The sequence below is a fragment of the Neltuma alba genome, unplaced genomic scaffold, assembly GCF_004799145.2.
Source record: "Neltuma alba isolate B1F8T4 unplaced genomic scaffold, ASM479914v2 tig00012574_pilon, whole genome shotgun sequence".
Taxonomy (NCBI): Eukaryota; Viridiplantae; Streptophyta; class Magnoliopsida; order Fabales; family Fabaceae; genus Neltuma; species Neltuma alba.
In genome coordinates this window covers 15,639-80,424 of record NW_021637026.1, presented here as the reverse complement: position 1 = coordinate 80,424, position 64,786 = coordinate 15,639, and the positions used below count along the sequence as shown (strand labels likewise).

General features: G+C 31.0%; 3 protein-coding genes across 5 annotated transcripts; 2 read left to right on the top strand and 1 right to left on the bottom strand.

Moving 5' to 3' along the window:
- The first annotated feature begins 20,313 nt into the window (after nucleotides 1–20,313).
- On the top strand, nucleotides 20,314–24,931 carry LOC114728794 (VAN3-binding protein-like). Of its 2 annotated transcripts, none has more exons than XM_028915742.1 (7): nucleotides 20,314–20,649; nucleotides 21,332–21,457; nucleotides 22,360–22,792; nucleotides 23,114–23,338; nucleotides 23,483–23,532; nucleotides 23,801–23,858; nucleotides 24,096–24,931. In XM_028915742.1, exons 1-7 carry the CDS (start codon nucleotides 20,314–20,316, stop codon nucleotides 24,308–24,310), a joined length of 1,443 nt encoding a protein of 480 aa, XP_028771575.1. In that variant the 3' UTR covers nucleotides 24,311–24,931. The 2 variants fall into 2 exon arrangements, with proteins under 2 accessions (XP_028771575.1, XP_028771576.1); XM_028915743.1 differs by having other exon boundaries at nucleotides 20,321–20,682.
- A 1,772-nt stretch (nucleotides 24,932–26,703) lies between these two features.
- Nucleotides 26,704–31,338, top strand: LOC114728798 (uncharacterized). 2 transcript variants are annotated; one of them, XM_028915749.1, is made up of 7 exons: nucleotides 26,704–26,884; nucleotides 27,881–27,931; nucleotides 28,018–28,157; nucleotides 29,020–29,124; nucleotides 30,114–30,369; nucleotides 30,521–30,598; nucleotides 31,208–31,338. In XM_028915749.1, exons 3-7 carry the CDS (start codon nucleotides 28,119–28,121, stop codon nucleotides 31,336–31,338), a joined length of 609 nt encoding a protein of 202 aa, XP_028771582.1. In that variant the 5' UTR covers nucleotides 26,704–26,884; nucleotides 27,881–27,931; nucleotides 28,018–28,118. The 2 variants fall into 2 exon arrangements, with proteins under 2 accessions (XP_028771582.1, XP_028771580.1); XM_028915747.1 differs by having other exon boundaries at nucleotides 27,881–28,157.
- Nucleotides 31,339–48,280: 16,942 nt separating this feature from the next.
- Nucleotides 48,281–49,182, bottom strand: LOC114728796 (EPIDERMAL PATTERNING FACTOR-like protein 5). Its single transcript, XM_028915744.1, has 2 exons — nucleotides 49,041–49,182; nucleotides 48,281–48,546 (listed from the first exon to the last, which is right to left on the bottom strand). Exons 1-2 carry the CDS (start codon nucleotides 49,180–49,182, stop codon nucleotides 48,281–48,283), a joined length of 408 nt encoding a protein of 135 aa, XP_028771577.1.
- Between the last annotated feature and the right edge of the window lie 15,604 nt (nucleotides 49,183–64,786).

Sequence of the window (64,786 nt, the reverse complement as noted above, 5' to 3'; positions counted from 1 at the left end):
TTTGGGGAAGCAATGAGCTCTTACAGGTGTTTTTACTTCATTCCTTGTTCAAGTACGAGTTTTGTTGGCATGTCTCGATCAACATGCACTGTCCGATCACACACACAGACACACACGTTCTCAAATTTAATTTGCTACTGTGGCATTACACCGTAAAAACTTGATTATTATTATTAGCATTGTACATGCACACGGTGAAGAACATTGAGATGTACGTGACCCAGTACATGCCATGAAAAGGAAAAGCCAAGAATTAATAATGGGAAGTTATCATTGCTGGATGAAAAGCTAGCAGGTAAATAAACAAACCATTGATGCTGGTCAAAAATAATAAATAAACCATTGATGATGATATATGAATCCTTGTAAAAATTACTCATCCAATCCTAAATGTAACACTTATTTAGTATTATAATTTATATTATAAAATGGATTTTATATTAAAAACCAGATGAATGTATATATATCATCACATACACCGCCATCTCTCAAAACTAAAGAGCTCATATACATCATACTACCTACCTCTGGTTCTTAATGTAAAAATTAGTTTGATATTTAATTTGACCTAATATGAAATCGCAATCCATTTTATTTCTCATATTTATTTATTTTTTCTAAATAGTTTTTTTAGTAGTTGTAAATATTAAATATTTCATCAAATTGTAGTTATTACTAATTCTCATAATTAATAATAGTATTTTAAGAAAAATAACACATATTATTATAAATAACTAACTTAACTAATTTTATTAATCTCCTTATATTAGTTTACATTAAGGACTGGAAGTAGCATACAATCAGACTCTCGCTAGCTAGCTAAACCCAAGAAATAGTTTTTCATGCAGCAAATTTGTTGTTGTTATTTTTTTTCCCCCTTGTATACGCGGAACGGGAAAAGTTCACAAGTCCATATTGGACTAGTGAGTTAATGCAGGAGCTTAAACCTTGCAACACTGTTTGGAGAGACTGATATATCATCCGCTAGAAACAAGACAGGGTACATATAAACAGAGAAAAGGAGGGAGAAGAGAGTCACTGTGTGAAGTCTGGCAATAGTAAATGTGTTGATGAATAAATAAAAAGCTGCCAAGAGGGATGCATCATAATTTGGAGCATGTACATACATTTATTAAGAACTGTTTGCTACGAAAGAAATGGAGAGGACCGGGAGGGAGAAAAAATTTTAATAAGCTTTACTTAAAAAATTAAAAAAGTGGGGTTTCAAAATTTTAATAAAAAAAAAGTAATATAAAAAAGTAATAAAAATTAATTAAATTTTTTTGACCCCACTTTTTAAATTTTTAAAATTGAGCTTATTAAAATTTTTCTTTTCCTCCTCTCCTATCCTCTCCTCTCATTTTCCCGTGTACCAAACAGATTATTACTGAAGTAATATGTGCTTCTCATTTGAGGGCCTAATATATACTCGTCCGATTTTAGATATAAGACTCATTTTATAATATAATTATATTATAAAATAGATTTTATTTTACATCATAAAATGAGTTTTATGTTTGGGATTGGATGAGTAATATATATGCCAGCTTAATTTGTCTCTTATACAGAGATCTCCACACACACTCGTTAGGGGGAAAAATTACAACCAAATGGTAATTTAAATTTGACTATAATGTTAGATTCTAAGTAGAGGTAAACCCTTTTTTTTCGTTGAATTAAAGGTCATGTAAAACACGTAGGGGCTAATTAACTGATGATAGCCTAAGACTGAAATCTTCTAAGAGAATACTTTGCGTAATATCCATAATGACAGTTATTGAACATTTATATTTGGTGGCCTGGCATATACGTAAAAGAGTTGGCGAAACAATTAGCTTCTCTTAAACATGAGGTTGCCATCATGTAAAATCCAAACACGTGTATATTTGTCTAATCGACTGTTTGAGAGGATGATTTTGTGTAAGAACACTATTGATAAGATGCAAAGCTTCTGCAAATTAAAGTCGCTAAAGTTAGTAATTTTGCAATAACTATATTATTCCAAACCTTAGCGAAGTCCTTCTTGAATTTCCATATTCTCCGTAGAAATAGAGCAATAGGAGGAGTAATGTTTTCCAAATCCCCCTCTCCCAGTGTAGGCCATCACAAGAAGTCTCACCGCTCTGAAACACAAAGACAACCACAACACACACACTCTTCTCTCTCTCTCTCTCAGTACAATTTCCGTTCACACAGTTGAAATCAAGACTTGAAAAGATTATCAAGCCCTTCTACTCAAACTAAATTAAATAATATTGGTTGAGAAGGGAAATAAGTGTGTGCGTGTAAAATGTAGTACTAGCTCTGATCTTAATCATAAAATCCAGCTTGTACTACAACTATATTTAGGGCTGGAGGTGCTAGTTGTCAATAAATTAGATAGAATCCATATTGGTGCAAGAAAGGGCCATTCATGTATGAAAGGTTTGTGATAAGAAAGGTGAAACCCTAATTGAAATTTAAGTTTTTTCTGTGTCAGGTTTTGAGTGATCAGAAGTATACATATGGTTTGAGTGGGTGGGTGGGGAAGAATGGCCCTTCTTTACCATAAACTTTAATAACCATCAATTACTATTGCTTTTTCCATCATCATTGCATTGCTCTACCGCATGGCCACTCAATTTTATTTACACCTCCCCATCTACCTATCAAATTTGTTTTGTTTCCTCTCATTGAATACTACGTAACATTCCAACATTTGATAGGTCTTTGGGAACGGAGACTATTATATTACCTTGTACATCTTTTGATTCTCATATATGATAGGAGTGACTTATAAGATTTAAATCAATGTCTTCTTCTCAGTAATTTGCAACAAAAACTCCAAATTTGCAATTATTTGAATAGGGGTTTATAATTCATGTTCCTTGCGAATGCTTTAGAACTTAACTGCCATTAATAAATTAGTTTTTTTTCCCTCTTTACCAAACTGTCTTTTTGTTTTGTGTCCGTAAATTAAATATACATTGTGTATAATTTGTTTAATACGTATATGTATTTGATGGGGACATTATTTTAGGCAATAACAATGAGTCAATAATGATTATATACTCCTTCGATTATTAATATAAGACCTATTTAAGTAAGTTGATTATATTAAGAAAGTTAGGTAAGTTAGTTAATTGTAAGAATTATGACATGTTTTTTCTAAAACACTATAATCATTTTTCTTAATATTATTTCTCCCTCACTCACTTGATTATGATTGAAAGAGTATCCATGAGAGTAATTTAGGAAAAAATTAATAAAATTTGAGAAATAGGTCTTATATTTAGAACAAAAATTCACTCAACAATTAGGTCCTATATTAAAGACAGGAGGAAATTTTTTTCACTCTCATCTCTTATTGGAATGATATGCTGTTGTGGGAATAATATGGAGAAAATGAGTGTTTGAGGCAAAAGTGTAAATCACACAAATTTTCCATATATATATATATATATATTCATTTTCACTATATAGTGTTAAGGATAAGGTGGAATATACATAATTATAGTGACTTTATCTTAAACACTGCAAAATTATAAGCAACAATACCAACAACAACGGTTAATCAAATTTGTATAAATTTGTATAAGTTTAAAACTAAGATGTGAGGATTTTATTGATAAAGAATCCGTATTTATCTCTATAAAAACTTTTAAACCTGAATGCATGTTTTGATTAGGATGAGCCTTAGGATTCAATTCAAATAATTTTTCCTTTATGTTATCAAGAAAAATTATTAGGCAAAAATTTTGTAATGCCTTTGGAAGAATTATTTGAGATTTTAGAAAGGATTGTGACCATAAAGACCCCACCACGAGAATCATTGCACGTAGGTTTGAATCCCAAACAACTCTGGGCCTGTTTGCATTCACGTTTGGACACCAAACGTGCGATTCAAATGGCAAACGGTGCTTTTTCAGAAAATGTAGTGTTTGGCACAGCGTTTATATAATCTGACTTTAGATCTCAAATGGACTTATGGAAGAAGCTCTTCAATCCTGCTTTTACCGGTGGAAAGTAACAGTGCCTTGGAAAGGTAGCATTTTTAATTTCTTTCTAATAATAAATTAATTTTTATTTTAAATGATTATTTTGAATTTTTTTTTACAATTGTCACATTATATACATTTAATAGTAAATATGTACTACTCCAATTCTTAATATAAGAGCTAGTTAATTAATTTGGAGAGACTAGAAAATTAGTTAAATTAGTTATTTATAATAAATAGTTATGTTTATATTTAGAATCAAATTTAAAATCAAAACTAGCTCTTATACTAAGGACTGGAAGTAGTATTACTTAATAAAATTCATATCCTTTTTGTTCATTTTACATATAAACTAACTTTTTTATTAGTCATCCAAACAAGTTTACATTTCTCAATGACTTTTTTACAAAATCCAATCCAAACATAAATCACATTATCCTATCTGACTTTTACCCAATCTGACTTTTGTAAAAGTCAGATTGAAAAAAAGTTACTTCTCCCACCGCTAATCCAAAACACACCCTCTATCCCGTATAGCACCTACTCAACTACTCTTAGGCGTCAAGGGATCTCCTTAAAGAAAGATGCTCATTATGTAGGATCTAAATGGTCATAATTAAAAAGGGTTTGAAACCATTTTCCTAAAGTATATGTACCCATCCATGTTGGCATTTCAAACTATATTTAAATAGTTCATATTTTATTAATTATTATGATGCAGTACGTGTCATTGTTGAACATGGACCGTATTCATTTTATACTGGTGTTAGTGTATTCTCATAGTATTAAAAAACTAATACAGGTTATTCGGTCAAACTAATAAATGTATGAATTAGTTCTCTACCCAATCGTGGTTAAAATTTTGGACTAATTTTCCTCTTTGCAAGTAGTCTGACATATTAGTACTTTAACAACTTTATTTTGTTAAATCATATAATTTATTCATAGATGTTTCATTTATATGTAAATTAATGTATTTTTGTTTAAGTATTACTCTTTTTAATGTTATATATGAAAATATATTTTAAATTAAATTAAATTATTTAAATTATAATTAGGTTGATTTATAGTACTTTGTATATATATAGATATTGGCATCACCATTCAATGAATGATAATTGACATTATTTTGCCATCTGAATTTTTAGATTATGTTGGCTTTATTTTTTGCCGAGAGGGAGAAAAACGAAAAGGAAATTGAAAAAACAAAACAAAAAAAGGAAAGGAAGCAATAAGTATTGAGAAGGACGGATGTTGAAAGGGGCTTCGAAGGGTCCCATTGGCATTAATAGCAGACACTGTGGATTTAATTAATTAAGAGGCGTGGAGCCATCTGGCGGTCTCTCTTTGACGTTGAGCTCTCAACTTCTCCTATCATTTATTAATCATCATCATTTCACTGTTTTATCAAGTTTCCTTCGTTATGTAAATTCCCATAATATTTGAGACAATAGGGGAAAACACGTTTAAGAAATTGAGGTTCACACATAATTCTATCTTTTTTAAGGGGAAAAAAAAGATCAGTTTACTATTCCCTGTTCATCAATAGCACTTTGCACCTATGAACCAATGCATAAGTTACTCCAGTACATTTGACTAGGCTAAAAAAACCAAAATTTTTGTCTTAAATAATTTTTTTAATTTTAAACCTATTTAATATATAGACACTCGCTTTTAAAAAATAACCATGGCACAATAACATGTAGTAAAAAATAAAATCATATATTGATATAAAAATTTAACCATGTGTTGTGACTTATAAATAAAATTAAAAAAAATCTCATCTCTTTAATATCAAAGACATACTCCTCTTGTCCTATTATAAGACAGAGAGAGAGAATGTTTTTTTTGTCCTATTTATAAGTCACTTCATTAAAGTTTTAGTATGAATGTACTATTTTATCGTTCATTTATTATAATGTAAATGGTTATTTTTTAAAAGGGTGTATATATTAAATAAGGGTAAAGTTAAAAAATTATTATATTTGATGGAGAGTTAATACAGTTTAAGATTTTCCTTAGTCTGTGAGAAATATGTTAGAAGTGCCTTATAAATAGAACCAAGGAGGAGTACATTTGAATGTGGGGTATTATTCTTGCTTATTTTATACTATCTCTTGTTCTTAAGAGTTGATTTGATATTTAATTTGTATTAAATATAAGACTCAAATCTATTTTGTTTCTCATATTGTCTATTTTAAGGTAGTCTTGTAGTAGTTGTACTTCTTTGATTCTATTTATAAAGTAGAGAGAATATATTTTTTGGTCCCATATATATAGCACTAAGAAATTTTTTGTATAGATGTACAATTTACCTTTCATTTATTGTTTTATTAACTTTGTTTACATGAAATAATATATATTAATAGGAATAAAGCTAAAAAGTTATTGAATTTTAAATGAGAGTTAATAAAGTTTAAAGTTTTCCCTAGTCTATGTAAACATGTTGGAAGTGACTTATAAATGTGACTAAATGAGAACTTGTTAGTGATTCTAACTAATACACATAATTAGCAGATGTATTTTAGAAAAAAACAACACTTATTTGTTATAAATAATTAATTTAACTGATTTTGTTCATCTACTCACTCAACTAACTCTTATATTAATGATAGGAGATAGTGACTTGTAGTTTTATTTAAGAGGAGGACCACGAAGGAGTGAGTCCCAGAAAACGGATGAGAGTTAGTGGAGGTTAAACTGGGGTAAAATTAATTCATTTTTATTACTCCTCTGGCTTTATTTATAAGGCAGAAAGAGAAGATTTTTTTCTCCTATTTATAGGGCACTGAGAAAATTTTTTTGTATGGATGTACAATTTTATGTTTCTTATTATTGTGTTATTTTGTTAACATGAGTTATAATGCATATTAAATATGGATAAAGTTAGAAAGTTGAATTCTGAATGAGAGTTAATGAAATTTAAGGTTCTCCTTGATCTGTGTGAAACATATTAGAAGTGACTTATAAATAAGACGAGAAAAAATATATTAAAGGTAAAACCTCAAGGTTAAGATGACGCAGAGAGAGTACTATCAACTTTGTAAGTCTACTTCGGTATTAAATATTATCTCCGGTCCTAATTATAAAATCTTATTTGTAGACTTTAAATGAGATCTTATAATTAGAACTAAAGATAATATTTGCTTAACTTATTAGAATAAGAACAAAATTTCTTACAATGGATAGTTGTAACTCAAAAAAAAAAACTTTACTAAATTTTTCTCATATATAGAATCTTCTTATTCATATATATTATGTGTGTGTAAAATATAATTTTTTAGATAAATATGTTTGATTCGAGTTTGATTCGTGCTCAAGCCGAATGATAAAAACCTATCATGTTCGGATCTTTTAGAAGATGGATATATAATAATTCATCTATCCCAATAAAAAAAAACTGACTTGAATGATCCTGTATTAAAAACTAAATTGACTATTTAATGCCTGACAGTACGTCGAACAGAATTGTCTTTAAAATATTTTAAAATATTAAATACATCTGAAAAATATTTCAAAATACCCAATACACGTCAACCCTAATTTTGTTTGGTACTTTGCCCTTCTTCATCATACTCCATTTATGTGTCCAATTCATTCCTATGAGCATTTTTAATTAGTTGCCGCCTATATAAATAGAGCTAATTCAAATAAGAAGCATTATACTCGTAGTGATCAAGTTTGCAGTCTCTATCTTTTGACAATAATTATTGTTACTCTGAAAATTAAATTTCATATTTCAGCATTTGAGAACATTTATTTACATTTAAAATTTTCATGTCAATATATTTTGTTAATGGCATTAAGATCTAAGTAATCAAAATATATTTTATAAAATTAAAAGACCAAAATAAAATATTATGTAAAGTCGAAGGATACAAAGCGTAATTTGCCATTTCTATGTTATAATATATCAAGGAAACATCTTTTGACTCCTCTCCCCACCATAATTATTCAGTAATATTAATATCAAGGTATTTATCGAAAAAAAAGTTAATGGCTTTAGACATTTCACAAAATAACTTACAATATGAACATAAACAAGCATTTAGAATGTAACTTATAAATAAGAGTTGAAGAACTAATTATTTTTTGTGAATATTAGAGATCATTATAACTTAAAGTAACGATTTTATGAGGGCCACTAGATAATACATATTGTCGTTTGGGAAAAAGAATAATCCAATATAAATAAATGAAATGTAGATATAATACTCTGGAAAAGGCAAAAAAGTGCCAGGAAAATTTCATGTCCGTATAAGACATTAATTATATATGCTAAGTGAAAAAAGCTAGGTCAAGTTCCAAAATTATAATGTAATTTATGTCAAAGTCTTTAATAACACATAGTTATATGGCTATTTTTTTTATACGAATTTATAACTAAATGTTATTAAATATTAATGTTTTAAAAATAGAACACATGATTACGTGATTAGAAAATTTGACATAATAAATATAAAGAACTTGATATAATTATTGTCCATACTAAATTATGTTTTTCAAAAAAAAATTGAATGACTAAAATTGTTACTAATAAAGCTTTCTAAAATTATGACATAATTTAGATTAAAATTTTTTCAAATTAGAACCCAATAGTTGACTAGATGCAGAAGGGCAAGAATTTTAGAAAAATAAAATAAAAAGAGGAGGCAAAAATAAGTGAGAGTAAGTGAAAGTAGCAATTGTAGGGAATGGGAGAAACAAAGCAGAGACATTCCGCACTTATTCACCCACAAATATTCCCACTCACTCATGAATTCAGCCCCACCAACTTTGACCGCATTATTTTATCTCTCTTCCTCCTCTCTTTTTTCCCCCTCTACCTATTTTATTTACTACCACCATTTCATTTTCAAATTTTAACTTCAATTATGATGGGATACAATTTTCATATCAGATTTTCTTTTGTGTTGCATTCACAAACGCTTAATTATTTATGCACATTGACTATGATTTTAATTCATACACTTATCTGATACTATTTATAAGTTACTTTCGGCATGTCTCACACAAACTAAAAAAAATTTTAAATTTCATTAATTCTCATTTAAAATTCAATAACTTTTCAATTTTATCACTATTTAATATACATTATATAACTTATATAAACAAAATCAACAAAATAATAAATAAATGATGAAATTGTACATTCATGCAAAAAAATTCTTTAGTGTCCTATAAATAGGACAAAAAATGTATTCTCTCTTTGCCCTATAAATAAAATTAGAAGAGTATATATATGTGTGTGCACGAAGCTAAACACTTTTAGAGGTTGATTCGCTTTTGAAAATAGCCTGTTTTTGTAAGTAAAAGTCATTTTACAAGCATCTTTATTTTTTTTTAAATTTTAATTTGGTATTCATGTTTTTTTAATTAAATCATTTAACTTCATTCTATTAGCATTGTTGGTCTATACATACAAGCAATGATGTTAATAGGAACCGACTATTTTAGGTTTGAAATGGTTTAGAAGCAATTTCACTGATTTATGGAAGAAGAAATAATTAAATAAGATTTGACTAAATAAGTATGTAAAATAATTTTGTCTCAACTTATATAAAAATACTTTAAACACTTAAAATAAATTGACGCAAATAGGGCCTTAGTCTTATAAAGCAAAGCTACAGGAGAAAAATAGTACTAGGAGAAAAAAAAATTAAAAATTTAATAGAAAATAATATCAGATATCAAATTAAAATACTTATAAAATTATTTCTTTTTATGTAAAAATAAAAATAATAATATATGATAAAGGATGAATTTTTATTTATTTTTTAAGATTTTTTTTGTTATTGTCTAGAATTTTTTTTACCTGAATAATAAGACTAATATCTCGTCATATTGTTTTAAGAATATTTTTATTTAAAGTGTGGTACTACTGATCCTGAAATGAGAAAGAAAAAGGGGAAGACAGGAAGAGAGCAATAGGCAGAGAAAGATAAGAAAAAAGGAAGGAGGGTGACGTCAGCAGCGGCAAATAAACCACTGGGACGATGCTTACACATGCAGACAAAGAAGGAGAGGAGGGGCGTTGGAATTGGTGAATCGAAACGCAGCGTTTAGTGTCAGGGACTATCTTGTAACTGTCGCCCTCTGAAGCTGGCAAGCCACTCCTGTTCACCTGACTCCTTTGTTCCTCGTTTGGATCGCGAGTCTCCCAGCCCAAGCTCCCACCCACGCGCCTCTCATTCCTCACACGAGAGGGAGGGAGGAATAAAAAGGACCATGAAGCAATTATTTAATAATTAAGGACTCCATGAATAATATGGAACATCTATAATTTCAAGCAGCGGCATAATCCCATCTTTTCATGATTTTAATAATCATACTAATGATGTCGTTTTTATATCTAGCTCCCATATTTACTTTTAATAAGTAAAAGGCAAAAGTATACTTTCAACAAATTTACATTAAATTTTATTTTGATCTCTTAAATGTTAACAAACGATTATCAAATAGCAATATAATAATTTTAATTTTTACAATAATAATAATTATTGTAAAATATCATTTTAGGCTAGCGATGTTAGAATGAAATAACTAAAAAATAATTTTAAAAATTGGAGACCAAAATAAAATTTCGTAATTGGTTAAAAAAATAAAATTTTATATGAAATTAAAGAATAAAATATATTCACTGAATCATAAATTTATATGCCAACAAAAGTTGTTTTGAGTTTTGAGAACTTTGGTGTCACTAGACGTTTTTAATCCCATTGAGCTCTTAAAACTCAACATTACATAATAAATTAAATTTAATGTCAAAAAGATACAGGCGATCAATTTTTGTGCTCTCTAATTTAATGCATCAAATAAATCTTTAGAAGTTAGTAGCGCAGGATGGATGGAGCATTAAATTACATTAATATTGTGAAGTAACATTTCGTAATTTTTGCCCATCATGCCAATGTGCATGGGAATGACCTATCAATTCCCTATCATTAAATGCATGTTCTTCAAATAGACTAGAAGCCACCCAAAGCATTTTGTGTTTAGTTCATCATCCTAAAATATTTTTTGAATACGTTAAGTATTTTGAAGTTTTTTTTCTCTTCGTGTTGAATGTACAAAATAATATTTTTAAATGTTAGACATACTTAAAAAAAAATATCTTATAATACTATATACATCAAAAAATACTTTAAAATACTGATCATACTTAAAAAATATTTTAAATGCTAAAAGGGTTTTACATTTATTTAGAACCGGAAAAGTACATGTATTTAGAAAAATAATTAGGGTGTACGCACCTTAACCCGTCTATATGAAACAACTTCCACATGGATATTAATAATTGAATGCATTTTCCTCAAAACAGTGCCTATCTAATGGATAGGTCAAATGGATAGCTAATTAGCTACAGTTAGGGCTATTTTTGTATTTTTGAATGTGATAATTTTGCCACTCATCGCAAAATTGGTACCCTTGGCTTTTGATTTGAAATTGATCTTCCGAATAGTAAGAAGAAATGGACTCCTTGTCTTTAATTTAGTGATGAAGACTTATTGCAGGATTGCCTTGGTCTATGGGGAAGACAAAATTCCAGCTTACACCCTCTCCAAGTCAGTCAACACACACATTGGGAGGATTAAGCTGCATTATTGTTCCCAACTTTTCTCAAAGGTTACAGGTATTCTGAAAAAACATTACTTCTCCGTTTTTATTATAGGATCTAAATAATTGATTTACATGTATTAAAAATATTTAAAATTAGTTAGAAATAATATGAATATATAAGAAATTTTTTTTAAATATGTCCTAATTTATAAGGGGGTAAATGAGAGAGCAAATTAGTAAGAAAAATGATGAAAGAAAATGTATTAAAAAAAATTAATCAAGAGTGAAATCAGTAAAAATACACTTGGGTCCCGTTTGGCATAAAGCATTGAAAATGAGAGTAAAAATTGGGATTGAATTTATAATTAAAAAAATATGTTAAAATTATAATGTGATTGGAGAATACCATGGAGGATGTGTTATCCTGCAACCTCACTTATATAAGATTGCCTAATCCCATTTAATAAGAAATTACTCATACTAAATACTTTTTAATAATTTTTTTCTAATGTCAATACCAATCAAACCTGTTTTGTACCAAACGGGACCATAATGCCTAGACAACACCAGAGTGCGTCTTATGAAAGCAAACGAAGAGATTCATAAATTTGGATCTTATAAAGAATTTTTTTTTGTCCTTAATATAATTTATTTCATTAAATTTACTGTATAAATGTATAATTTTATCAGCAATTTATTGTTTTGTAAACTATTATTTTCTTGATATAAGTAGAAATAGGGGAAGATTTGTAATGTTATTAAATTTTAAATCATAGTCAATGTAAGTATTTATATAAAATCTGAAGGGTTAGTCGCTCTTATTTGTAATTGTAAGACACAATATAAAATTTGAGGAGTAATTAATTTTTTTTATCATATCTTCTACTAAATATATGAAAGGGTTAGCCCGCAGTGTGATATAGGAAAAGCTTCAAATTTTATATTTTTAAAGAATTTACGTTTATCAATAAACTAAGCATTAAATACGAGCACAGCTAAAAGGGGGAAAAACCGATTTAGGATATAAATTAATTTCATAAGTATATGAGAATTATATAATTTTATCTTATATTTAAGGACAATATGAGCATTTGATATTGAGGTTAAGGTAGACTGCGGTGCCATATTTATGATATTCATGCTACTGTCACTCATTTACTACCTTCTTTTTATAGACTAATAATCGATAATCGTTGGTAAAACTTAAAAAAGTGAGGACTAATACTGTTAATTGAGCCCAACAATACTTAAATTAGACTAATAATCGATGAATAATTAAAATGAGAGCACGAGAGGAGAGCCAATGATTGACGGCATGGGGGAATGGCCCATCTCATTAAATTCTCCATACGACCCTCATGCCCTTTCCTTCCTTCCCTCTCTTCTTTCCTTCACTCATCTTCAAAACTCTCTCTCTCTCTCTCTCTCCACACTCGGCATGCCTTATTTTTAAAAAAATTATTACTCATCATATTTTTAATATAAGAGTTAATTATTGACTTAATTTTGGTTCTCAATATAAAACCTATTTTTTATATTTATTAATTTTTTCTAAATTACTCCTATGGATATTTTCTCAACCATGATCAAGTACAAGACGAAAAGAGGATATTAAAAAAAAATAATTATGATGTTTTAAGAAAACATATCATATTTCTTATAATTAACTAATTTACCTAAATTTTTTAATCTAATCAAATTAGTTAAATAAGTCTTATATTAAGAATCAGATTATTATTGTTGTTGTTGTTATTATTGTTATTATTATAGCAGTGTGAAATACTAGAAGCATGGCAATTGAGAATCCAATCCAACAATAACAGCGCTTTATTCCACTAAATAAGATTGATTACATAGATGGCATGATATATTTGTACTCTACTAAAGGCCAAATCTTTAGATATATTATTAATTGAAAATTTTTTATTTAATAACTTTATTGAATGTCCTCCTTTTAAAAATTTAAAACTCAATTAGTGTATGTAAATATATTTTTATTAGTTATCCTACAAAACTTTGCCACTGATGTACATTCACTTTTGAATTAGTAAATTACTATATTCACTTTATAGTGCAAGAGTAAAATACACATGTTTAATTACAAAAGTTCAAGTAAAAATGGGAAAAAAAACCGTAAACCCAGTAACTAAAAAAAAATTATATCAAGTACATGCATGAATAATAAAAGCCAATGAATTGAAAATTAGATCAAAATAACCAATCATTACAGTGAACTAGTTATATGCATGATTTAAGGAAAAAGCACACTGGTTATTGCGCTTCAACGGCACCACGCTCATGTAGATCATAGCTCGCGATTTCGATCCCATCAACAAATACTTTACCTGTTCCTATAAAAATGATATGAATTGATTAAAAAAAGAACTTGTCAAATGAAAATTTTAGCCCAAAAATATTAGCAATTCAGAGAGTTTTTTTTTATTTTATCTGAAAAGATTTTCCCAAAATACTCTTTCGCTCCTTAATAGAGAAGATATATTTAACTAATTTAATTAAGTTAAAAAAGTTAGGTAAGTCAATCAATTATAAGAAATATAACATGTTTTTTTTCTAAAATACCATAATTATTTTTCTTAATATATTTCTTCCATTTCCTGCCTAATTATGGTTGAGGAAATATTAATAGGGGTAATATAAAAAAAATTAGTAAACATGAGAAATATGTCTTATATGTAAGATCAAAATTAATTTAACAGTTAAGTCATATATTAAAGACAGTAGGGGTATAATCAGATCACAGTGTAGAAATTTTTTTTAAAAAAATAAATAAATGTCATCATGCCAAAACAGTGAAAATAACTTGAGGTAGAAACAATGAAAGTGAGAAAAAAAATCCAACAAAGGCACGTGATGGGATTAATGGAGGAAATATGATTGATGAATATATATCCAAATCCTGCATATCAACAGGTTTTAACCCAAACCATATGAAGGCCAAAGACAATAATGTAAATATATTTCCAGCAAATTTGATAGCAACAATTCCTTGTTATTATTGGTCACATACTATTTATGTTTCATTTTGTTGTGTCCTAATCTTGTTAGGTGGTTTCTGATTAGTACTTGTCATTCCACTGTGTATCATTTTAATTCAAAATATCTCTTTGCATTTTTCTTGCACGTTGTTAATAAGAAAAAAAAAGGATAATGAAGATGACAATATTAGGAGGGATGTGTGTTCATTAACAAAAAAGGACAGGATTTATATTAATTGTATACATGAGGGAAAAAAAAACTAGCTTAATATACAAGGTTGATAGTTCGAGTTTCGCTGCCAATATGAAGACCTTGTCAGTAAGCGATTGTAAATATCTTTGTAAGTGCACTTTAAACCTAAAGATATGTTGTGCCTCGGATGAGTCTCTGAACCCAACTTATCTAAATTTTTTTTGCTAATAAAAAAAATTGTGCAAGGAATATATGCACTAATTAGGAGGGTTGAATATAAGAAAAATCAACGTAAAATGCCAGTTAAGTAATCTAATTACTAAAAAAATTTATAATGAGTGAGCGTAATGTACCTATTATTATTTTCTATACCGGAGTTTATTATTATACGATCCTTATTTGCTACGAAATTCTTAAGTGATAATGTTTCTTACATGAAACTATACGGTATTATTCCTTGAACATATGACCTACATCTCTAAGAAAAGATGTACAAAAGACAATAATACTATTGAAGAGAATTAGTGACGAGCACAATTCATTTTTTGATAATTTATCTAAAATCTAAAGAATTCGTTGAACATAGAACTTATTAAGCTAGTAGCTTTAAATTGCATATTTTATTTGAAGAACTTTGAATTTTGGAGGGAAAAAAAAAGTTGATTGTGAATTGCTAAACTAACACCCTTGGGACAAGATAAATAGTTAGTGAGTTATGGTGAATTGCAAAATATGTAAATACATAAGATCAAAATTTGATAGTCATATTATATATTCTTTGGCACTAATACATCAACATGCATTAGTAAATTAAGACCCATTTAGAATGATTTATAAGTAATTTCTTAATCGTGATTTACGAAATATGAGATAAACATGTGAGAAGAGTTTTATTTTGATTTATGTAAAATATGTTTGTAAGTGATTTTAAACGTTAATCTAAGTACTGCCTTAATATCTCAGCTATAAAGCCATGGCAGGTTGAGTTAGACATTTTTTTTAAAAAAAAAAAACTTAGGTGTATAATTATTTGACAACACTTGCAATCTACATTTTTGTCCCTGCATACTGAACTGGCATTCGCCATATTCATGGCATTCATCTGGGTTTCAAATTTTTGAAGATATTTTATTAGACTTTTCCCAGCGAAAAGAATTATCTGGATGGAGGATGCCAGGATGGTCCAGTTTTATGTGTTTAAAAATTGAACAAGGAAGGAGACTCGTACTTTGGGGATTTGGGCACAGGACAGGAGAAGCATGAGCCATCAAATTGGCTGAGGAGAAGGAGAAAAGAAACAAAAACAAACAGAGTACAACATGTGTCAGTGCTCCTTCAGCCGAATCATACCGTACGATACATATTCGATCCATCTGATTCATCTCTCACCGCCAGATCATCAGCGCGTCTTCGCACGCGCGTCTTTCACTCCCTCCCTCCGCCCTCCCCTGCTGCGACCCCATCACATCCAATCCCCATCCAGCCTCTTCATTTATTGGATTTATTTATTTTTAATGTTATTGTTTGTTTGATTATTAGATTAAAACTTCTCGATTTATGACTTGTCCATTGGTTCTTTTTGCAAGATTGCATACAACAAGTTGATGACTATTTTCTTGTTAAAATATTTATTTAAAATTTAATTTGAAATATAAAAAGTTTATGAACCGAGCACTTTAATGTTATCATTTGCCCTAAAAATATTATAAATTGGTAATGAAAATTTAAAATATTCATTATATGTTTTATATAAAATCAGACAACAAATTTTGATAAAAATAATATTATCACTAATTAAACACAAACTTCCCTAATAAAAATTTCACGGATAAAGACAAAATTGTAACTGCGATTACCATTACCATTATTTAAAAGTGAAAAAAAACAAAAGTCATAATGTGTTGCCCTTGAATATCTAGATACTAGATAGTTTAATTTATTGCAGATTGAGTATTTTATAAGATTAATTATTAATAAAATAATGAATATTATCGGCCTAAAATATTTTCAGGTAAAAGGACCCTAAATATAACATTTATTAATAAATCAAACTATTAATAATTCATGAATACTGTTAACTCGTTTAATGCATAATGCCTATTTACTTTTATTCATTTTTTTATAGTTATATTTAGATATTGCATTATTTAAGTCCTAGGAGAAACTACCAAACCGGCAACTTTTGGTGGAACCAATCACTAATTCAAAAGACATACCTTAATTGTGACAGGCAAATAAAATTTTACCAATTAGAAATATATCATATAAAACAAAGATGGCAGCACATCATATTATTTGTATATTGTTATTTGATATTTAATATATTATTAGAAAATTATCAACTTAACAAATGATTTGGGATTAAATTTTATGTACTAGTAGGATCCAATTTATCTAAACTTCCCTTCACCAATTTTTTTTTTTTTAACTAGCAATGTGTTAAACACGCTACGGAAGGGTTGTGCTGTCATAATAGTTCTTCTCCCTCACTTGATTTAGGAGAGTCACAACTTAAATGTGACTTTTGAATAGATTTGATGGCAAAAATATTCCACAATTAGATTACATTCAACTCTTATCTTTAACTTATAAAACACAAATAATGTATGCCACATCATATCCAATACTATTTCATATCTTTAATATAAGAGTTAGTTAACTGATTTGACTTGAATAGATTAAAAAATTGATTTGGTTATTTATAATAAATAAATATTTTTTAAAAAAATACCATAACTAATTTTACGTATTTGTTAGAATTACCATTTGATAAAATTTTTAATATGCATAACTACTATAAGAATTATTTTTAAAAAATAAATAAACATTAAAGACAAACTAGATTAGAATCTTTTATTTAATACTAAATTAAATGTCAAATTAACTTCTATATTTAAAAAAAAGAATATAACATGTAATAATCTTGTTTGTTTCAGAATTTTTCTAGTTCAAATATTGACATTTATGATTATTTATAGGAAAATGGCACATAAAGAAGTTTGAAAATGTGAAATGCCAATTTAGGAAGCTAAGAAAATGTAATAATAGAGATGGAAGTCCTTCTCAAATTGAAAATTTGAAATTCAGTGAAATAATAAAAATACCTTTTATCTTTCTTTTTTTTTAAAAAACCTCAGCTTCTCATCGGTGGCTGGCGGCTGGCAACCACCTGCAGCCACCGGTGTGGTGATTGCCCGTGAAACTTTTTTGTCATGATATATATATTTTGGACATAGGAGAAAATGGTTTAAAGTGGCGGGGTGGGATTTGATCCCACAATCCTTTGACCATTTGGGCAAAAAAAAGATGACCATTGGGCCATCAAAGATTTCTTAATCTTATAATGCAAACAAAAAATAAGTTGACTCTTTTACTGTGACTTCTAGAGGTGTTCACGGACGGATCGTGACCGGGACAGGCCCGTCCCGGTTCCGTCCCGATGAACAGTAACGGGACAGATTTTCTGTCCCGTGTCCCGGCCCGTCCCGGGGTTGTCCCGGTCGGGACGGGACGGATCCGGGACGGGACCGGGACGTCCCGAAATATTTTTTTAATTTTTTTTAATTTTTTAATTTTTTTAAAATTTTTTTAAAAAAAATCTGATTTTTTAATTATATTTTTTGAGCTTAAATCTTATAAAAACATCTTTTTTATTTGTTTGGGCACTCTTAAACAAAAGCTCAAAATATTACATATAATAGTTATTAAAAACTCTAAACAAAAGCTTTTAACACAATAAAAACTTGCTAAAAAATCTAATCATCAATAATATCAAATCATTAACAAATATAAAAACTCTAAATAAATATATCCATAGTTCCATACAATAGTCTCAAATCTTAAAAAAATATGAAAAAATGATATTATATAAAAAAGTTAAAAAAATTAAATTTTTTTTTTTAAAAAGGGACCGGGACGGGACCGGGACGGGACGACCCCGTCCCGTGTCCCGTCCTGTCCCGTCCCGGTCCCTTTTTTGTCCCGTCCCGGTTTGTCCCGTCCCGAAAAATTTCGGGACGGATCCGTCCCGTCCCAATAAGACCGGGACCGGAACGGGCCGACCGGGACGGGCCGGCCTTGAACACCCCTAGTGACTTCAACCCGTGACAACAATCTACCAGAGGATGACAAGTCTTGATTGAGAAATAATAAGTCTAAATTTGATATTAACAAAGCAACTTTTTCTAATACATAACAAGAAGTAGCATGTATATTAATTAAAAATAACCATAATTTATTTAAAAATGAGACGTCTTTACTGGAAAATGACAATTCTAAATTTGACATTAACAATGTGTCTTTTCCTGATATATAACGAGAAATAACATGTATATTAATTAAAAATGACTATAATTTATTTGAAAATGACACGTCTTTATTGGAAAATGACACATCTTTAGTGAAAAATGTCAACAATTTATTTAGGAATGTAATGTTATTTCTTGTTATATATCAGAAAAATTACTTTGTTAATATCAAGTTTAGACTTGTCATTTTTTAATGAAGACGCGTCATTTTTAAATAAATTATGATCATTTTTAATTAATGTAAATGCTATTTCTTGTTATATATCATGAAAAGATACATTGTTAATCTCAAACTTAGACTTGTCATCTTTTAGTAAAGACGTGTCATTTTCAAATAAATTATAGTCATTTTTAATTAATATACATGCTACTTCTTGTTATGTGTAAGAAAAGTTGTTTTGTTAACATCAAATTTAAACTTGTTATTTCTCAATTAAGACTTGTCATTCTCAGATAAATTGTTATCACGGGTTGAAGTCATAGTGAAAGAGTCCATTTATATTTTTGTTCGCATTTATAGGGTTAAGAAATTTTTGATGGCCTAATAGTCATCTTCCCTTTTGTTGGCCAAAATAACCAAGGGGTTGTGAGATCAAATCCTACCCGGTCACTTTGAACCATATTCTCCCATGTCAAAAAAAAAAAATATTGTGACAAAAAAACTTTACCAGCAGCCACCACACCGGTGGCTAGTGCCGGTGCCCCGTGGCTGCCGCCGACCACCGGTGAGGGGCTGAGATTTTTTAAAATAAAAAAAGAAAAAAGACAAGGATATTTTTATCATTTTACTGAATTTTAAAATTATAATTTGAAATGAACTTCTCTCTCTATCATTATATTTTTTTAAGGGGTGTTTGACATTCTTAAAACCGCAGTTTCAGAAGTACTTTTTCACAAAACGAGACAACTTTCTCCATATATTTACTTCGTAATCCGTAAAAACACTTTTAAAATCATGGTTTGGTTTATATCCAAACACCCTTTAGCTTCTCAAATTCACATTTCATATTTTTAAGCTTTTTCGTGTGTCATTTTCTCTTATTTTATTTTGGATTGGACTCGTAATTTGGAGTTTGGACTCCATCTGTCTCTGTCTCTCTCTTACTCTGTTTTTTTCCTTTCACAGCTGATAATTTGATAATCTCTCTCCTCTCTTCTTTCTTCTCCACGATTCTCTATAAAAACGCCGAACCAAATAGAAGCAAAGCCAAAGCCTCTTCCTACTTTCTAACGCCAACGTCTCTGTGATCCCCGTCTCCTTCACTGCTCTCTAACTCCAAATGGAGAGGCCGGAAACCGAGCCTTGGAGGCCTGACCCCTTTCATTCCGTCATGTTCAGGCCGCCGGAGACCCCGCGTGAGCCCATGGAGTTCCTCTCTCGTTCATGGAGCGTCTCTGCTCTCGAAGTCTCCAAGGCTCTCTCCCCTGCTCAGCTCTCGCTTGGAAAGTCCCCAAATGGAGGTCTCAGCGGCTCCGCCGCCGGCGCTCACGGCGGTCCTATTCTTGAAGACATCGCCGGCGAAATCGAAGAGAATGCCACCGTTTCAGGAAACCCATTCTCTTTTGCTTCCTCCGAAACTTCTCAGATGGTGATGGAGCGTATTATGTCACAGTCGGTGAGTGAGCTCACGCTTAGTGGAGCAGAGCATGTATGTACGGTTAAATTAAAGAAGTTTTTGTTTTTGTTTTTCTCAGAGGATGAGACGGTTTTTTTTTTTAAAGGATTTTCGATTTTTTCTCCCAATCTTTCCTGAAGATAGACACTTCTCTAATGGATTTATGTGACTGTTTTCCTTTGTGCTTTTTGTTTTTTTCCTTCTGGTTCTTGCTAGCCACTCTTGTCTTTCACACTTTCAGAAGCTGATTTTGGTTTCTAGCTATCTTTTGTCTTGTTCTCAAGTTTAATCAAATCCTTTTATCCCCTTCTTCCCGGTTTTTCAAATTCCTTGTTCTTCAGTTCTTCAAGATTCCATTGTTTTCCATTCCCTGGTATTCTTCTTCACAGGAGTATATCACGATTACTCCCTCCTTTCAGTTTTTAATAGAATTTCAGTTTATTCCTTGCTGTTTCTTCACATTTTTTGTGCGCCAATTCTCTCAGATTCCAATTTTTATCGCACACCCACTAACAGAACCACAATCATTCCCTCCCCTTTCTCTCTCTATCTTTCTCTCTCTCTCTCCTCACTCCTCACTCCTTTTTCATTATCCGAACGAGTTTGGTTGCAACAATCAGTGGCGCTTTTTCTTCTTCTTCAGAAACAATAACTGACGCAATTATTGCATTCACTCGTGCAGCAGGAGGTATCTCCACGCACTTCAGGCAGGCTCTCTCACAGTAGTGGCCCTCTCAACGGAACTCAGAGTTGTGGCTCCTTGACCGACAGTCCTCCTGTTTCTCCCTCGGAAATCGACGATGTCAAGGTATGTGTCCCTCTTTTTCTCGTACGGGTACCACACCATGTTTCCGGGATAAAAAAATTGAGTCCTATGAGGTCCATCGTGACGATTTAATTTGTGTTTTTAATAATAATTATAATTTTTTTCCTGTTCTAGTACAGTATTATTATTACTGCTTTTCTTGCTTGCCGGTGGCCTTCTTGCCGGAATCTGACATCTACCTAATCCGACAACATGTTTGCTGCTGTTGTTTTAAACTTTTGGTCCGAAACACGATTACTGGTTTCTCTGCTGCCTACTTAGAACCGAGCATATAGTTCAGCTTTCACTATAACCAACGCTCTTTAATGATGTACCCAGAGAGAGAAATAGCCTGGACTGGTGGTGGTCGTTCTTCTTCTCGTTACTATCTTCAATGCCTTAATTAATTCAACTCGTTTTCATTTTCCTACTTCCCATGAGACATTTACTGACTAACTCCTTAATTTATGTATGATTAGATTAAGACTAAAACTCGCTGTGATAAGGCGGTTAAACGAAAATGAAAACGAAGCAAGCTTACTATAAAAGATAAGAATATTTAATTTTTATCCGGAAACTTTTACTTTTAGCTATATTTGTTGCTGTTTTCTCTTCCTAGTTCGACCCCATTAGTTTTCGTTAGAAACTGTCCTGCGAGTCCTATTTTAGTAGAACACAGCTTTGAAATTCGTCTCTATTGCGATTTGCAATAATGACTGATGGACCCGATAAGCCCGAGGTGGGTTGCTTGTATTGGGATTTCATTTCTCTTTCTTTCATTTGATGTTGTCCCTGAGAAGAAACAAGAAAATCGGATAACAGATTTTTGCACATGGTTTTGTTGTTCCGTTTTCGGAGTGAGTTTGTTAGTAATAATGGACCCCGCGAATTCCTTTCTTCTGCAGTATAACCGCCCCGCCAATAACAACTTGAATACCCAGTTCCGGCCAACCACCGTGGCTGGAAGTACTGTAGCGGTCCCCGCTGGTGGTGGGAAGACTGTCGGGAGGTGGCTAAAGGATAGGAAGGAGAAGAAGAAGGAGGAAACCAGGGCTCAAAATGCTCAGCTTCATGCTGCCATCTCTGTGGCCGGTGTTGCAGCTGCCGTCGCGGCCATCGCTGCCGCCACGGCAGCATCGTCCGGAGCAGGTAAAGATGAACAGATGGCAAAAACTGACATGGCTGTGGCCTCGGCCGCAACGTTGGTCGCTGCTCAGTGCGTCGAGGCGGCAGAGGCCATGGGAGCTGAGCGTGATCACCTTGCGTCCGTGGTCGGCTCCGCTGTGAATGTGAGATCCGCCGGAGACATCATGACATTGACTGCAGCAGCGGCTACAGGTAACGGAAATAATTGAATATCCGATTTAAAACTTCATGAAAATCTCAGAGTGTTTTATCCGATTTAATTTCAATCTCAAATCTTTAAGGGATATTAAAAGATAAAGTTAAAACACCACCATGCATTCTTCTGAGCATCACATATTCTATACTTTCATGAATTGAAATGGTACAAATTACAAAACAGTTTCAAAGCATTAAAAATTGTCAAGGGCCCTATATGTTGTTTTTGAGGACCAATATATGATTTGATCTTTGTGATATTGACATGAAGCTAGCTGATGAGGCCAATTCTGTGCCTTGTGGTTTTTGAATTCACAGCTCTACGTGGGGCAGCCACATTGAAAGCAAGGGCCCTCAAGGAAGTTTGGAATATTGCAGCAGTAATCCCTGTAGAGAAAGGTGTGGGAGCTAGTGGCAATGGAAGCACCGGCAACTCGAACAGTAGCTTTAGCGGCGAATTAGCCCCGGAAGAGAATTTCTTAGGTATCTGTAGCAGAGAACTACTAGCCAGAGGCTGTGAGCTCCTTAAACGAACTCGTAAAGGTAAATTTTTTATTGGAGAGATACAGGACATGGCATCATGTGATTTAACAAGCATAGGACAAGAACATAATGTTGTTTCTTGCTGAAATTTTGATGTACATGGTGATTAGTGATTGTTTTTGTGTTTTGATTTGACAATTGCAGGTGATCTTCATTGGAAAATTGTGTCAGTTTACATAAACAGGATGAACCAGGTGTGTGACCTTTATTCTATCTGTTTCAGATAATGTCCTTTGTTTTTTGTTGGATACTAGACAATGATGAATGACCAATCAGTGGATAATTATTTGGGGATCATCGATTAGGAGCCATGGTTAATGATGAGTGTGAACCTGATCATATGGAAAAAGCGGGGAAATGTGGGGGCTCTGATAGAAGGATGACGATGTGTTTTAGGTTGGATCTACTTTAGTTCTTAGAAATCTTCAATCTTTAACTCTTTTGAAGTCTCTTTTTGTGCAGGTTATGTTGAAGATGAAGAGTAGACATGTTGCTGGGACCATCACAAAAAAGAAAAAGAGTGAGTTCCTCTTTAGTGTGTCCCTCTTTGATTACTTTTGTTTTTCTCTAATAATTATTTGGTAACAGATTTGGAGGTGGGTCTTCTTCCATTTAGGGATTTGTGAAAGTCTCTGGTCATTAAAGTTTCAAAAGATTAAAGTGTTCTTCTTTAATTCCTCACCCCCTCTTTTTTTGAATTTTCAAGATGCAGTGCCAGAACTCACCCTGATGCTTTTCTTGCTTTTGAATTCTGCAGATGTGGTAATGGAAGTGATAAAGGACATGCCGGCCTGGCCCGGCCGCCACCTGCTTGAAGGCGGTGAGAACCGGCGCTACTTTGGGCTGAAAACAATGATGCGAGGCGTCGTTGAATTCGAGTGCAGAAATCAAAGGGAGTATGATGTGTGGACTCAGGGAGTCTCAAGGCTGCTCTCTATTGCTGCTGAAAGGAGTAACAAGAACAAAATATGAACTTTTTCTTCTGAAGGAAGGAAAGATTGGAAATTTTTGGCAGAAATTGGAGGGATATAGGATCCTCCGTGGTGGGGTCTGATCAGTGTAAAAAGGGGCTAGAGAAAAAAAAGAAAAAGAAAAAGAAAAAAAAACTAAAGGCATAGCTATATGGTCTAGAGATGGGGTCTTCTTCAATATTGTGGAACATAGGTATGAATATGATGATGATGGGGTTTTGTTTTTGCTCTTGTGTGTTATATTTTAGTGTGAAATGGGATAAAAAGTAAAGTGTATGGGAGCCAAAGTGAAGAACACAAGCATGTGAACTTAAGGGGATGGTCTTTACTCTTTCACTGTTGAGGGAAAGAAAAGGGGTATCTTGTACTGGGCTAGTCAAAAAAGAGAAAAGGGAAGAGCTCCACATTTGGTGTTCCTTAAAGTATTAATATTTTCAAGATAAAGACAGGCACAATACCCTGATCCCATGAAAGCATTTTGTGTAATACCAAGTGGGTTCTGATGGTTTTTGTTCAAGGTTTTTTTGTTTATGATGTAGTAGCAGGAAGAGCCATCATTGGTTTGGACAATGATCTCCCCACTTTATTATTATAGTATATGGTACTCAACATTGTCTCTTTATAAAGTGCTTCACAGGTTGGTGAGAAGAGGATTAAGAAAATCACATCACGAGCCTTGAGAATGTTTCCTAGATATTCTAACGTGGATACTGTTTGTGATAATAATTAATAACAAAAATAAAGCACTTCTATGCGTTTTTTCCCGAATAAGTTCGTGAGCATATCAACGTAAACTAATAAACAGGGAAAAATGATAATAGGACATCATGTAACAAAATTAATCTGACTGTTTAAAATTTCACCATATATCTATTTGTATTATTCAATTATCATTTTCCGTTCATAAAAATTCACGATCAATATATTTTAATTTCAATTAATGGTCTGGTCTCCAACTTTGTTTCGGCTTCTCACGGCCCTTGTTTGACCAGCAGTTAAATTATAATAATTGTGACTTGATTTTTCTAAAATATATGTGTCTCATTAAATTATATATTGCTTCATAATATAATTTGAGAAAATAACGGTAAATATGATAAACAGAATTGACTGTGATATACAACCCTACAACCAGCTTCGGAGGGATTATACGCTGAAGTTTGTCTAACTTGAAAAAGTTTTAGTGTTAGAAACCATATAAAAAAAGAATATCATTAATTAGTCAACATTTTTATTAGCCAATTAGCAGTTCTTAGAGAATATACAAATTCATGAAGTCGAAATGTACAAAACAGAATATGGAGTATTACATGGCAAAACAGTGCATTCAAAAGATGTAACGAAACAGGAGATGTGTAGCTTTATGATTCTGATTCAATTTTTAAGAGCACAGTATGAAATAATTATTATTAATCAGACAAAGTGTTCAAATTCCAGACTCCCAGACTGAGATGCTGGGATCCATTCAGCTTTTGAAGCATTGAGGTTGAAGCCTTTTGTTGAATGGGTGGACAGCAATTTTATGTACGACTCACAGTTTGCCTATTTGGGATATGAAATTATGAATGTATAAAATGCCTGCACATTCCATAATCATTGAAACAACTAAATAGCCTTTCTTTGAATCCAAGTCTGTCGCTTCACGCTTTTATTTTGAACATAATCCGATCCAAATAATGACAAATTAATTCTTTATTAGCTCACCCTCATGTTCTTTGTTTTATAACATAAGATTTGAACTTGAACGAATTAGCTGACAAAATAATGGTTCTAATTCCTTTCTTTGGTTAGTATATAATTTGATTAAATTTTAGTTTTTATCCCTATAATTTTAAATTGTTATTTTTCATCCTATAGGTTTTTTCTGTCCAAAACATTAATTGTTCTGGTTTCATAGAGGTCTTGGATATCAGTTCAACAGTACTAACAAATAGGGATTAAAACAATTGGAACTAAAAATAAAACTCCTTAAAAATATAGATATAAATATTTTCTTCTAAATTTTTTAAAAGAAAATTAAATATTTGATCTCTAAGACTATGCACCAATTTGGATTAACTTCCTAAGCCAAATCAAAAGTGGGGCTTGATTTGGAATTCCCGTTTTGGCGCCAAAAAAAGACCACCCTCATGGATTCTCCATTGTTGGGCCTAATCCAATAGTATAGGCCCATCATTTTGTGGCCCAATGAACCTTAAAGGGCCCATCAATGTTTCCCGGTGAAAGATGAAGAAAGCAAACTATCACTAAACCCAAAAAAAAAAAAAAAAAAGGCGCACCCAAGTATTTTTGAGCTGCCACCGAGTGTCGCGTGCTTAAAACGACGTGGTTTCATTTTTTCAAATAAAAATATAAAAAGAATTTAATTCTGCTGCTTCGTTCAGAGAGCGGCCTTCTTCACTGCGCGCCTGCGAATCTCTCTATTGCCCAAATTCTGATCCGAATTCGTTTGCCTCTCTTTGCTCTTCGGCCTTAACATCGGACTTCGCTGCTACTTGTGACCTCATCTTCTCGCCCTCGCTGTCTTTCTCCGCAGCTAATATATTCTCGTATTCTGGCTTTTTCTTCCATTCTGGTTCGTAATTCTGTGTCGAACGAGTTGTGCTTTTTTATACATTTGGAATTGAATTCTTGGCTTCCGTCATCTCTTGATAATAGAAAGATAGTCTAAGCAAGAACTTTATATAATATTGGGCCTTAATCATATTATGGCCTGTTGCTACTATTTTTATTACCATGATTATACTGTGATAATGCCGTTTTGTGGTCCTCCTTTTTATTCTTTCTACAAGCTTGCCATGTTGAAGCTTGCAGTCACCACAAAGTATGCATTTCCGTAATTGATCATTGTTTTTGGTGCTGTTATCTAGGTAGCTTAGTGATGGTCTTCGTCTATTAATTTCAAAAATTTCTGGCCTTTTGTTTTGGGCTATTCCAGAGTCCTTGGTCTGATTTCTTATAGGAATTTGAGGTTTTCTTAAAGAAGAGTGCCTTAAATGTCACAGGTTTTCCTGGCAGCAGCTTGGTTTTACTCGTTTTGCTGATAACTATTGAACTAGACTTTTGTCCAGGCTTGGGAAGTTTGTTTCCTGTATCACAGCAACTTGATAAATATAATAATATTTATTTGAATGAATTGTGTTAAGTGCCGGGATCCAAAGAAAAGCCTTCACTTTACTTAATGGGAAGTATATTAGTGACCCATAGCATGTTCACAGGCAAAGTAGAACTTTATCTCTCGAGTTCACCAAAAAATGAAAAAAGGAACTTTATCTCTCAGTGTTGTTAGGTCTATGGATTACTTTGCATTCACGATTCCCCTTTTATTATAGTTAAATATTAGAACAAAACCATGTATGAGCTTCACTTAACAGTTTAAGATGTGTGCATTATCATACTTATGGGATAGGCTTGTCAGCAATTACACTATAAAGTCATTCCTGAGCTTTTATTTGACACTTCAAGCTTTTGACTGACAAATGGCCCTTCAAAAAAGCTAGTATTTCTTGCATCCCATCTTGAATGGCTCATTCATTGCGGTTATAATGTTGAACTTTGTTGATCAACACAGGTCCCCATCTTTGGGTCCCAGCTTATGTTCCGCAGTGGTGCAACAGTACGAGTATGAGTCCGCAATATTCAGTGAATTAGTTTGATTCTGCTAGTTGCATAGTGATTTCACTGATCCGTTTCAAAGTCCAAAAACAGTTTTCAGATTCTTGTCTATCCTAATTTCTTGGCAACCAAGCAAGTTATTGAAGTTCGTTTGCATTTCATCAAAGGATCGTTGATTTTGTATCCCTTCATCAATGGAAACCACAGGGAACTCAGAATCCTCCGTTCCATATGTAACAACTTTCACCCCATCTTCCTTGAATTGATGATTTTTATTCTACATTATGATAACATGTAGCTATCTGTGGTACTGAATTTGTAATGATATATTATTGGTTGTTTGGAAAGAGTTTGTATGGGAGAGAGGCGTAGAAGTTACTTTGTATCTTCGTACTGATAACCCCATTGATATATTTGATGTTACACTCTATCTCTTGCTAATAAGGTTCATTGAGTCGGAGTTGGAGAATTACCCTTGTTAATTTTGTTAGTGACTTAGGGAGCTCTGACTTCACAAGTCCCACCAAATTGTCAAGCTAGGTTCAATCTTGGTTCCGGATTTGGTTCTTCTCCCTAAAGCAAACAACAATTATCTATCAAATTTAGATATTAAGCATATTAATTGCTTAAAGCTTGGCCAACTGATCTCATAAGTTACATCACAAATTGAGTGATAAGCAGTAAGCAGCAGAGCTTTGCTAATGTAGGATTGGTTTGTCAAAATTTCACAGACATCTTGCTAATGAAGTTTATAAACTAGAGTTTCGGGAGGGTTGGTAAGCATGATTACTAGACACAGTAGACTTCTAGCTTTAATATGCCCTTCTATCAGTAGTCAGGCTTCCCTTCCCTGCTACAATAGCCAATGATGTGTACATGGTTTGTGCATCGAACACATGAATAGTAAATTTGTTACTGCGCATGAGTCCTGGCTAATTTTCAAAAATGTTCAGTTAATAATTCCTAGTAAAATGGTATACTTCTTTCTCCATTTATTGTAAGCTTTTAAAATATGATCTTTTATAATGGTTTGTAAATTTTATGGTGCCAAACTGAATTTGCTTTTATAGCTAATCTCCTACTTTCCTTTATTAGGATACTCCAAAATTAGCTGGAACTGTTAACTGGGGTACAGCAACGGTTGTTGGAATATTTGCCGGCATGTTGTATGGAGGCAGCAAGGAGGCATCTGCTTCTGTTGTAAGTTTGCAAATAAAAGATGCTTCAAGCATCATGTCATTTCATTTGTGGCCCACCAAGAATACTAATATTTCAATGAAGAAAGGTTACTGAAATTAAGGTAATATAACTTCATGAAGTTGGGTTTGATTTGCACACTACGAAAGCAACTATGAGGAGCTGAGCTGGACACCATTGCTAGGAGGGTGTTGATGTTAGTTTGCTTATTTGCAGTTCTAGATAATCAACGTTGCTTGCAAAAGCATGAGTTTAGGGTGAGGGAAAATGTACCTGGAGGAAAAGTATAAAATGAAATGTTCACCAAATATTTTTAAAAAAAGTATAATGTGAGATAATATTAGATTATGAGTAAGATACTGTTAAATATAACTGTACTGAAATGTGGATCTTTGGAGAGGTTGAATGGTGTTGGAAGAGTGCAACGACCTGAGTGGATTTTTTTTTTTGGTCGATTGCATTTCTTTCAGCATGTTGATGCCATTTGCTATGTCCATAAAATCACACTTACACAGAAAAAAGGAACGCATGGGGTACAACATGTTGCTAAATAATCCGCTTATATATCCAATGAGTTGTCCTTTCAACCCCCCCCCCCCCCAAAAAAAAAAAAAAAGCAAAAAAACAGAAGGAAAAAAAATTACGAATAACCTTTGAAAACGGTGTTAATCTCATTAATGTACATGTATGTATGTTCTGGCTGTTAGAAGTTGTTTACATCTGAATTCAATAAGAATCCATATCTCCTGTTTTACAAACATGACTACTAAGTTAATATTTGTGAAAAATGTTGCAAATTGTGGCATGTGAGAACTGTGAACTACAAGTATAATAGTTGTTTACCATTGAAAGAGAGAATCTAATTTAGACGCCCTTTTACTTTGTAACCAATCATACATCCTTTTCGTGGTGGTTCGCATGTCATTAGCTAATATGCTTTTTTTCCTTATCTCCACTCAATTATCGATTAATACTTTTCTATGTTTTGCTAGAGCAAGGATGCAGAAGTGATGTTGAAGCTTGGGAGCACTCCAGATAAACGTGAGCAATATCGGTTGATGAGAGATGCAATGGAGAAGCGATTTATTCGAGTTACTAAGGGATCAATAATTGGTGGAGTACGCCTTGGGATGTTCACTGCTGCATTTTATGGTCTACAGAATCTGTTAGCAGAAAAGCGGGGTGTTCATGATGTTTTTAATGTTGCTGGAGCTGGATCAGCCACTGCAGCGACATTTGGTTTGATCAGTAAGGAGTTATACATCTAGTCAATTTTATTTTGGAAAGCTAGAACATTCTGTACTGATATGATAAATATAGTAAAGAAGTTCATTTTATTTTCTTGTGTAAATACTTGAAACTGAAGAGCTCAATATGATAAGTTCATTTCTTACTTCAGTGCCAGGATCACTTGTTTGGCGTGCAAGGAATGTGGCATTAGGATCCGTTCTGGGAGCAGCATTCTGTTTTCCTCTCGGTACATTGTTTACACATTAGTCCTTGAAGAGTTTTCATGGAAACTGGATTTTTTTTTTTTTTTAAGTATCTGTATTGCTCATACTAAAATCTGCAGATTGTTCCTCCCCCCGCCCCACCAATAACAGAACAGAACTTTGTAGAAAGAGAGAAGCCGAAACGTCTGAAATGCCATAGTGCCACCTCATCTATATCTATGCCTTAAGGAAAGAGAATGAAAAATCTTTCAACATAATTAATTCTTTTTGCTGAGTTGGTATTTAATGGAGAACAGCTGTGTAATATTCTTACCATATGTGTTTTCATTCTTATTGTCATGAAAAGTAAGTTCCCAAATTTTCATTCCCCACCAGGTTAAAAAAAAAAAAAAAATCCTCTCCACTTTCTTCCCTTTCAAATGAAGTATTAGTGAAACGCTAAAACTAATTTTGGAAACTTGTAACATGATTGCTATTCACTGTTCATTTGTTTGTTGAAACGTTTTGTAGTTATTCTAGTGTTTGGATGATTAATTATATTACATTACAATAAAGTACATTTTGGAGAAGTAATTTGATGGATTTGGGAATCTGGCTACCTGCTGAAGTTATGTTCCATTAATGCCTGACAGGTTGGTTACATCTGAAGCTTGTAGAAAAAGCTAATGAAGGGAACCCTGTTTCTTCACATCCAGAATTAGATCGAAGGGAAGAAGTAAAGAGCGGGATTAGTGCAGCAATTGAGAGACTTGAAGAGAATTAAAGAAATGAAAGCTTTACTCTTTTTGGCTGGGAAAAAAAAAACCAGAAGGCAAGAGTGGAGGGAGCATTTCAAATAGCATTCATGTGCTTTTTTGCTCTTGAATGTATAGGAAGAGAAATAATTCAATGAAGTACCTCCAAATGTTGAATATTTGTTTTCAAGATTATAGGGACTCTTATCCTATAATAACTCAACATTGGTTTATATATAGCTAATATAGGTTTATGGCTTAGCTTTTATATAAATCATTTCACCTGTGTTCAGCTTTCTTATCCTCGGATCTGCCACTGTGAGATTTATTTAGTCCTTCAACTACGGCGAGTCCTGTTTTGTTGGTAGTATTGGATCAGATTTGGAGATTTGCTGTTAAATAAAATGTTGGGTTAAGGTTGACCAGTACCTTGAAATATTTTTCTGACTTTGTCTACTATACTCTGAAATATTTTTTTAAGTGTGTTACATTCTGTGGTTTATTCAGCACTTTGAAATATTTTTTCAAGTGCAACAATAGTAGGTTGTGTTAATATAAAGAGTTAACACTCTGGAATTTTATATCACTGTAGTTTTAATTCTTGAGATTTGAAGACAGTGATTTTAGCTCTTAAAACCTTATTTCAAGGAGTAGAAATATTATTACATGAACCAAAAATTTTTACGTAGACCAAAATGAGATCAAATTTTAAGTATTAAAATGATTGGTTTCAAATTTTGAGGATTAAAATCAAAATAAAATCAAATTTTATGAATTAGAATTGGTATTAACCCTATTAATTAAAACATAATTGTGGCAAGTTCAAACTTCATTGTAACTTTAGCTAGATTAAAGAATAAAAAATTAGTTGTTAGAAATTTATATTGCAAATTAATTGTACTTGAAAGTTTTGGGTTGGTTACTGAATTTATGTTTCATGAAAAAGGGATTTTAAAGAAAATAAATTGTGTACATATATACATGAGAAAAATATGTCCACTCTTTAGATCAGTTATGGAAATAGCTTATCTAAAAAGTGGACTTTTTTTTTAGTCCAAAAAAAAAAGTGGACTTTTTTTTTTTTATTTATATAATGCTAATTTTTTTAGACTGGGTGTGCAACTGTTATAAAAAGTGACAGACTTTCTAAACCAGTTATTTCTAGATCGGTCTCAAGCTCAATCTAAGATATTCCTCTTGTCCTTAATATAAGACCTATTTAATTAATTTGATTAGATTAAGAAAGTTATGTACGTTAGTTAATTATAAGAAATGTGACATGTTTTTCCTAAAATACCATAATCATTTTTCTTTATACCTCCTCTTCCTCTTCTACTCAATTATGGTTGAGAGAGTATTCATAGGGGTAGTTTAGAAAAAATTTATAAATATGATAAATGGGTCTTATATTTAGGACCAAAATCAATTCAACAATTGGGTCCTATATTAAAGACTGGAGGAGTATTTATTTTAATCGGTCTAAAAGACTTTTTTTTTTGCCCTAATAGTAATAGAAAGCTGAACACAAATGAAATGATTTATATGAAGGTTAAACATAAGCCTATATTAACTCATTATAAGCTTGCATGTAAGCTCAAACTGTCTCATCATTGCCAAGGACTATATTTCACACTTGTTTTTGTTATTGCAAGTATGAAGTGAGAGGACAAACAAAAAATGGCCATTATTTATAAAAAAAATTGCAACAGTGATTTATCATTTTTTTTTCCCATATTAAGCAATGCATGTCCGCCAGGCCCTAGACGAGCCAAAACCCAGCGTACTCAATTAAGTTTTGGGAAAATGACAATAAAATACTACCTGAATTCCAAAAAGACAAATAAGGGACCTGAATAAGCAAAATGACATATAGGGGACTGGGTACCAATCTGGAATTCAGATTTTTGGCCAAAAGACCAAAATGCCCTGTCTGAAAGTGAGAGAAAGGAGAGAGGAAGAAAGCGACGCAGTGAGAGAAAGGAGAGAGGAAGACCAATGGTGATGAAATGCGGGAAGAAGGAAAGAAGAATGTTGGAAATACTATTATCTTACTCCTTCGCATCACCATTCTGTAGAGATTGTTGATTTGGTGGGTTTTGGTTGTGGGAAAGAGGATTTGTAGTGAGAGAGGGAGTGAACCTGCGGGGAAGATGAAGTGGAAATCAGAAAACAATGACAAGCAATTACGTTACATAACTGCTGTCATATGCCTGCTGGTTTTTAGTAAATCCCACTACGTGAATGGTAAATCCCACTAAGTGAATGATAAATTTTACTATACATTAGTTAATTATGAATTTTACAAAATACATATTGTGATTTACAACTTTTGTAGTGAAAGTGACTACTTTGTTAATGGGTTTTGCAACTTGTTTTCAGGAGATAAACAACTTGTTTGTAAAAACTAATAAAATTTCACGCTAAATTTGACAAAACGTATAGTGAGATTTACAACTTCCGTAGTAAAAATGACCACTTATTCAATGGGTTTTGTAATTTGTTTTCAGGAGATGGGCAGCTTGTTTCTAAAAACTAATAAAATTTCATACTAAATTTGACAAAACACATAGTGAGATTTACAACTTTCGTAGTGAAAATAATCACTTCTTCAATGGGTTTTGCAACATGTTTTCAAGGGATTGGCAACTTGTTTATAAAAACCAATAAAATTATATGCTGAATTTTACAAAACATGTAGTGAGATTTACAACTTTTTAGTGAAAATGATCACTTCTTAAATGGGTTTTGCAACCTCTTTTCAGGGGATAAGCAACTTGTTTCTAAAAACCAATAAAATTTCACACTGAATTTTACAAAACACACAGTGAGATTTACAACTTTTATAGTGAAAATGACCACTTCTTAAATGGCTTTTGTAACCTGTTTTCAGGGGATAGGTAACTTGTTTCTAAAAACCAATAAAATTTCACGTTGAATTTTATAAAACATATGCTGGGATTTACAACTTTTGTGATAAAAGTGACCGCTTTGTTAATAGATTTTGCAACATATTTTCGGGGGATGAGTAACTTACTTTTCACCACCAATAAAATTTCACACTGAATTTTACAAAACACATAATGGGATTTACAACTTTTATAGTGAAAGTGACCACTTCTTCAATGGGTTTTGTAAACCTGTTTTCACCGGAAGAGCAACTTGTAAGCATAAATAAATCATTCAGTGAACGTGCACCTGAAGTATATCACAATAAACATTGAACTATTAAGTTTTATAATTAACTACATGTATATTAAAATTTACCATTCACGGAATGGGATTTACCATTCACAGAATGGGATTTACCAAAAACCAGCAAACATATGACAGCAATTACATTACGTAATTGCTTGCGACTATTTTCTGATTTATGCTTCATCATTCACCAAATACTGAATATGAACCCTCAAATGCAATAATCTTGTTCCTATTTCACCATAAAACAGCCACAAAAATGAATAATCCAAATCCCGCCATCAACTTCTACTCACTCATGAATAATTCAAATACTTCAGCGACCTCTTCGACGACGACAATTTCAGGGGTACAAGTTATTTCAGACAGGGCAATGTATTTCAGCGATGGTAACCAAATTCAGCGATGGCAATCTACTCCTACGCGACGGCAACGTGATTTCGAAAAATCCTTTTTGGTGACTGCAGGAACTTGGATTTAGTTTCGTAGAAGGAAATCAGTTTCTCCCTTTCTCTATCGCATGAATACACTGCTCAATGTTCAGAGACAATCAGGGCAATTCGGTCTTTTGGCCGAAAATCTATATTCCAAATTGGTACCCAGTGCCCTATTTGTCATTTTGCTTATTCATGTCTCTTATTTGTCTTTTTGGAATTCAGGTGGTATTTTGTTGTCATTTTCCCTTAAGTTTTTTTTATAATAAAACCCTGACACGCATAAAGAGTGGCCTCTTATTAGCGAAGTTAAAAGCATGATGAAGATAGGTTGACAAGTCGAGTTACAAGTGGTTGATAGCTCTTCCAACAAGATGCATGACCAGTTGGGGAAACAGGCTTTACGGAGTTATTAGTTATTGGGCTAGATGAATATTACTAATAACTAAGCTTATTAGTTTATTTGTTGTTTTTTTTTTAAGGTGCGTCCAGCATCCCGAACTATTTACTCAGCTGCGTCCAGTGGCCTAAAGTAATTTTAGGTGTATCCAGTGTCCTAAACTAATTAAAATGGTGCGTCCATATCCCAGGTTAACAGAAATGTTATGTTTAACCGTTACTTTCCTGACTCAGCTTAAAGTTGACTCTAAATATTCTACATGGTAGACACATGGGCACCCGATGTGTATTATTCTCACTCAAAAGTCAATTTATTTAGAAGAAGAGGAAGGAAATAAATTCAATTTTAAATAAGAATAATACACATCAAATGTTCATACGTCTACCATTTAGAATATCTGGGGTCAACTTTAAATTGAGTTAGGAAAGTAACGGTTAAACATAACATTTCTGTTAGCCTGAGATATGGACGCACCATTTTAGTTAATTTAGGATACTGGATACACCCAAAATTACTTTAAACGACTGGACGCATCTGGGTAAATACTTCGGGGTGCTGGGCGCACCTTAACTTTTTTTTTTTTAGCCTATTAAACGAAAGACATGACATATTACTAAGCTTGATTCTGAGTCAAAATGTATGCATGATTATAAGCCGCCTCAAAAATTGCCTCAGTATCCAATCATATTCTTGACATCAAAAAAGCACGTGTGATTATGAGCCAACTTGATTCTGAGGTGGATAGTGAAGATCAATTTGGTATCAAAGCTAGCTTTGCACAACTTCCACTTAGAAACAGTGGAATGAACTGTGAAACGTGATGTAATACAAGTCTTTATTTAAGGCAATGCTCTAAATTCAAATGCATTAACACATCCTTGATTCATTTGGTATCAAAGCTAGCTTTGCATTACTTCTCCTAAAGAGCCACAACGAGACAAAGTGTGAAACGCGACGTAGTAAAAATCTTATTTAAGACAACGACATCGACACATTCTGGATTATTCCTAAAAACATGGAGATAGGCATTGCTGTGAAGAGAATCGACATTGCAATAACCCTCAACCTGCAAGGCAAGAAGCATGTAATTGTAGCACAAGAGTCAAGTAAATTTAAGACACATGAAAACATGGAGATAGAATTATATTTTTTTAAGAGCTGTCTAAGTAGAGTTTTCACTAGATGATTAAATAGAGGAATGCGTGGCTAAAACTATAACCAATGAGATCTGAAAATAATTCACATATCATAGTAGTAATTATATTTTACTGTAACTATCAGTAACTAAGATAATGAATTTTCTTGCAGAGATTATAATGTCCAATATGCTAAAAAAAGTTATTAGACAATACTCTCTCATGAGTAGCACAAAGCTTCTATACAAACCTGTTAATTACTTTACATAAATTCAAACACAATTAATTAAATTATATTAAATGTAAAAAAATGTATTATAATTTTTTATTATTAACCTACTTAAGCTTACACTAAAAAATAGAACAAAAATAAAATAAAATATTAAAAAACATGAAAATACAAAAAAAAAACTAGATTGATTTATGTTGTCTACCTCAATATCCATCTAGAGGATATTTGAATAGAAACCAAACTATGATTTTAAAAATTATTTTACGATATACAAAATAAATATATATGTATATAAGAGTTTGTCCTGATTCATGAGAAAGTATTTTTTAAAAAAAATACTCAAGTATTCCCAACTCTTGAACAGTGCTAAGGAATTAGATGATCGTGCTTACCAACTCTTGAACAGTGCTAAGGGATCAGATGACAGTGATAAGTATTTATAATTAAAAAGAAAAAAAATCCTTTCTCTGGAGCTTAGACCCGTGATGAGAGAAACGAATGAGGGGGCCGACTGGCTAGCTAGCACACTAGAGCTTTCTTCAACCCCAGGCCGTGCAGTTTTTGACTGAACCCCCTGAAGGTGTACGGGTTTCTGCATGAGGATAAGACGGGCCTGAGGAGCCCAGTGTTCAGTTTCTTGTTTTGAGCTTAGGCTTTGGCCCCGTTTGTAATAATGGAAAAACCTAATCCTTTCTCTTTAGGCCATCTCTCTCTCTGTCTTTTTTCTTTTTTCTTTTTAATTAAAGATAATTCTTTTTGAGGTACTGTCGGATACTAAATATAAACATATTTTTCAGTGAGAATTCAAAACTTGGTTTACCGTATTGTAGGGACGAGCCTCTCTTGTTAGATCCAAATTCCGTTGGTTGGGCTATCTCTCATTGCTAAGTGAATCAAAATGTAAATCAAAGTCCAAGTTGAGGCTTGGGCCTGGGCCTGGGCCTAAGGTCCAATTTCATCCTAGGGTCAGCATCTAGAGGCCCAGATTATAAGGGCAAGTTTGACTTATTCTTAGTTGCACCATTATAAACCTTTAAAAAGTCTGTCAAAAATAAAATGAATACCTTTTTTACCAAACAAAATGATTAGATTATAAGGGATTCACACAAAATATGTTAGGAGTGACAAATGGAGAGAATGGTAACTGGTAAGCGTTTATAAAATTATATTTTTACATGAGCCTGATTATTTGTTATTATAAAAATAAACATATATCTTTTCTTTCCAGGACAATAAACATATATCGTATTCAAAGGGACAAAAGAAAGAAAACTATGAGTAAAAAAAATTATAAAATCTACATATAATCGTACATTTTCATAATCATTTGAAAAAAAATATAAATATATGAAATTGATAAACATATACAAGCAACTTAAACAAGAGCGTGGTTGCATCAAACACATTTTTTAGGTATGAAGTTGTGAGTTTGAACCTCTTGTAAATAGCATAATGAGTGAGCTATGACAAAGAACAAATGAGTTGGACTGTAATGGGCTTCACAAAATAGGCTTGGGCCCCAAGAGCCCATTTCTGAAAGGGACTCCAACTTTTGGGCCTTCGATTCCTTAATTTTTTGTTGGTTTAATTACTATTTACTCGCTTGGAATTCTGGCTTCAAGGGGATTATACTTGAATCTGATGCCAAGAAAATAATCCTAACCACTGCTGTAGCCTTTTGTCAATGCAGATACATGATTTGATAAAGTATGACTGGGAGATCAAGCTGTGCTTTATTGGAAGACAAGCTAATGAAGTAGCTGGCGCGCCAGCCAAACAGGGGATCTCTGTTTTGATACTTGTCCGAGTGAGATGAGGAATCTGATGGAAAACGATCGCTTGGGATTTAAAGAGGTGTTTGGATGGAAATCAAATCATGATTTCATAAATGATTTTACGGTTTACAAGATGAATATATAGAGGAGTTTATCTCGATTTGCGAAAAACTGCTTCTGAAAAACACTTTTCAGAGTATCCAAACACTCCATAAATCTCACTTTGTTTTCTTTGGGTTCCCCTTCTTATGTAATCCCCCAGAAAAGTTACTATTTACTGACTTTATATTTAAGGATTAAAAAAAATTGCTGAACAATCCGCAGTTGCGGAATTCATTGCCTACCTAAAATTTGTTTAAGAACCTAGTTGTAACTTTTATTTGGTTCTTTAATTCTTTGCAAAACGAAAGATATTTGCACAAAACTAAAAGTATCTCATATGTAATTGAAAAAATATTACATTTATTTAAGGACATAAGTTCTAAAGCACCTTTAAGCAATAAAACTTGTAACTTTTTAAAAATGAAAATGAAAAAAAAAAGAAAGAGACTAGGATATTATGGTTGTGAAAATTTCAAAAAGAAAATAAATAAATAAGAGGGGGAGGTGGGGGCAAATGCAAGAGAGACAGAGCGTCAAATCAAAAGAGTTGGGGGGGGGGGTCACAAAAAACTTGGTGGGGAGGGTAAAGTGTTAGTGTGGTGTCAGTGACAGACACTGACACACCCCACCCCCTCTTCTTTTCTCTTTTTTCTTAAATTTTTATTTTTGTCTTAAATTTAAAAAAAAAATCAGTAATTGCCCTTTCTGTCTTTTCATTGCCCCCACACCCACTTCCCCTCTTTTCTCACAAAAATTCCAATTATGCGGTAATTAATTATTATCAACCTAACTTGTAGAAGGCTTGTTATTTTAAAACGTAGTTCTTTTAATTGGCAAAAAAAAAAAACGTAGTTCTTTTAAGATAGAAGTTGTATTTAGGTTAAAAAATCTATTTAATACATAACAAATTTGACTTATGTTATCAAATTTTGTCCTTAAAGCTTAATAAATGCTGGTGTCCTTGAAGCTTAATAAATGCTGGTTTGAGTAATTGAAATAAATAAGGATGTGACATGAAAAATATTAATAAATACTGTTTTGACATATATTATTAATACATGTCATGACATTTATTAAAATAATTATTTTAATCGCTAATGACAAATGTGTGATGCAAGTCAAATTAGTAATAGTAATTGTTTATTTAAATTTAATCATAGTTTAAGTTTCTTAACACTCCAGATTCATTTGAGGATTTCACAAAACCTTACGGTGCTAAATTCTCGTCCTTAGGACTGAGTGTAATTTCCCTAATTACTAATGCAGTTGCATTTTACTCTTTTAAACACTATTGTTTAATATAAAATTATCAAGCTCATATTTTCTTATTATTTAACTTCTGCTAATTTTTTATTAAAAAAACTCCTATTAATTTTCACTCTTGTATCCTTAGAAGAGAGATAAAGGGAAAGTAAAAAAAAAAAAAAGGATAGATTTTAACAAGTTTAATTTAAGGGTTAAGATACATCCAGCATCTTAAAGTATTTTGTGAGCACTTTGAAATATTATTTTCCTTTAGTGATGTATGTACGAAAAAATATTTTTGGGTGTTGGACGCGACTAAAAAAATACTTTAAATTGCTAGATACACAAAAAAATATTTCACGATACTGGACAGACCTAAAAAAAAAAAAGCTTCAAAGTATTGAATGTATCATAAAATATTTTAAGACACTGGATGTACCTGAAAAAATAAGTCAGGTTTCTGAATGCATCTTAACCCTTAATTTAAAAATTGAAAATATATGGTTGAAAATTTTTAGTAAAAAATTGAAAATAAAACAAAGAATGAGAAATTTTAAGAAATTTGATTAATTATTTATTTTAAAAATTGAATTTATTAAAAAAATATGACCTTTATAAATAATATAATTTTTTTTATAATATTGAGCTGGAAAAACCAATAAAGGCCGCTGCTGTTGCAAGGCTCTTCAAAAAGAACGATGATGATGATGATGATGATTGTAGAATGGGTTTAGTGGCGAGCAGAAGAATATGTTTAGATTTTTTTAAGTACAAAAATATCCATAATAACCTGAGATTACGGAAGGGATCAACAAATGTTTGATCACAGTGAAATTAAATAGAAATCAAAGTTTTAAATATAAAAATTTCAAAATATAAACTCTAGAAAATCAAAATAATATATGAAAGTGAAAAATTAAACTATGATTACTCTCATTGAAGCAAAGAAATTCAAACCACATATAATACCTCCCTAAGAGTGGAAAACTAGCCACACACATGGTGAAAGATAATTAGGTAATTATGGAAGTTGCTTTGATCCTATATTAGTATGACCAGTATTTGATATATCAAATTGTTGAGATATTTCAAGGTTTAAATAGTGAAATCTCGTTTATATGATGGTTTGTAAATGACGAAAAGTAGTTTTTTAATCATAATTTATCAAATATGAAATATACATACAAGGAGTTTTTTTTTTTAATTTACATGAACGTATTTATAAGTATTTATGTTAAGTAGCTCCAAACAAGTACTAATATCAACAATAATTCCAAATGTTTAACCTGAATTATATACATAAAACATACATACTAAAGTGGTATAAGTACATACATATTTGTATTGATATACATATTATACATATGTTCTTATTTGTATTAACATTAAAGTATTTACAAGAAATTGTATATTCTATTACTTGATTGTGAGGAAACTCTAAAGTTTCTTGAGTATGAGATATTTTTAATCCATCAAATAACATTATTATTTCTCCTCGTCGGGTGTTACCTTCGGATGATAACATAATTTAATTTAATTGAAGAAAAAAATTTAAGTTTGGGTTTAGAAAATATAAATTAATAGTCATGTGTATTAGGAAAGGCTCTCTTTATTTGGGACTGATTAAACAAAACCTGAAGTAGTGGTATCAAACACAATATTGTTCTACAAATAAAAAATAAAAAGATTCAAATTTTATTTGAATATTTAAAGAGGATCATATGAGATTGTTTAATCTGCGTAAAAGAATCAATTTTTTATAACATGTTATACATATATATATAGAGAGAGAGAGAGACAGACACAATATATACATATTCTATGTACTATCTCTAATCATTAATGTAAGATCTAATTAACTAATTTAAGAAGAATAATAAAGTTAACTAAATTACTTTAAAATAACCTTTTTTAAAAAAAAAACTAATTTGTCTAGTTTATAAACTGATATATAATCTAGTAATACACAATTATTTCAGAAAGATCATATAATATATTATAAATATTAAGAATCAAAACTAGTATTTTACACGGAGAAGAAGATAAAGAAGAAATATTGGCCATCTTTATTTGTCACAGCCATAAACTCTGTGTAAATATCTATCTTTTTATAAGATTAATTATTATTAAAAATAAATTACAGATGGCCACTTCAACAAATTTGAAGTACTTTTAAATAATAAATTTTGTAATAGAGAATTTTATGGCAATTTTTCCTAATAATAATGGTGAATTATTTATCTAGGCTATCGGATTGATGGTCCCGTGTTTTGTTCTTGGGGTTTTAATTTCGTGAGAGACATATCCATCCCTATTATTTTTAACAGAAAGTGAAAGGACTGACATGCCACCACCGAGTTGTATTTGTTTTATATATGCATTTACGTTGCTTGTGAGAAGCCAACAAAGATAGATAGGGACACTTGGGGAGAATGCGAAATATATCCTACAATAAAGTAAGTTCAATTTTATTGATCGGATCAGTAAATATTTCCATAAGTATTTTGTTGAATTCTGAGACACGTTTTTGACCCTAACAAAGTCCTAAGATTAATTTATCTAAATTTTCATTTGAAAATAAAGTATAGTGATAAGAATGAATTATTAAATAATTATTCTACACAGCAAACAATATCACTTCATATCAATAAAAATTGCAAATGTGTCTTCCAACTCACTTCATCAAGTAAAAAAAGGGAACCAAATAGGTTGATTTAACCGAAAAACTGATGAACTGGCAAGTGATTTATTTTGGTTTGAGTGTTGAACCGGCTAATAATTAAACCGGTATCAAACTAGGATGATCTAATAAAAATCAGTGTGAGCAAGTAATAAACCAATTCGGATGATTATATTTTTATTGGACCTTTTTTTTTATTCAGTTTCTAATATTTCAGTCACTATGTACTTGAATAAAACTTATAATAATTATTGAGAAATCATGAAAATCAAAACTCTCAATATTATTTTATTTTATTATTGTTATAATCAAACTATTATTTTACTTACTTATATTTTGTTATTAGCGATTGTTAATATTATTATTTTGTAATTTTTAATTAAATTATATTATGACCTGTTTGATTTCAAATTGATCTTGATATGACCTACTGAGTTAGTATTTATTCTGATTTTTTTGTTCATTGCATTTCATAACTCGTGTGATAAAAAAAAAATGAGAAAGAAAAAGGCATATGGCTTGGTCCCTGGAATTTCCCCACCCTCCTCAAGTTAAAAAAAGCAGCCGAATCAGACTCCGGCGCCGACTCCACCTCCTCCAATAGTATCTCCCTTCTCTGCTTCCGCACTTCTTACCGGCGGCAAATTCCAATCATGCATGCTCCTCAATCGTGAATCGTCCAAGGTTTGTTACAATCGTTAGGGCTCGTTTGGAACCGCCACTAGAGCCTTTAGAAACATTTTTTTAATTATGATATACAGAGTATAAAATAAGTATGTTAAGAAAATTTTGTCTTAATTTATAAAAAAGTGTTTATAAGTACTTATTAAAAGTAAGTCATCACATAGTTTTCACTCAAGTTTCTATAGTTATTAGATCCACTAGAAAAATAAAATCAAAGTGCTGAATGTATCATATAAAAAATCAAGATGTTATCAGATATACCTAAAAAAATAAGATCATAACATTGCATGCACCTTTATCCTTCTTTTTATCCATATTCTTTGATAGTATTTATCAACGAGTCAGCATCCTCTTCGTCTCCTTTTGAAGAAAAGGATGGCAAATGAGGCCACTAAATGGGGGGCCATTTTAACGCCAAGGATGCACAATCATTGCATTAGCTCATTGTCATGTGTGTGTGTCAAAATATATATATATATATATATATAGAATTAAAATGGTGTATAAGAATAGTTAAATTCTTTTAATTATGTTTTCCAGATTTAAAACTTATATGATTTGCTGTGAAAGTTCACTTTTTCACGGAAGGCTGTGTGCATTGTGCCATTGTGAGACACCCAAGGCACAAAAGCTATATCTGAAAAGGAAAAGGGCGATATGTGATTTTTGTGTTGAGGGGGAAAAAAAGAAGAAGGAAAACTAAATGTGCATCTAATACTTTGTATATATCTTTTTTTCCTGATATAAGTTTGAACATGAGACCTTATCTAAGCGTGACGGAGGGTATTGCATTGGGACAACTAGCTATTGGCATCTTATATATTACTTTCGATCCTAATTATAAGAGTCAGTTGACTAATTTAAAAAAATTAAGGAAAGAAGTTAAGTTAGTTATTTGTAATAAATATGTGTTGTCTTTTCTAAAATATCCTTGCTAATTAAGTGTATTAGTTAGAATTACTATTGCTAGAAGGACTAACTTAGGAAAAAAATATATAAATATGAGAGACAAAGTGAATTGGGATTTTATATTTAGAACCAAAATAAAAGTTAAATAAGGTATTATATTAAGGACTAAAGGTAGTACTATCTGGATCCTAAATATAATATCTAATTGATTAATTTGAAAATATTAAGAAAATTAGTTAAGTTAGTTATTTGTAATAAATAAGTATTGTCTTTTCTAGAATACCCTTACTAATTATGTGTATTAGTTAAGACTACTATTTGATAAAATATTTAACATGTGTAATTATTATAAGGACTATTTTAAAAAAATAGATAAATATAAAAAACAAAGTAGATTAGGATCTTATATTTAGAATTAAATTAAAAATTAAATTAGTTCTTATATTAAGGATAAGAGGGATATGATCTAATCACAAAGGTAAATAAATACTGTCATTTAAATTTGCTGAATTTTTTTATCAGTAAAAAACCTTAATTTTTTTAGAAAGTCAAACTTCACACTTTATTACACAAGTGAAAAGAAAAAAAGTTACATTTGAAGAACCTTTATTTCCCAATATTAAGAGGTGGTTTGGCTAGAAGTAGCAGACAGCAGAAATTAAAACCGCTGGGAAATAATAAAATTCGTCTTACTTAATTCATTAAAAAAAACAGTTTCTAACAGTTAAGTCTCATATTTCTTCTCTTGAAACTAAAGTACAAAGGATATTTTTATTTTTAAAATTCAGAAATACTCCTTTTTTTTTTTCGAATTAGAACCCCATTCTCGTCACGCCACTAGGCCAAGGGGTCTTTGGCTAAAAAATTCTATACTGATTCTTAAAAACTAGTTAGACATCCCAAAAACTAAAAAAAAAAAAAATCAAATTTAAATTTTTTTAAGAAATTTAACTATTTTTAATTTTTAGAAGTTGGATCAATAAACTGAACCAACCAACCACTTACGTATTTTTCAAATTTAATTTTAAAATTATAAAATAAAAACAAATTGAAACAATATTTTTATCTTTAGTAGTAAAAATAATATTATATCTATTTAAAAATATTTAGATTTTCGAAAAGTTCAACCAAACAGTTCCTGAGAAATAAATCAAATTACTTTTGCGTATGATTGTGATTTATTATAAACTCTATGTTGTTATTATTAATTCACGAATAAATGGGTAATCCAGACCGGCAAGAAAGATATATCACAGAAGTGACAAGCTGTAAAGGAAATAAAAAACAAAGAAAAAAACAAATGTACTTTCTCTTTCGGGATTTTTCTTGATTTTCTCATACTGCTTATTATTACTGTGGAGCCCGCTGCCAGGGCTCAATACTACTGTCCTTATTTTCTGTGTAAAATTCTATCTATCAGAATTTGATATAATGTACAAGCCAATCGCAAATGTATTTGTTAGATAATTAATTTATATATATTAAAAAATAGTTAAACTAATCATTTATAACAAATGCTTGTAGATTTTTCTAAATTACTCTGATTAATTATTACCCCTACAAAAGATAGCTTGGTAAATACTCTCCCCAATCCTTTCTATAAGATTATTTTAACTAGATTACACTGTTTAAGAAAATGCTTAAAATTAATCAAAAGTAAGAAATATATAAAAATTGACCCATTTTTTTTACAAGTATATCCTTATTTACTAAAGGGGCAAATAAGATAGAGAAATATTATAAATGAGATAAATGACAAGAGAAGAGAAGGAACAATGACACAAAAGGAAGCTAGAATTTTCTAAATACTAAACAAGGAATGTTAACAAAAATTTGTTGTTATTTGTAAATTCAGACTTTTTAATACCAAATAAAGTTGTGTTACCAAACCTGATTTGGGATTTGTAATTTCCAACTTCTTGTTCTGTCATTCTCCCAAAAGAGAATACGGTATCAAAAAAATATAATGAGAGATAATAGAAAACTAATTAAAGACAAAATTGGTAAAAACGCATTTAATGTTCAGACACCTCTAAATAGGATATTATAAATAAAACAAGATCAATTCAAATTTTGGAATCTTAGAAAAACAACCAAATGCAATATAAATTTGAGAGATAAAATGAATTAAAATCTTATATTTAAAATAAAAAAACACTAATTAATTTTTATATACGTAGGATCGGAGATGGTAATTAATAAGAATCAATTATTTATTTAAACAGTAGTAAGAAAGAAAATGTAGACTGATGTTGAATCATCACACATAAAGTAACCATTTTCTTTTTGTTTTTTTTTTTAATTTTTGGATCAATACCCAATATGCATGTTTTTCTTCTCCTTCTCCTTCTTCTTCTTATTTTTGATTTTGGGGAGGTCCTCGTGAAGGAGACAGTACTGAGAAAGAGGAGACATATCATATGGCTGCAATTATAATTCCCGGCAGAACCAAACAAACAACTATTTAATACTTACACTTCCCATATCTCACACACACACACACCCACAAACTTGATTGATGCACCAAAACAAACAGTGACGCTATATTATGGCACATTGTGTGTATAGTAAATTCAATCAGTACAATGAACGATCAATATCATTACACACACACATATATATATATATATATATATCAATTGGATTTGACCTATTCCCTCTACCTTCTTCAATTCATTCACAGTTCAAACCTATATATGATAACACAGAAACCTGCACATCAAAACCTATTAATTTTTTATTTTAGTGCTGTAGTCAAAGGAAGACAAGTCATGTCACCCATCTTTTTATTATTCTTTTTTCTCAAAACAAATCATATAATTGTTTTTTTACGTCGGTGAGGAAAATTGATCAAATAATATAGAGTTTCTAAAAAGAAACAATGGAAGGTCGAAGTGATCATTTAATGAAATTATTGAGCAAGATCTTCTGATTAATCGTCTATTTAAAAAATTAATTGTTAATAGAACTCGACAATATCATATGATCTTTATAGTTAACCCATTTAATGGATCGTTGTTGAATATATTTTTTTGTTCTCTAAGTATTATTGTACTCCTCTAGTCTATAAAATGAATTCTATATTTAGGACCAGAAAAGTATATAATTTAAAAATAGATTTTCTAAACCATTTTGACCAAGTCAATGTACAAATAATTTTACATCAAAGTGCGCAGGCATAATAATTTTTTAACATTTAAGCCTAAAATATGATACGTGTGGAATGAATTATACCATATACACTATTCACAAAAACTTTAACAAACTGCACTATTTATGAATCTCTATACAACATACAAAACTCACACTCACACTAATTAAAATAATCTTAAAAAATTGCACAGACAAATTTTGAGAGTGTCTGCTTGAAAGCCAAATAGTAGTTTTAAAAATAATTTTATAGTATACAGAATAAATATATAAAAAAAAGAATTTTATCTCCATTAGCATGAAAGTATTTTTTTTAAAGTACTTGCTGTTTCACCTAAACACCCCTTTTATATGTTATAGTATTGACATATGTAGTGATTGATTAATACTTCTCCTGTCTTTAATATATATAATTTGCACTATAAAACAAATTTTACATTAAGAAGTTTAGGGGTATTATGATACAAAAGTGGAAATTTGCATAGAGTGAAGAAGAAGGGTGGTTTTAAGATATCCCTCTTGATAATCTCACTCAGAATCTTACATTCCCAACGTTTCCTTCTGTCGCGCCTCCTCACAGAGATCAGCAAAAAGAAGTATTTTTTTTTTTAAAAAAAAACCCAACATGCTAATAAATAAACCTCGTAATAAGCTAATAATACACAATAAATCACCTTTCACTGATTCACATACGAGACTGTCACAATAGTAATATAATAATAATAACAGCTGTAATCTAATATACATACCGTGGATTCAATCCACTCATAATCTCAATCTGTTAGTGTCTAACTCCTCTAGTTCATAATAATAATAAGAGGAAGAAGGTAGGAGTATATATATAGTGTATATATATCTAAGTTCTTGAACTGTCTTGTCGTGGCTGTGTCAAGATCGAGATCATCAAATATATATATCAGATACCAAAATGGAGAATTTTGAATTTTCTGCGATATATGACGATAATAACAAGAAGCAGAAGAAGAATTTTAGCTGTGCTTCTTGTGTTCTTGGCGTGCACTGTTCAGATTAAGGCATGAAAAGCTTATTCCCGCATTTGCAGCGCCAAGCTTCTGGATAGTACTCCAGCGGCATGCTCACACCCGGTTGGACCGGCACGTGAACCGGTTCGCACGGTGAACACCACCCGCACTTGGATCTGCACGACGGCGGAAACGACCCTGGTCCGCCGTTTCGTTTCTGATCTGCCACCGTCACTGTTGCCGCCGTCCATGACGACCCGTTCTCCTTCTCTTCACTCTGAAAGTAGTACTGCGACTTGAAACCTCCCCCACCTGAGAAAAATAATTTAAAATTTTTTTTCTGAAATGTTGATCTTCCTAATCTTGCTTTTTCGTAGAAATGGAAAATATTCAGAATTAGGTCACAAACTAACAGTCAAAAATTTTGGGGGAAAAAAGCATCACCTTATTGTATAGTTAAAATAATAATATAAAAATTAGCTTTTTTAGTGCTTTTGACAAGTAATAATGAGGTAGTTCCTGTATATTTTATTAGATTTCGGAGAATAAGTAGGTGGTTTTGTTTATATTAATAAAATTAAGAGTAAATAAAACCAACAAGTTTATCAATTGAACTTAAATGATTATATACGTAAATTCCATATTAATCATTATTTTGTGATATTAAGTTTATTATATTAATTCAAATGAACAGTGCCTTGAGATGTTGACTGAGATGTGAAAGAGTAAAAAAGCTAAAACTCATCAAATATTCACTAAGTACTCCAAAATTGAAGTTAAACAAGTGAAGAATATAGAATACTTACTTGGTAGGGGGGGGAGGGTTACGGCTGAAGCAGAAGAGAATAAGAGAAAAGTGAAGGCCGTGAAAGTTGGTATGCGGTGGCTGTGTTGGTGGTGGTGGTGGGCGTTGCGGCAGAGAAGACGGCGATGAGGCGCTAGGCCCATGGCGGAGGACCGAGGCGACGAGCGGTGGGGGAGGGACGGTGAAGAATGAGGGGGGGAGAATTGGGGGGGGGGGAGACGGGGTAGATATTTGCGTGTGGGAGAAAAGGTCACAAGTCAAAAGACATATTTGAAGCAGAAGAAAGAGAAAGGAGAAATCGAGTGAGCTTGTTTAGCTGAGACTTGGGAGAAAGAGAAAAAGATCACCAAATTGTAAATTGGGTCATATTTAGTTAGAATAAGAATACAAAATTGAAAAAAATCCCCTCAAGTCACTAAAAATAAATAGTTGAAAAAATAACAGAAAAAGAATCATAAATCCGCTAATGTCCAAAAGATGTATTGAAGTTTTATAATTTCACTCAAGTGTTGAAACATGTAAGTGGAGTTCTAAAATTTGGTTAAAAAAATGCATGCTTGGCTAATGAGACTTTTTTTTAAAGTGAGGGCGTTTTGTTTTTTTCTATTATTTTTCATAAATCTTTTTCGAGTTAAAGATTCATATTTATCTATCTATATCTATAATTATCACAGTAATTAAAGTTGAATAAATTTTTTTATTAATTAAAATATATAAACTGACGCTTAACATTTGCATAAAAAATAAATTTGTTTGAGTGAGTTTATTATTTGTCCTTTCCATTTTCTTTTTTTTAAAAAATGATTGTTACCCCTTTAGTTTTTAATGTAAGGCCAAATTAATTAATTAGAGTAAATTAATGATATTAATTAAATTAATTAGCATGATATGTTTTTCTTGAAATACTCTAATCATCTTTCTTAATTTCTTTCCTCTATTTCTTATTTGATTCTTATTGAGAGAATATCAATATAATTAATTTGAGAAAAATTAATAAATATATGAAATAAGTCTTACATATAGAATTAATACCAATTCTTAAATTAAGTCATATATTAAGGAAGTGTTTGGGATCTTCTAAGAGCAAAGTATTTTCACTTAAATTAAATTAAGGTATAACTCTTCTCACATATTTATTTTATATGCTGTAAAATTATTTTTAAAATCATAGTTTATTTTCACCTAAACACTCAGTAAGTTCAAAAAGAGTATTTTGTTAGAAGAATTTCATAATCACATGGCCATATTGCACTCCAATCAAATATATATAGTAAGAGTCTCTTTTACTAAGAATTTGCATGTGTGTGTGTCTGTCTGTACTATGCTGTCCTTAGGTTATAATCAATGTGATTATTTAATGGGAAAATCACTAACAGGTCTCACAGAAGGCAATTTATTACTCTGATGTCCCACGAAATGTCAAAATCACTGACAGGTCCCAAGGGACCTCGGAGTAATATTTTCGTTTTGTAAAATGACATTACTGCTCCTCATATTCCAGATTCACATTTGCTCTTTCATTACGATTTACAACCTCAGCAGCGACTATTAACACCTAATGAGAGGGCGTTAACAACCCTAGCAGTATCCGTTAACAACTTATTTTATAGAATTATATAACCTCTACATAAGAGTAAATTATAACCAAATAATATAATACAACAACTTTAACACTAAAATGGGAAGCTTTTTGATATCATTAAGAATTTTAACTAGATCCAATAGGATTATAGTAATATTTTAATGCGAATATCCATTTACAATCTCAACAGCGATTATTAATAACCGAATGAGAGGGCATTAACAACCTAAGCAGTAGCCGTTAACAACTTACTTTATAGAATTATATAACCTTTGCATAAGAGTAAATTATAACCAAATAGTATAATACAACAATTTTAATACTAAAATGGGAAGCTTTTTGATATCATTAAGAATTTTAACTAAACCCAATAGGATTATAGCAACATTTTAATGCGAAGATCCATTTACAACCTCAATGGTGAGTATTAATAACCCAAAGAGAGCTGTTGACAATCTAGGTAGTATCTATTAACAATTGACTTTATAGGATAATATAACCTCTAACAACTATATAAGATTAACTTTAAGACTATTTAGTTATAATTAGTTAGTTATAGTTAGAAGTTATATTATCCGATAAAGTTAGTTGTTAACAGACACTGCTAAGGTTGTTAACAATTCTCCTTAGGTTATTAATACTTACTGTTGAGGTTGTAAATGGATTTTCGCATTAAAATGTTGCTATAATCCTATTGGGTTTGGTTAAAATTCTTAATGATATAAAAAAGCTTCCCATTTTAGTGTTAAAGTTGTTATATTATACTATTTGGTTATAATTTACTCTTACGCGGAGGTTATATAATTCTATAGAGTAAGTTGTTAACGGATACTGCTTAGGTTGTTAATGCCTTCTCATTCGGTTGTTAATAGTCGCTATTAAGGTTGTAAATGGATCTTCGCATTAAAATATTACTATAATCCTATTGGATTTAGTTAAAATTCTTAATGATATCAAAAAGCTTCCCATTTTAGTGTTAAAGTTGTTGTATTATACTATTTGGTTATAATTTACTCTTATGCAAAGGTTATATAATTCTATAAAGTAAGTTGTTAACGGCTACTATTTAGGTTGTTAATGCCCTCTTATTCGGTTGTTAATAATCTCTGTTGAGATTGTAAATGGATATTCGCATTAAAATATTACTATAATCCTATTGGATCTAGTTAAAATTCTTAATGATATCAAAAAACTTCTCATTTTAATGTTAAAGTTGTTGTATTATATTATTTGGTTATAATTTACTCTTATGTAGAGGTTATATAATTCTATAAAGTAAGTTGTTACGGATACTGCTAGGGTTGTTAACGCCCTCTCATTAGGTTGTTAATAGTCACTGCTGAGGTTGTAAATCGTAATGACAGAGCAAATGTGAATCTGGAATATGAGGGGCAGTAATGTCATTTTACAAAACGAAAATATTACTCTGAGGTCCCTTGGAACCTGTCAGTGATTTTGACATTTCGTGGGACCTCAGAGTAATAAATTGTCTTCTGTGGGACCTGTTAGTGATTTTCCCTTATTTAATTTATATGTATACTTTATGCATAAATATACATATACATATATTATGTACAATAATTTTGAAAAGGCTTAAAAAGGTATTGAGAGTGGACCCTACTATAAGGGGCCACATTCCTGAATGATTGCGATGCAGTGACTGATTGGTAGGGTTTTATTGAGGGGGATCCATGTGTTGAAACTGATCCATCGCATGTCTAAAAATTGAAAATCCCATTTGTTTTTTTTTAATGAAATAAAAAATATTACAATAATTATAAGTGTATCTCATTAGTTCGCCTAGCTGGCCCTTTTTTCCTCCCCTGATATTAATAACAACAGGAGATAACCCATGTAGTGTTTTTTTTTCAAAAAAAAAATTCGTTGAATTTTTTTCAGTGTTATTGAAATTATTTGTTTAATATGCGTAATTATTTTTCCTAGTTTTTTGTCCCTTATTTTGCTTTTCTTGTTATTCTCATCTCGCACATGTATCATCGGTCTCACTGGGCATATTAATTTTGGAGGAGATTGAATTTTGTGGGCCATGGTGTGTAATAGATTGACTGTTCTTCACCTACAAGACAAAACGATGAGAAAATCATCTGAAAAAGAAATTAATTAAAATTTAATTAATCAATATCCATAGCAGGGTTCAATGAGTGTGAAGATTGAAGATTAAACGGCTTGGTATTTAATTATACTCCCTGATTGGTATTTACTCATACTCATTATACTCATTGATATAAGAATTGCATACAATTAATTTGAATAGATTAATAAAAATAGTTAAATTAATTATTTGTTAATAAATAGGTGCTATCTTTCTTAAAATAGTCTTACTAATCATGTATATTAGAATGAGAAAATTTTAACATGTGCAAATTAAAATAAAGACTAATTTGAAAAAATGAATAAATATAAAAAACAAAATGAATTGAGATTTTATATTTAGAATCAAATTAAATTTCCACATAGCTCTTATATTAAATATTGAAGATACTCCTCCGGTCCTAATTATAAGACCCAATTGACTTATTTGAGAAGATTTTAAGGAAGTAAGTTAAGTTGGTTATTTATAATAAATAAGTGTTGTCATTCCTAAAATATCCTTGCTAATTAAGTATATTGGCTAAAACTATCATTATTAGAAGGATTATCTTGGAAAAAAATGCATAAATATAAGAAACAAAATGGATTGGGGTTTTATAATTAGGACCAAATAAAAAGTCAAATGGGGTCTTATAATAAGGATCGGAGGAGTATTATTTATTGACGACACTCAGTGCCTATTTGGGTATTTGGTTAAGAGATGAAAGTTCAAATAAATCCCTTTAAACTCAAATAACTGATTATGCGTTCCATTTATCCCTTTGACTTTTTTTTTTGAAATCTTGATAAATAGTAATGATAAAAAACTAACATTAATCGTTAAAATATTTAACATTGACTATTAAAACTTGAAACAGTAAAAAGTACTATTACTATAATTTTAAACCTTTAGGGGTAATTTTATACCCAAAATATTTTTTGGATGCTCACCTCTTATGAGCAAAAATTTTGGAGACAAATTTACATCTTCATCCTAATCTATATTTGAAAAGAAATGGTACAATAAGCATAGCTAGTTCGGGGGAAAAAAATTAACGTGGTAAACAAAGTTTTGCATTAAGAAATAAGAACCAAACCGAAACCCTTTATAGGAAATTACAGTTAGGAGCTGAGGGGTTAGGGCCATTAACCGTTACTTTATGCATTAAGACTTAGGTCACTGTTTTCAAATTGCGTAATTACGTCGGATCAAGCAAAAACAAATAAATAACATACAATAAATAAAAATGAATTGGTGACTTCCATACTGTACTAGTTTTGAATAAATTTTGACCAAGTTCAGGATCTTTGACCAAGAGTTGGCTCCAATGTTTACATTACAATGTCCGTTCCATGCATAACTCGGACTAGGAATTTGAAAATTGGATATTTGACCAACTGTTGTCATTCAGATATGGGATTTGTAATTTTTTTTTTGGGGGCTTATCTCCATTCCCCATTGATTATATATATATGTGTGTGTGTGTGTATTAAAGAGGGATTTCCGTATGGAATAATTTTCAAATGAGTATTTTAAATAAATTAACACATATTTTTAATAAATAATTAACTTAATTAGTTTTCTCAATATCTATGAGCAATTATTTAATGCTTATATTTAAAATTAGGAAAAATTAATTTGAGAGTTCTTATAGTTTTGCTCCATTTTCTTGCTAAAACATAGGTATCCTTCGGTTAAAGACAATCATATTCGAGATACTGTCGAGTACTAAATGTGAGTATCTTTCCTAGCAGGAATTCAAACTTTGTTTCATTACATTGTGAGAGATTAGTCTCTTTTGTTAGATCCAATTGGCATTGGTGTTTTGCTCCATTTTGAATTAGCTACGTCTCTAAACTTATTTTTCTTTCTATTAGATCTTTTAATTTTCTTCTGTCTTCCTACTGTTAAATATGAAGTAACACCGTTATAATTTTCTGTCACTGACCTTGAAACATTTCCTTCTCTCTCCTTCTGCCATAAACTCAAGTCGACCCAACTCTTCTCTCTCCTTCAATCATTCCTCACCATTGAATTCATTTCCTTCCTCTGACTCTGATTTCTTTTTTCGCCATTAATAATTATTTTCTCTTTTGCATATGATGAAAGCCCAGAAACATGGTCTAATCAAAGTGACAACAACTAAAAGTTTAAAATCTAAAATTAACGAAAGAAAGAAAACCCATCAATATTAAAACTCCAAGTGATCAATCCTAATGTACAGAATAAATCTTCTAGGTGGATCGATCATGAGCTGCCACCAGCATTCAGCAGCACTCAATATACTTGAACACACATGATCAAATCTCAAGTTCTACTTCTCAGGAGCTCATCAAGATTCTATCTTCAAGAGGGGTGTGGATGGATGGGGATGGCAATGGTGGGCTTTGGTGTGAGCAAGAGGATAAAACTTAGCTTTGCTTAGAGGGAATTCAATGGCTTTGCAGGAGGCAGGAAAGTTGCAACACTGTTAATTGATATTTACCTGTGGGGATTAACGGATCTAACCTTGAAAAATTTAAGGATTCAATTAAAAAAACTGAAAAAAAAAGTTCAAGAACCTAATTCAAAATTAAGCAAAACTATAGGGACCGACCTGCAGATTACTTTTCCCTTAACGTTAAAAGAAACATGTCCTTTTGGAGCAGGATGCATTTTTTTTTTTTACTATTAGACATCAACGCATGAAGCGAGAGGCTGATGAAACCAGGTGCATTTTTGCACAAAAAGGTACATTTATAAGATTTACAGTAAATCGCATTATTAATATATTATAAAAAAATTATCCAACAAATACCTATTTAGAAAATGTATTACCCAATAATTTTTTAATTTAGTATTTTATGTTTTTATCCATTAAAAAAAGTATCAGTATTCTATCCTTAAAGGCTTCATACACTGCTTTTCAAATTTCAGGGATTGTTAGAAAATTCGAATTTCACACAGATATTTATGAGCAATTTTTTTTTAATAAATCATAACATTTGAATTAGAATCCTTATAGAGAATATGCAAATGGGTCAAATTCTATATAGAAACTGGAGAGAAAAACACCCAATGAAATTCTTCTAAACAAGTAAATATAGAACACAAAATAAAATTTCTTTCTGTGTACAATCCCACTGAAAAACCTTGTCTCCTTCGTACTAACATTGCGGTTACATCAACTATGAAAAAGAGGCTGCATAATTTCTCTGACAATCACGAGCCATATTGTTTTGAGCTGAAAATTTTATAAATTTGTTAATTTATGCTCCCATTATACTGATAATTCAATTACATTCAAATCTGGTACACTACATACAAGCTACACTATTTATAACATCTATTTATTTATGAAATATTGATCAGTTTTCGATATCAAGATATAGGATTTAACCAGTGAATAAATAAATATTGAAATATTTATTTATTTACAGCCTACAGGCTTAATAATATGCTCCCGTAGGGCCAGACTAGTGGACTAACATTACTAGCTCACGATGTATAGTGAATTTACTCATATCATACCCAGATCATTGATAATAATATCAATATTTTACGTTTTTTTTTTTCCTTTTTGCCAACTAATCTTTCATCAACATCACAATTTAGCAGCTTTTGGGGGTGGAGGGCACAGAACCCGACCCGACCTCCATGAGAGTAATCAGCTGGTCAACAATCAACATCTAGGTTAATATGTCAAAAAATCAAAGTCATCGAATGATTCCTGGCAAATTTTTTAACACGTCGCTGCTCCAATCAGAGAACATTTTTGTTGATACACGATTTTTTTTAACTCTTGCTCAAAAGGTCAAAAAGATGTTTCATGTAAAGTGACAAAAAGATACATAAGCTATAGTTAGGTTAAAGAAAATATTATATGTATAATCATAAATTCAACAACTTGAAATTACATTACTCATCAAGTTTATATAGGACGATGATTACATGAGGATGGGATTTTTGGGAAAGAAAAGGGAATGGGATGGCTTTTTTTTTCTTTTTTTTTTTTGGTGGGGGGGGGGGATTAGAAGAGGGGTGTGTGTGTGTGGCGTAGGAGACAGGCATGCATGAGGGTTTCTGCCACAAGGTGCCAATGGCCATTGTGGGATCTTTAAAACCCCTCCCTCCATTATTGCCTCCTAGCTCTTCCTCTTATCTCAAACAACGCAGAGAAACAGAGAGAGAGAGGGGGTGGGGGAGTACAAACACCAAGTCCCTCACAAACACCATAAATTCTACCAGGACCCACCACCTACTTATATCACTCATATTCTTTTGTAAAGAATATGTATCGATTCATTATTATTGAAGGTGAAAACCAGGAAGGAAAGGCAGCAATATAATGTAATAGTATTACAAATAAATGCCACTTAATAATGAAGGCACACACACACATATGTATAAATGTATATATACTAGTATAAGTGAGGGCCTAGGGTTAACCCTATCCTTTGTGTCTCGCCTCTTCCCTAACTACTTATGCACCACAAGCCTTTGCCATCTCTCTCTGACCCAAAACTCCCCCCTTCCCTTCTCTCAACTTTCAAATGCTTCTTCTGTCACTGTATATGGGTGCAGATACATTTCATAGTGAAGTGTTTCTAGAGCCAGTGATACAGGTCGAATCCATGGGTCCAACCAGTAAAAAATAACGGGTTAGAATTAATTAAAAGTTAATTTTGGAAACAAAATTTGTGGGTTAACTTGCATTTGTATTTTTCAAAATTCTTACATTTTATTGAGTGTTATACCTCATTTGAAATATTAAAAAATTCCTATATTATTTATTAGGTGTTTTTAATAAAGTATTTCAAAGAAAAACAAGAAATTAATTACATCTTCTTTTTGCATATTATATGAGAGAAAAATATGAAAAAAATTAAAAAAAAGTAAAAGAGTAAATAAACATGGCTAAGATAGATTAAGGTTGGCTACAAGTCAATTCATTAAAAATGAGCATTTTTGCCCTGCATTGTATAGGTTGAACCCGTCATAGACCAACTTACAACCTACATGTTGGCTTGTATTACCAGCTAGTATTTCTTATCATCTATCAATTATTGATAACACAATTTATTAACATGCTCTGTTGATACTACTATTAAGCAGGACCATATATGTAGCCTGAATTAAATAATGTGCAACACAAAATCCGGAAAAGTGTGTTGTAAACCGACTTTTTAACAATAGAGTTTGTACAAATTTTGTACACAGAGAGTACAGATACTCCATTTTAGATCCTTCCTGCCCTTAATGGAAGACTCTTTTCCAATTTTTCTGTGTTATTCTATGATTTCGTATTTAATGTGGGATTCCTTATTTCTTATAGAAAAAAAATCATTCAGATATTTATCTAAAGAAGATATGCGAACAATGTCTATATTTTTTTGAGAATTATTAAAAGCACATACCATACTGATCATAACTGAAGACTTCTTCATAAATTCTGATGAGTCAGTGGCAGTGTTAGGTTTGGCTGTTTCAGTAATTACTGCTCTTCTTTTGCAATAAAAGGTTTATATGAGATTTCAGATCCAATAATAATAATAACATAGCCTGTTTGGTCACTGAGAGAGTGCAGGAAAATCTAAGAAAATAACCTGCACGGATCTCTGGCATCTGAAAAGAGTATTTATGAAAATAAAGTATCTGTTGCAAACAACAAGAATAATGCAGCCAGTTTTCTTAGAATGCACAAGTCAAGATGTAACTAATATGCAAGCCAAAATTTAGTTAGGTCCATGACACTGCATTGAACCTGATGAGCAAGTCTGGCTCTTTGTAATTTATGAAAAATGCAAAATGGTTGTTGATCAACATGGGTGGTTACCATGATGTTACATAGAGTTGTTGTATTCTGTCTTGTTAACTTTTCTATCTGATATCAAGCGTGTGTTATGGTCTTATGTGTACTTATCATACTTGTATACTTTTCTTTTTTCATATAATATATTCTCTCTTGACTTTAACTAACAGATAGGTATTAACAACTTGAGGTTACAAGCGGAATCAAACTCACAACCTCCTGCTTCTAAGGAAAGTTTACATGCCATTGGGATACAAGGTAATTGGCTATAATATATGCGCTCTAATTACTCAATATAAGAGTTAATAGGAGGAGTTTGATTGATCTTAAATATAAGAATTTAGTCTCTTTTGCCTCTCATGTTTATTATTTTTCTCAGATTAATTTATTCAAGTTACAAATTGATATATTATTTTAATTATACATAGGTATTCTAAAAGAAATCATTTTACATTTGTTATGATTGATTGATTTATTTATCTTTTTGGTGTACTCAAATTATTTACGTAAATCTTACATCAAGTATAGTAGGTAGTAAATGGCTTTGTTATCAAATTAAATGTGTAGGAACTTTTACTGTTCTTGAATTATAAATAGTATAGTTTGTTTTGGGGTTCATGTACTAGATTGATTCCTCTAATCAATATTAATACATTAGCAAAAATGGCACAGACTCACGTTATTCATAAGTCATAAAAGAACTTCTTTTAAATGCACTGAGACTCACTCTTGTGTAATGTGCGTGTGTATTTTGATAGCAAAAAGTTTAAATGAATGAGGTTTCAAAATTTTATCAAGGCCAAAACATGCTTTCAAATTAAAAAGTATTTACGAATATGTTTACCCATTAGCTATCAACAAAAACCTTATATCGGTATCAAAATTTGAATTCACTATTTATGTGTATATATTGATAATGATTTTTTGTTTTTTTGCTAAGCACATATATTATCCTATTAGAAATAATCTTATTCGAGATATTTTTAAGTACTAAATGTAAATACCTATTTTAATGGGGATTTGAATCTTAATTGACCATGTTGTGAGATATATTGATGATGATTGATTTTTTTTTTTTTACAGAAAAATTCAGGTTAGTTGGGCCCCGGGGGCTCACTAGGGTCAGGACATGCCTCTAGACTCAAAGAGTGCTTGCAAAGATACTTACAGATTGCCCACCAACAAGGTCCTCATATCGGCAGTGTCATTCAAGCTCATGATCTTATAGGTTATGAGCTGATTCCTTACTAACTAGATCAACTCTTATTATTATGATGATTGATTATGATATGCCTTGTTTAGCTCCTTTTTTTTTTTTGGCTAAAGCATGGATATATTCCTATTGGAGACAATTCTATTAGAGGTATTGTCAGGCACTAAATGTGATCACATCTCTCAGTAGAGATTCAAATCTCAATTTACCATATTGTGAGGGACTAGCCCTTTCTGCTAGACTCAATTTCTACTGATAGCTCTCTTGTTAATTTTCCGGAAAAGCCACCCCCGGAGTGTAAAACAGAAATGTAAGGCCCACAATAAACCAAGCCGGGCAGCCCACAATAAACCATTTGGGCCCAATAAGCCTTATAGTATCATGTGATCAAAGGACTGATGTTACCACTGTACTTACCAAAAATAGGACGACCATCGGAGAAAGTAGCCATTACCAAATGCAACACGTATAATTATGAGAAAGGGACCCTTCAGATTGGTGCTTTGATGATGTGATAATAACATTGTAGTTGTAGTGTTGTACTATGTTTTAATTAGTACATTGATACCAGGTCAAAAAACAAATTAGTGCATTGATAGATAATCTAAAACATGAGTTTTATAAGATACTAGTATTATATTATTCATCAGTTATAAGCAATACGTTCCATTTTTTTCAAACTTTATATAATCTAATTTGAATTCTTTTATATGGCTTGTAGGTATTTTATATTTGCATGGAATATAAATAATACTTCAAACTATATTCATAATTTGTAATTCTCAAACTCTTATATAAATGCTGTGTGTATGGGTAAATTGATTTGTCGATATTTTAGATATTTTTATTTATTTATTTATTATCTTTAATTATTTGGGAATATCACATAAAACAATGCATATATTTTTATTAATAAATTCCAAAAGTAGTGATTTTAACTGAAAATAAAAAATATATATACCGTCAAAATTAGATTTAAACAATCTAAATTTGAGAATGGATACCCATCATATAGCTGATTGTTCATATTAAATTTAAACTATAGAAATTTAATTTCATTCTATTATTATATTTTTATTAAATTTTAATTTTAATATATGCATAATAAAAATAAAAAATATTTTTAATTCCCATTTTTAATAAAAAATAGAATTATGATTTTAAAATTACCTATTGAAAACTTATTTAGACCATCCAAATAAAGTTTTGACTATTCAGATCTCATAACAATAGATGCATATGCAATGCATGATATGGAAACACGTATGCTTGTTGAATTATTTATGCAACTTTCTCAACTTTAGAAATCATCCAAAATATCGCTTCAATTGTCAATTATTATTTCTGAAATTGAAACTTTTTTTAGGGCCTAACTCTATAATGCAGTCTTATCCAATATAATATTTATTCTGAGCTAACATAAACCATAAATAAAAGACGAGCTGTTGTCATTCAACTAAATGGGAAAAAAAAAAAGTTTGAAAACTACATCAAGTTAACATAGCTGGTGAAGGTCAAGATGTGGGGTGCCTAATTTCGGGCTTATTTAGATTAATATTGACAGAAATGACTTTTATCTCAATCAATTTTCGTAAACTAAGGTTGAAATCATAGTTAATTAATATAATATAATTTATATTTGAATAAAATTTCATAAAAAAGTTAATTTAACACAAACTTGTTTGAATTATACATTGAAAGTTAATTTTAGAAAATTTAAATTTAAATATTAGAAGTCAGAAAAAAATTATTTCAAATTATAAATGGTTTTGGGGGGAAAACTAATTGTCCTCTCAAACATCATTTTCATTACTCGAAATCTTTAATGCTTTTTTTAAAAAAAAAGGTTTGATGTGTTATGATTAACAATAAAATAAATAAACAAGTTTCTTGGTTGAATTTATAAGGGCTGATCTTGGATAAATTTTATTGCAGGCCACTAAGTTGCAAGTATTTTTATAAGTCTTCCTCCTAAAAAACAATGTTGAATTGAAGATATGCTCATAATTGTTCCATCTAGTTATAAATATAAGGATTAGTTGACAGGTTTATAAGAACTTTATTTTATTTTATTTTTTGAACTTATATTTTTTTCCCACTATTGATTGTATATATCAGTCGGATTTACACATGAATGTGAATAGCTTTCAATGCAAGTAAATAAATTAGATAACCTATAACAATGTTTTTTTTAATAAATAACCTAGTTAACTAATTTTTTTAATTTTTATAAATTAGTTATCTAACTCTTGCTTTTGCGATTGGAGGGAGTAATTTATACTTGAAAGATAATCTCTCCATTTTTCTCCTCGTTAAGCACATTATCAATGCATTGAAACTTTCCATTAATTTAACTATAAAATATATATGTATGTGTTTAAAATTATTTAATAGTGTTAAAATTTTAGTAAGTAGTTTAATTAGTCATATTACTCAGTTTAAGAAATTTGATCTTTATTATATAGTCTTAGACTTAAAAGAAGGAACTCGCCCGCTCATCATATTTACGAAAGATTAAACTCGTAACTTTGTATTTAAAAAGCCTTAAGAGAGTACTTGCGAAATGAATTCTATAAATTGAAGCATTGAATTATCATTTCACAAGTGGATTGCAGGCCCCTTGCTGGTCCCTCCAAACTGTTATACTTCTTTAATTCGAACACAAGAATGTTAGCTGGGGGTAACCTTTGGCAATTTTTGGAAACCACTTTATCATGCAGAAAAAGAAATGCAAAGTGTTATGCCATAAAGTTAGAGGGATGGATTATACCATTTATTTTAGAGCTGGAAAATTTGGCATGGACCTAATGGACCAATTCAAATAAGTTCAAAAGTTTTTAGGGCTGGACTTGATAAAAATGATGATATAAAGTAATTCGAATTTATTTAAATTGGCTCTTTTTTTTTTGTAATATTTAGATTGATATTTTAGAATCCAAGAGTGCTTAGTTTAGCTATAGACCAGCTAGATCACAAAGTGGGTGAACTTTATTCAAATATCCCCTTGCTTAAAACAAATTCTTGGGACAAGCTATATGGGTCACAAAACCTTTATTTAGGGGGTGTTTAGGATGTAAATCAAGAAAAACTCATTCACATATTTACTTTGTATATTATAAAAGCACTTTTAAAATCATGATTTTGATTCCATCCAAATATCCCTTTAGACCAGTTGGTTGGTCAAATACTTGATTACCTAAAAGTTTGTAAAAACAAAAAGTATCATTTGAAAAATTACAAAAGACAATAAACAATTTGAAACTAAGAAGAATATTAATATAAATATATATAACTAATTCCAGATGGCATCGTTTTTATTATTATCATGAGTGGTGGAAGCTTTGTCCTGAACCAAGTGGCGCTGGAGATTGATTACTAGCTTTTATATATAGAGCTAACTTAATAATTAGAATTGGTAATATGGGTTGAAGTCGTAGGCTCAACTTGCCAACCCCTTATAAGGCGGTAGGTTAAGTTGAAGAAAATATGAATTGTTTTAATGCAGTTCTTTTTAGCTTGTACTTACCAACCCGCAGCCTACTACGGGCTAGCCCACTAGCCTCTTTTTTCTTCTAAATTTTTTTACAATTTTTATTTTAATTTTAATGAGAAAAAGTTTTATCATTTTCACTTAATTTACAAATAATTTTTTATTTTGTTAGAAACTTTGATTTTAAATTTAATTTCTCATTTTCTTTATTGTTTCACCATTTTTTATACCAATAAAATAACTATTAACAATGAATTATATGTTTATATTTCAACTTTTGAGATTACTTTAATTATATAATTATATGAAAATATAAGAATATGCAGTAAAAAAATAAGAATAAGAAAATTTTGATTTATAAAATTTATAATTTAATTTAAAATTTTTTAAATATATGTGTAATTTTTTTTTAAAAAAACTGCCAACCTGTTAACTCACCCTTTGGCGAGACGGGTTGGTCCAATGTGAGCCTACCAGGAGATGGTTTTTTAGGACCAGTCCGTATGGTCTTCAACCCACAGCAGGTTGGCCCGTAACTGGTGGGTCAGCCCCTTTTACCACCTCTATTAGTAAGAATGAGTATGTTTTTGTTTTCATGCTTAGTGTCCCACAAAAATTGCTCTAAAAGAAGTTTTAAATTATATACTACATTTAATTTTTAATATAAAATTTAATTGACTAATTTAGAGATATTAAGAAAAATAAATAGATTACTTTAAGGTATTTATATTTGTCATTTTTCTTCAAACTAATTTGTCGAGATCTAATGATAACCTTAATAAAATATTTTAGAGATATTATGTAACATATGCATTCTATAATTAAGTGATTTATTTAGCTTCCTTAATATTTACAAATTAATCAATTGCGTCTTATATTAAGCATAATAAGTAGTATAGTATTACCAATTATACTAGCTCTGCTCCTTAATATAAGAGTTAGTTTGACATTCAATTTGGTTTTTAATATAACACCCAAATCTATTTTGTTTCCAATATTTATTCATTTTGTCCTTAAATAATCCCTATAGTAATTGTATATGTTAAGGAGATAATTTAAGTATACATGATTAATAAGGGTCTTCTAGGAAAAACAACATCTATTTACTACAAATAATTGACTTATCTGACTTTCTTAATCTCTCCAAATTAGTCAACTAGATCTTATATTAAGTATTACCTACAATCCTAATTATAAGACTTCATTTGTAATCCACAGACGAGATCATATAAATAGGATAAAAAAATTATATAGTTACAGTTGGGTTGAATAGAAGGAACTCAATATTTTTGAAAACAAGACCCAAGGTTGAAATATCGTTGATGAAAAAATCACGTTGTAAAAGTTATTCACAATTGGTTTTGTCAAATGCTTAAATTTGACTCAAAAACAAAATTAATTATTATAAATTTGGTAGGATTACGCGCCTCTTCCATGTTCATTGTGTTGATTTGAGTGATAAAGACTATTTTTCTAAAATAAATTTGAAGTTGGATTTTGTAGAAGGTTCAAATGTTAATGCATAAAAACCACGTTGGAAGAATTATTTACAGTTGAGTTTAACAATGGTCAAATTTAT

What these genes read in the sequence shown, in the direction of transcription:
- LOC114728794 (XM_028915742.1), top strand. Translation starts at nt 20,314, where the DNA reads ATGGAGAGGCCGGAAACCGAGCCTTGGAGGCCTGACCCCTTTCATTCC. An exon ending in CGGAAATCGACGATGTCAAG is followed by an intron (nt 21,458 to 22,359) that starts GTATGTGTCCCT and finishes TTTCTTCTGCAG; the next exon opens with TATAACCGCCCCGCCAATAA. An exon ending in CATCACAAAAAAGAAAAAGA is followed by an intron (nt 23,859 to 24,095) that starts GTGAGTTCCTCT and finishes TGAATTCTGCAG; the next exon opens with ATGTGGTAATGGAAGTGATA.
- LOC114728796 (XM_028915744.1), bottom strand. Translation starts at nt 49,182, where the DNA reads ATGGGCCTAGCGCCTCATCGCCGTCTTCTCTGCCGCAACGCCCACCAC. An exon ending in AACCCTCCCCCCCCTACCAA is followed by an intron (nt 48,547 to 49,040) that starts GTAAGTATTCTA and finishes TATTTTTCTCAG; the next exon opens with GTGGGGGAGGTTTCAAGTCG.
- LOC114728798 (XM_028915749.1), top strand. Translation starts at nt 28,119, where the DNA reads ATGGAAACCACAGGGAACTCAGAATCCTCCGTTCCATAT. An exon ending in AGGAGGCATCTGCTTCTGTT is followed by an intron (nt 29,125 to 30,113) that starts GTAAGTTTGCAA and finishes ATGTTTTGCTAG; the next exon opens with AGCAAGGATGCAGAAGTGAT. An exon ending in AGCGACATTTGGTTTGATCA is followed by an intron (nt 30,370 to 30,520) that starts GTAAGGAGTTAT and finishes TTCTTACTTCAG; the next exon opens with TGCCAGGATCACTTGTTTGG.